Below are 72,089 nucleotides of genomic sequence, written 5' to 3'. Positions count from 1 at the left end.
CATCCAAAGCCAGTCGCCGACTGGGAATCCTCCATCGTGCAAAGTCCTTCCTCAGCCCACCTGAGCTCATGACCACATACAAACTTTTGTCCACAGCCTGATGGAGTACTACTCTCCCCTCTGGGCTGGTGCTCCTGCCTCCCACCTTTCTCGGCTTCACGCTGCAGAAACCAGGCATTTCGGATCATTGGCATCTCCCGCAATGAGGCTGAGTCTTTGGGCCTCTCACTCAATCACCGCAGGTTGGTCGGTGGTCTTTCTGTCTTCTACCGTCTCCTCTCCAGCCTCGCCCCCCCCCCGCCTGTTCTCTCTGCGATTTGTCCCCACCACATTTCCGCAGGGCGCTCAAGGTCCGCCAACAACCCCCTTCTGGTAAAACTACCAAAATCACGAATCAATGCTGACCTTCACTCTTTCATTCCTATTTTTTCCCCACCTTTGGAAGAAACTGCCTCACTCTATTCATTCACATTCTTCCCTCCAGGCCGTCAAAGCAGCTGTTCACTGCCACCTCTTGTCATCCCCCATTCAAATCCTCGATCTTTTCTACCCCCGTTAATCAACCCTAAACCCACCTTCTTCAAATTCCCTGCTTTCCTTACTGAAAGTCCCTGTAATGTCCATCTTCTATTCCCCATGTTCCCTGTCCCATCCCTCTCCCTTCCACAGATCTCCTAATGTCTCTGTTCCACACTGTTTTGTCCTTTCCACTCCCTCCTCTCTTGTCTAATGCCCCCTTGCTGTTCATTGTGTGTTCGCTCTCACACGAGCCTAGACAAGGTCTACAAAAAAAAAGGTTGACATTTAAAATAAGTATTCCCCATCACTATGAGATCATAATTGTGGAGTTTCATGTTGATTGATTAAGCAGTTCTCTTTGGTATTCTTAAGGTTTTGGCTCAATCCAATATGGCTGCCAGACAATGTCAGGTCAGGTCAGGTATGGGAGCATGCGCCAGAGCAGCGTGTGGCTACATCCACTTTCCGCCGGAACTCCAGGGGCCTCCGTCTGGCTATCCCCCAGGCAGATGCCTGGTCCATCCCCATCTCCTTGAGATGCCGATCAACCTGCTACAACCCCGAGGCAGATGGTCGGCCCAGTAACCTCCTCCACTCATGAGTGTCCCTCGCTGAGAGAATCTGGTGAGCAGGATCAACGTCAGGAAAACGAGCCACATGTCCATACAGCCGCAGATGACGCTCACGGACTATGCAGGTAACAAATCTCATTTGAGTCTCTCTCAGCAACCGCTCGTTGGACACAAAGTCCGACCAGCGACAGCCAAGGATTCTCCGAAGAAACCTGGTACCAAAGGAATTTAGTCTCCATCTCAGATCCACAGTCAGTGTCCAAGTCTCGCATCCATAAAGCAAGACAGGAAGCACCAAGGACCTGAAGACTCGGATTTTCGTCCTCCCGCACAGGTACCGGCAGCGCCACACGCCATTATCCAGTGAATCCATGACTCCCCAGGCCCGACCCAGATGTGAATTGACCTCTGACTCACAGCCAGCAGAGACATGAATATTACTGCCAAGGTAAGTGGATCTCTCCATGACCTCAACATCCTCACCACAAACAGGCAAAGACAGGATAGCAGCATACAAGATGTCATTGAAAGCCTGGCTCTTAGTTTTGACCCAGGAAACCCGTAATCCCAGCGGCTCCGGCTCCTCATTCAGCACCTCGAGGGACCCCAAAAGGATATCTAAAGTCTCCGCAAACATGACGACATCATCTACGAAATCAAGGTCAGAGATGTTGATATTCCCAAAAGATGTACTGCAGCTTCATCTCCCCGACATCCTCCTTAGAATCCAGTCCATGCAAGTGCTGAAACGTGTGGGGGCCAGTACATACCCCTGGCAAACTCCTGTAACAACTGGAAAAAAGTCAGAGATGGTACCACGACATCTCACAGCACTCTCAGTACCAGAGTAGAGTTCAAACAACAGATCGATCAGTTTTGGTGGCACCCCACGAAGACCAAGAATCCTCCAGAGGGCATCCCAATTCACTGAATCAAACACTTTACAGAGATCAACATAGGCTGCAAGCAGCCCCTGCCGAAACTCTCATCTGCATTTGGTGAAGACCCGAAGAGCAAGGATACGGTCAATCGTTGACCTCTTTGGTATAAAGCCAGACTGCTCTGGACGCTGGTACTCAAGCAGATGGTGGCGGACCCTATCAAGAATTATCCGAGCAAAGACCTTGCCCGGCACTGCGAGCAGCGTCACCCCTCAGTAGTTGTTGCAGTCTTGGCGATCACCCTTCTCTTTCCAGAGAGGGAAACAAGGCCCCTCTTCCAGTCAGTTTGGATGATGCCTGTGTTCCAGGCAGAGCACAGAACTGCATGCAACGACACGAGTGCAGCATTTCCACCAGCTTTAAGAAGTTCAGCATGGATGCCACAGATCCCTGGAGCTTTACCCTCATTTCAACCGGTTCACCTCAGCCTGTGTTTCCACAAGCGAAGGTGCACCACAGTTGGTTGGAGGGTCAGCAGCAGTTATTGTAACACCCCTGATATCCAGCTCGACAGCTGGTGGATCAGTCTGGTACAACCGCTCAAAGTAACCGGCCCAGCAGGCCTTCACTTCGGACTCCTCTGTCAAGAGCCGACCACCCTTGACTCTAACTGCAGTACACCGAGGGATGGGCTTGGATGAACGCAATGCGCGAATTCCCCTGTAAGAAGGACGAGAATCACTTGAAAACAGGTGATGCTCCACCCCCTCACAGATTCCTTGCACATCGGCCTCCTTGGCCACCCTTAGCGCACGTACAGTTTTATGCCTCAGCTCCCTGAACAGCTCAGCTCTGCCATTCAGCCTGGCCCTGCGACTCTGGTCAATGGTATCCAGTGTCCCTTGAGAGACAAAATTCTTCTTTGCCCTATGGTGAGTTCGAAGACATCCACCGGCAACATCAAGGACGGTGGACTTGAAGGCGCTCCACAACTCTTCACGATCTCCCAAAGCACCCAGACCCCCCAAATCTCCACTCAGCTTGTTTGCAAACTCCCCACCTCCCCTCTTATCCTTGAGCTTGCCAACATCCAGCCTGAATTAGGATGATACTATTCTCCTGGATTTAAGGTGCAACTTCAGAGTTGCTACAACAAGCTGGTTGTCAGTATTGAGGAACTGAGCACTCCGGTTGACCCCGCAGTTCTGGATCATCCTCCAGCGACCATCAACGAGGACATGGTCAATCTCCTTTGCCACACCACCAGCATTGGAATACCAAGTCCAGCGATGAGCTTGTGGGCGGTGAAACCATGAACTGGCCACCCTAAGTCAATGACTTCTTGCAAAATCAAGGAACTTAGTGCTATTCTGCTTCATAGTTCCTGACCCACGGGGACCAACACACATCTACTAAGCATTCCTATCAGTTCCAGTCGATGCATTGAAATCCCAACACCAGAAGTGTATCTCGTCTGGGGCACTGATCAACCACAGACTCGAGCGTGGCATAGAATGCATCCTTCATGGTGAGATCACTCGCCTCAGTCGGAGCATAAAAAGAGACCAGGGAAAGGACACCTAAGGAGTGACGAATCCTTAGTCTCATAATACGCTCATTGGCTGGTGTTACCTCAATTATCATTGGAATCAGCTTATTGGACACAGCTACAGCAACTCCTTGGGAATGGTAACCATCAGAGTGATCATACCAATAGTAGGTGTAATCACCCACCGTGATCTCGCCGCAATCCGGTCTCTGAACCTCAGAGAGTGCTGCAATACTGATGTCCAAACGCTTGAGCTCAGATGATGAGAGACAGGTGATTATCCTCTCTTAGGGATAGGTCATTCCAGGCACCCACCCGAAGGGACCGCCTCAGGTTAACCCAAGGAGTCTGCCATCTGGTGGACGACACCTCAGCACCACTCCGACACACTCTCCTGCAATCTGACCCGGGAATGTTACCCCGTGGTTTCCCTCCTATCATCAAAGATGTGGGGTCCTGCAGGCTTTGTCCCAATCCCATCATCCGGTGAGCTGCCCTGTGAAGGGAAGCTGCACATGAGGTACTCCCACGGAGTGGGTTTTCAGATTTCTTTGTGTTTTTGTGTTTTGCGGAATGAGGGTTTTACGGTGGCCAGAGTGCAAATCCTGCCACCAACCTCCGAATAAGAAGTAACCCAACTGCAGGAGGACGTCTGCAGACACAGTTGGGCACTAGATATGGATGGCCGTTGGCTCACAAGGAGCTCCTCCGCCCCTTGACATTTTTAATTCTGCTGGGTGTCCATATCCAAACACCTCCTCACCAAGAAACCTGATGGGGGAGATGCTTTAGTTGCCGACAACCCGACCATGGAACAGGTTATTACAGGTTTACATGATACCTGTAGCAAGTCACATGTAATCTTGCCTGACCTGACTTAAATGTGATTTATCATTTATTCGTGAATACCCTGGTATCCCCAAGGCTTGGGGAACATTTGTGTGAAGTTTCCCCTCGATATGTTCAACCGTTCTGGAGAAGAAATCTTTTCATGGGTTTTAGAGGTAAATCCAATATGACTGCCAAACCATGTGTCCAATGACATCATATCTGTGAAGCATTTCTTCCTCATGGACAGGTGGTTTCATGCATGTAAAGTTTCACCTCAATCTGTTCAGCCATTTCAGAGAAGAAAATTTTTGAAGGTTTGTTTTTAAAAACGATACGGCTGCTGAATCATCAAATCTTTTTTTTTCTGTGGACCATATTATCCCGAGCTGACCCTCAAAACTTTTCATTCTAATCAGTTGTAACGTTCTTCCTATGCAATGATGACATAACGAAGGCACTTATGATGTTCAAAAAAATCAAGCTCATTCCCCATGAGGAATACTTGCCTTGTGTCAAGTTTCAATTTTTTCCTTGACTGCGGTTTCAGAGATACAGAGGTCCAAAGTTTTTCTGTTTTTCCAACATGGTTGCCAAAAATACTAAAGTTCTGTGTGGACAAACAGACAGACAGATATAAACTAATGGACCCAAATGCAATTCCCTCTCCTCCGGCGAAGGTAATTACAAGATTTTGAGAATATCGATCTCACCGTTGAATTAATACTAGGTGGGGCTGACTCAGCCTGTTATCCTTCCAAGGTCGGCAAAATAAGTACCAGCTTGCTGGTATCCTGCGTCGAAGTGGTGACCCATCCAGGATTATGCACAATAGCCCAGGACACTGCTTCGGCAGCATCAATGCTTTGCACAGGGTATGGTCCCAGTGGATGGATGGATGGATGGATGGATCTTTTGGGATGAAATGCACTTCTCTTTCTTTCATTATTGGACATGTAGTCATTGTGAAGACGATGACGACGACTACTACGACGACTACTACTACTACTACTACTACTACTACTACTACTACTACTACTACTACTACTACTACTACTACTACTACTCCTACTACTACTACTACAACTATGGCGACGAGTTGCCACATATTTTTGCTGCTCCTCAAGTTCCTTCGATTATTCATCATTATTGTCATCCTACTCTGGTTCTATTCGTATTTTTGTTTTGTTTTGGCCATGTCGTGGGAAATAACTCAATTTTCCACTAGTTTGATCAGCATACCAAAGGAGAATCTATGATTTCGTATATACGGAGGAAGAACATTGAATGATTCACTGAAACATTCGAATGGACTTCACTGAAACATAAGCCCGAAGTAATTCTTCTTATACACAACTTGACATTCCAAAGAATGGGAGAGGAGAACTGCAGGGCTAGCTGATAAGCATAAGGCAAAAGACCTCCAACTGCAATACATGTCTACTGGGTGAAAGAGAATGACATAATCATGGCAAAAGTTGCAGTGATATCAACCAGGTCACCTTGTTTCATCGTAAGACATTCCTTTTATCAATATTTAGGTCAAAAGACTCTTGCGTAAAGGGAAACATAAATGACAGCCAATTCGACTATAGCATAAAAATTAGATGTATATCGCACCAGCATCAATTATAATTTCGAGTACATGAATATAATTATTTTTCTTCCACAGCCACCAGTCGACAATCTTGGATCTGATCTCGAAAAAAAAATGACGTGCATATGTCTATCATCATGCATTATCTGGTTGCCAAATTTGAACAACATTGGTAAACGCATGTCCGAGAAATGTTTGAGGATGTGTTCAGCGTCAGGTTTTTTACAACTAAAATGGCTGCCAGTCAGCCATCTTGGATCTGATCTCAAAAAAAATGATGCGCACATGTAAGCCATCATTTATTATCTGTGTGCCAAGTTTGAACAACATTGGTAAATGCATGCCTGGTGTTGGCTTTATGATTAGGGTGGTGGTCTTGCGATCCCAGGATCCTGACTTCAAATCCCACACTGCTGTTGAATTAACACCAGGTGGGGTTGACTCTGCCTGTCATCCTTCTGAGGTCAGCAAAATGAGTGCCAGCTTGCTGGTGTCCTGTTTCGGAGTGGCGACCTGTTCAGTATTGTACCCAATAGCCAAGGAGACTGGAAAGGCAGCACCAATGCTCTGCATAGAGTATGGTCCTAATGGATGGATGGATGGATGGATGGATGGATGAAACCGAGTTGGTTCATTTGTCTATTTTATTTTTGCGTTTTGGTTGTTTAATTCGACCTTTTGTGTTGAGGCCTAGTTTTTTGTGTTGAGGCCTTAATAGAAATAATACCATGTTTCCTGGTTAGCTCATGATAAGTGTGATGCTTTAAGTCATTTACCCCTACCTGACGGAAGGTTACCAGAAGCCCCAAAGGTACCAGAGTTTGAGTTTGTCAGGCAATTGATGGACAACCTTTCGGAACCCATCACATCATCACAAATATGTGTCTGGACGAGGAAGGACCCTTTGTTGTGTCAGGTGTATCGTTATGTACAGACGGGTTAGCTCGTAGTTATTTCTGGTGGCCGAATTTGTGTCAGGACATTGAGAGTGTTGTACATCGGTGTAATGCATGTCAAATGAATGCGAGGAATCCTCCAATTGCGAGTTTACATCCTTGGGAATTACCAGCCAGACCATGGCAGAGATTGCATGTGGATTACGCAGGACCATTTATGGGATGAATATTTTTGTTGCAGCGGATGCTTTCTCTAAATTTGTTGAGATTAGGATTGTGGCCTCAAATTCATCATCGATAAAGGCAACTATTAAGTGCCTCATGGATGTGTTCAAAACTCATGGGTTAGTTGAATATTTGGTATCAGACAATGGCACTTGTTTTACATCCGCAGAGTTCAGGACATTTTGCCATCGTAATGGAATCTATCACTCCACCTCGGCTCCTGTACATCCGGCCAGTAACGAATTAGCAGAACATTTGGTACAAACCTTTAAACAGTCCACGAAAAAGATGTCAGCAGACACGGATGAGTTGTCTAACAAAGTCACTTGGTTTCAGCTAAGGTACAATACACCTCATGCAGTCACCAGAGTTTCTCCAGCTCAGTTGTTATTTCAAAGAAATGTAACGTTGCGTCTTGATTTGATGAAACCCAGGTTGCGTGTACAGGTGGCGAAGTATCAGGACAAACAGAAGGAGTATCGTGGTGGAACCTCAAGAAAATTTGAGGAACAAGAAACTGTGTATGCCAAGAATATGGGGTTTAGGAGCACCATGGATGGCAGCAGTTGTTTCGGAGCAAACTGGGCCTGTATCATATCGTGTTGTAAATGAGTCAGGCCAAACATTGCGACGTCATCTTGATCAGATGCGTACTCGGAAATCTGATGGAGTAGACCCGGGTAAGGTAGAGCCTGTTGTTGATGTACAGCCAACAACGATGGCCACAACCCCAGCAAATGTAACACCTCCAGTGGAAATTGGATCTTCGGTGACACCAGTACGTTATTCGGAGCAAATATCCAAACCACCAGATTACTTGAAGGATTATGTTGTGTAACTTGAGGCAAAAGTATGTGATGTATTAGAGAGTCGATAGAGGGGGTGTGGTGGGAACCGGGGGGGAAACGTGCACACTGTTACGAGCCGATGGGTGCAATCAGTGCCGTATATAAAGAGAGTCTGGCCAACTGGCTAGGCAGGCGCCATATTGCATCCCAGCCAGCGTAATGCTGGCTATGCGGGAGCATACGTGCGGTGCGATATGAACGGGCATTTTCCTTCTTACACAAAAAGTAATGGGAGTTTCGACTTCAAATTTTGAGCTTTGCTCTAAAATAAGTCACTCTACAAGATGGTATATTCTGGATGCTGATAAACCCACCCAAAAATAACTGAGGTGGCATAATACCGCAAGTCGCATACTAAGGACGGACTAATCTATTTCTTGACTGTACAAGATTTCTTGCCTGAATCTATGGAAACCTGTGTATCGCACGAACCACAGAGGCTAGAAATCTAGCACAAAATTGACCAGTTCAGCAAAGCCAACCATGGTTCGGAGGGCTCCTCAGGATGAATTAAAAGAAACATGACCCAGAATTACAGAGTACAAGATTCATAAAACCCCAAAACGAAAAAGTATGGGAGACTGCTATAGATGGCCAGGACGGGAGATGGCTATTACCGTTATAGCAATAGCGGTTATAGCCGTCACCCGTCCAGAAGGGGTTAAAAGTCAAAACCATCTTCGGTTCTTCTCCATATGACTTAACCCCTTCAGGACGGGAGGCGGCTATAACTGCCAGGTGGTTATGGTCGCCTCCCGTCCTGAAGGGGTTAATACGAACAACTGACACCAAGCTCAGTTCTACTTAATTTTTTTCACACACGCTCTCATTTCCGCGCTCTTGCTGCCGAGTTGACTGGCAGTACCAACTTTTGCCTGGTTGACATGGATCGAATTTTGTGCTTTGGAATAGATGTACAGACGCACAGTGAAAAACTTCGTCAGTAGCTTCGATTTCAGATCGTGGCAGTCGGGAATATCAACTGAGAAAGCTGACAGACGACGGACAAGTTTTTCAACCAGGTTTTGCCCATTCAACTGGTCCTGCACCATCCTGAACTGCTTCTCTCCTCCTCTGAACAGCTTGAAAGCCTCGTCACTGCAATGAGTCAAAGCGCCTTCTTTGTACTCCTTCAGTCTTGTTATCGCCTCACGACTGCCCTGCGAAAGAGACTTTTGGCGGTCCTCCGTGGCTTCCAGGCAAGTGGTGCAATGTGTCCAGGATTTGGAGACGGAGGAGATACAGTAGCCAGCCAGGTAATACAAGCTGCTCTCTTGGGCTTTGCTGAGAGGATCAGGAGGCAGCTCCCCAATCAAATAGCTGAATGTGTCCTCGTCACATTCGTCTGGTGTCGCCGGTTTCTCTTTCGGAGTGTCGATGAAATCCGCTAAAAATGACTGGTCATCCTCGAGATAATTACCGGATGCGGGATGCTTCAGAAATTGCGCCACCGTTATTAGGTTCAGAGCCTGTCGGAATTCCAGCATGTTTGGGACAGGATTCTTGAATCGGACGCACCCAAACAGGTTCTCAAGGCAATCCTGCATGAGTCTGGATGTGAGCACAAAGTGGTGTCCCCTGGCCAGCAGTTCTCTCTGAATGTCGAGGACAGACGAGGTCGATATATAATATGATGCCGGATTGCCAACTGCTTCCACGATTTGCCATATTCTATCCCTCCGTATACCACCAGCGTCTCTTCAAGGTGCCGGATTGGCTTCTCGTAAGCACACGTATTCGCTTTAATGAGCGCGGTGGTGGGGTGACGGCTGGACATCAGGTCAAACCAGGTGTTCGTAAAGTCCAAAAACCAGGCAGTCGTTAGCAACGCGTCGTCAAAACCTTCGTTTTCCACCAGGTAGTGCAGCCCAGCACTGACCGACTTACTGAAAAAATTCAATGCCTTTCCCACTTTCATTTTGTCGAAATGGGCGGTGTTCCACACCATTTCCATGCCGAGATTGGGCGTCCTCTTAACTCCGGAAATGTCCCCATGGAGAAATGAGCAAAGGTCGCTTATCGACAAAACGTAAATACAAAATGAAACGTTAAATTATATATATATATATATATATATATATATATATATATATATATATATATATATATATATATATATATATATATACATATATACATATACATATATATATATATATATATATATATATATATATACATATATATATATATATATATACATACATATATATATATATATATATATATATACATACATACATATACATATTAATTAACCCACACACCCAATTTTCATTCATGCACTTCATTGGTGTTCTCTTAGCATGCATGCAAAGTTCAGGGGCCTTAGGTTTCATGGTTTTGGAGTTATGGAGGAAAACACTCTCTCACACACACACACACATACACTTATTAGAAGAGATGACTTGTGATAGCCACAACCACCAGGAACAGTGCTATGCAATACACCGACAATTCAGACTAATTATGTACAAAAACTTTCAATTGTACAAATTGCTTATCCCTTTATTCGGTGGGTTTATTAGCAGACAACTCCTAGACTTGCGTAAAAAAAATCCAGCTTGCGTACATGAAGCAAAAACATGCCTACTGTTTATGTGCATGCATAATTCATAGTGGTTATATAGCTCGAATAATTCAAAACCGATTATGAATCTTCCGAAGACATATTTGACTTACTAGAAAACAAACATGGTGGATGCAGGATTTTCTTCCTGACCATTGTGGGTGGTGTGAAGCCAACTTTCCAGCTAATGGGTTTGAAGGCTTCTAATGCATGCAGGTTCATTACGTTTTTAATATGCAAGATATTGTCGATCCTGATACCAGTTGCCAGCAGATTGGGATTCATACCCAGGTATACTATCCCACGACCTGACTACCAGTTAGCACTTATGGAGTGACCGTTTTAAATTCAAAGAAATTATATCCCAATCCTGAGAACCAGATGTCACGTCAGATGGTCCATTAACACTGTCCGACTGAGTTTGGGGTACAACCCCCACTCGTGGCTGAAACGATGTTAGGTTCACGAAACTGTGTTCCTAATTACCAAGTCGACAATCCCCCAATGATTTCCCAATATATAAACAAACCTGGCAATGTTTGCGTGGGAAAGCAGGAAAACAGGAAAACACTTCTTATGATTAAAAGGGGGTTTATTTACAAAGTAAATATGTGGAATAAGGAAGGACAGGACGATCAACACATAATGGTGCAGATCTGGCAGTCAAAAGACACAATAAAAGGAGAATAAGGAATGCGCAATATGATGTAAACTGTAAACTAAATATAGGCTAACCCCCGCTTTAGTAGGGAAAACTGCCTTAAAATGCTTGTTGTTGTGGTGGTGTGTAAACTAAAGATGACTGCTAATGGTGTCGACAATACCGTATTCACACGACGAAGGGTAACAGGCGAGGACTTTAGGCAGGCACAAGCTTGGCTTGGTGTTGGTGGTGTGGGTGTACAGGTTGTCATGGCAGAGGCAAAGTGCACCTTGGGGCGCAATGAAGACGAGAAGGAATGGCGACAAGTACGAATGGCGAGCTGTCCGATCTCTCTGGCACGTCCGTCCTCCTTACGAAGTTGGTGACGATGAACAGAACAGTGAAGGAGCTGAGAGGAAGCCAGTGAGACATCATCGTACAGTTTTATTCATGAAGTTGGAAGAAGATAAGATGTTAACAAGAGAAGAAGATTCTTGCAACTTCATTGTACAACCTTGACTGCAGTTTAAAGTACTCTAAACTACCCCTTCATATCTACATATAAATTGTCTTGTCTTAGAATCTATGGGAACATGCAGTATACTTTAGTCGGAAAAAGTGAAAGGCTTAAATAACTTCGAAAAATAAATTTTGAGAGGCCAATGACGGAAGTAAGAGGAGGGGAGGGCCACATTGCATTTCTTTGTGAATGTCTCCGATTCTGGTTCTTGTTTCATTCTCATGCACTGGCTTCAAAATGTCGGTTTAAAACGAGTAATTCACGTTGTATTTCAGAAGAAGAAATCTAACGACTCTGTTTTCGAAGCGCTGAAGGGGCAGATTAATTATAAACAGAACCTTGGCTTGCCATGAACACAAAGCAAGAAACACCCGTCATGATGACGATGAATGGCATCATGTGCCAAAGTACACTGGTTGATGTTATAATGCATGCAGCACAAGGACATATGAGGAGAGATAATCTGTATGTCAAAAAGAACATTTGGCTCATTGCTAACCCCTCCCACCCCACCCTCCTAGTGTAAGGCAACCATACTTGAGGACACAGGGAACTTGATTCAAGATCGAAAGCAATAAATAACTTTTGTGCAATTTCATTTTCCACGCAATAAGATAATTAAAGGTGTTGTTTTGTTTCTTTATAACACTTGTTATCTATCAACAATAATGCAGCAAGCATGTTGTGAAATATCAGAAAAGTTATTGAGGCCACATATTTATTATGTGTGTACACAAGCATGACAGGATCTTGAACCACCCCCCCCCCAACTCCCACCACCTTCATTCCATTCTACGCTCCACACATGCCCCTCAACTCTTACTCCGATCTCCTCCCAAACTTATTTCCCATCTCTCCACACTCCCTTTACCCCCATATTATTTCCTCTCATGATTTGCTTTCATCACCACCGACCAATATATATGAATATACAGCTCTGGAAAAAAATTAAGAGACCAATGCAAAATTATCAGTTTTTCTGGTTTTACTATTCATAGGTATGTGTTTGAGTAAAATGAACATTTTTGTTTTATTCTATAAACTACTGACAACATTTCTCCCAAATTCCGAATAAAAATATTGTCATTTAGAGCATTTATTTGCAGAAAATGACAACTGGTCAAAATAACAACAAAGATTCAGTGTTTTCAGACCTCAAATAGTACAAACAAAACAAGTTCATATTCATTTTTAAACAACACAATACTAATGTTTTAACTTAGGAAGAGTTTAGAAATGAATATTTTGTGGAATCACCCTGATTTTCAATCACAGCTTTCATGCGTCTTGGCATGCTCTCGACCAGTCTTTCACATTGCTGTTGGGTGACTTTATGCCACTCCTGGCGCAAAAATCCAAGCAGTTCGGCTTTGTTTGATGGCTTGTGACCATCCATCTTCCTCTTGATCACATTCCAGAGGTTTTCAATGGGGTTCAGGTCTGGAGATTGGGCTGGCCATGACAGGGTCTTGATCTGATGGTCCTCCATTCACACCTTGATTGACCTGGCTGTGTGGCATGGAGCATTGCCTTGCTGGAAAAACCAATCCTCAGAGTTGGGGAACATTGTCAGAGCAGAAGGAAGCAAGTGTTCTTCCAGGACAACCTTGTACGTGGCTTCATTCATGAGTGTTCTTCCAGGACAACCTTGTAAGTGGCTTGATTCATGAGTCCTTCACAAAAACAAATCTGAACGATTCCAGGCTTGCTGAAGCACCCCCAGATCATCACCGATGCTCCACCAAATTTCACAGTGGGTGCGAGAGACTGTGGCTTGTAGGCCTCTCCAGTTATCCGTCTAACCATTAGACGCCCAGGTGTTGGGCAAAGCTGAAAATTGGACTCATCAGAGAAGATGACCTCACTCCAGTCCTCTACGGTCCAATCCTTATGGTCTTTTGCAAACCTCAGCCTGGCTCTTCTTTGCTTCTCATTGATGAAGGGCTTTTTTCTAGCTTTGCACGACTTCAGCCCTGCCCCTAGGAGCCTGTTTCGAACCGTCCTCACCGTGCACTTCACCCCAGCTGCCGTTTGCCATTCTTTGGATTGGATGGTCGTTAGATATAATAACCTACCTAAAAGGACAAAGCACACATTTGATTCTCCCACTTGACAAAAGAAAGGGACCTGTCTCACATGTACTTAATGGAATAACTGACTCTTGGTACATCTGTATGTATGAATGCATATGGTTTCCAGATCCGTAGCAATATATATATATATATATATATATATATATATATATATATATATATATATATATATATATATATATATATATATATGTATGTATATATATATATATATATATATATATGTATATATATATATATATATATATATATATATATATATATGTATGTATTGTTGTGCGGCCGGGTATCGGTGGCAAGCAAGGCCCCGAGGGGGAGCAGGAGAGTTGGCTCCACCGAACACCTGGAATTTGGTCGTACCTTTCAGGTAAATCTGAAAGGTCACGGGTCCCTTATCGGACCAAAGATCGCCAATAGATCGAAAACGTGGAGTAGGGTCAATTGCCAATTTCAATATACCTAAATACCCACGCAGTCTAACTACCAGGGAACCACACCCTCGGCCGACTCTGTCCAATCTGAGTCGCAGGTAACGGCTCAGATCCGCCGTAACCGAGCGGAGTTACCAGAGCTGCGCCGGACCAAATGAACAACTTACCCTCTTTATCTCTCAATACACAGCGTGCCAAGCCAATGAAAGAAACACAGAAATGAGCTGGTACATTCAACAAAAGGGATATTTATTTATAACAATAATCAGGGAGGGGAACACAGAGAAGAGTTATCACGAATAAAGAATGTAATGTACAATGAACAAAAGAAAGCACTGATACGATTCTACTTGACAAGACAGGCCCGCACACAGACACGCACACCCAAAAAAGAAATGGACCCTACCGGGTCTTTATTCGGCTCTCCAGCCGAGGAGGATAGTTCGGCTGGGAGTCAGAACGGCTGGCTGCCTGGCCGCGAGCGCGCGGCTGGTCGATCGCACTTTCGGAGCTCGGGTCGTCGAAGGGCCTGTGAGCTCCTTTGCGAACCACATGGAGGGACCCGAACCCACATGGTCAGCCTCGCACCAAGCGCCGAGGAGAAGACCAGGGGTGAAGACCGGCGACCACCAAGGAGCACCCAGCAGGCCAGAACACCGTGGTGCGGGTGGTCGACCAACAACATGACCACCACCTCAGGAACCCGAACTCCGACACTTCGACCAAACACGAGCACCACCAACATGAGCCCCGACACCAGCTCCGACACTTTTTTTCTCTCGTCCGATCACGCTGACAATTATCCCCTCCTTCTCCAGAGGGGAGGAGCCACCTCCTCGCAACCCGCTCTCCCTCACTGGACTGTTTTGGCGCATAAATGCACTCGTCGCCTCTGTCACTGGCCAAAACGGGCGCCAAGTCCGTTGATTGGTCCCGGGAGGCGTGGTGACATCACGCGAACCGCCCCGCACACAGTGGAGGAGTCCCATTGGGCGAAGGATGGCAACCTCGGTCGCATCACCCGATTGGCTGGGGTGTCGTGGGAAAGTCACCCTCTGTGCGTGATTGGAAAAGGGGTGGAGTCGGAGCTGAGGCAATGAAAATCTCCGCCCACGTACATGATCGAATGCACGTGGGCAATGGCGTCAATGTTGTTATCGATCTTGTAGTAATCGTTGTGGATGTATAAAAAAACCTAACCAAAAAAATAACCCGTAGCACACACATGTAATTCCCATTAGACAGAAGGGGATGGATTCTAACTGTACACACACTTATCGACATAACTAACTTTGGGACCTGAATGTTGAGTGCTCATGGCTGCCAGATTCGTAAAAATATGTCTATATATGTGTATATATATATATATATATATATATATATATATATATATATATATATATATATATATATATATATATATATATATATATATATATATATATATATATATATATATATATATATATATATATATATATATATATATATATATACATATATATATATATATATATATATATATATATATATACATATATATATATACACATATATATATATATATATATATATATATATATATATATACATATATATATATATATATATATATATGTATATATATAAAATTATACATATGTGTATAGATATGTATATATAGAATTATATATGTATATATGAATGTATATATGTATATATAACGTTATATATGTATATGTAAATATGTATATTGTTGCGAATTCGCGTCCGCCGGCGTGCGGACGGCCACGTCACTCGAATCGCGACTGCGTCGCCCACCGGACGGACAATTCAGTCGTGACCCTCCGGGAACTATCGGCCGGAGCCAGTCACGGGTGGGCCTTTCGACCTCACCACAATCGTGCCAATCGGCCACCCGTGAAGGATAGGGTTGTTCACCAAACTCGACCTACCTAAGTACCCACACGGATGGTAAACCGGGCGATCGTACCTCGCCGCAGGTCGACTCCGGACACGAGCCGCTTGGGCGGCTCGTTCCGTACTATCGGGATAACCGAGCGGTGTTATCGTCGACCTCGACGGTTCAGATTATTTACCGGGCGTTTTGCACCCACTACGAACCCTTTACGTGAAGCAGGATGGAGGGTCAATAAAGAAAAGACGAAGCGAAACGGGAAAACAGTTCACACAATGCACATTTATTTCCCGGCACACGGAAAGCACATACATACAGCCAAACAGTCAAAATGCACATATAGCAACCAAAACAAAAGCAACAACAACGCAGAGTTACTACCGACTACGTGCACACACGGCAACACTTATACAGTTCTACTTTACAGACAGCGCCAACACACATTTACTCAAAAGCAAAGGAAAGAAGCCACCCTCATGGACAAGGGGGCAGACAGGCCTGTAGGCCAATTGTGCGCGTGACCTGGAGGAGCGGCCAGGTCCGCGAGACCGGGGGGGTCCTACCCGCATCCTCGTAACGCGTTGGCGGGCGAGCCGCAGATGTGGCTGCGTGGCTGTGCCCCGACTCCGCGCTCCTTGGCGGGTTTCGTTGGCACGACGTTTGGAGTGGGGTGGGAACGGGGCCCCTTTTTGCACTATCTCAGCGTGGGGGAAAGGGGGAATTGTTGATGCCCTGCGGGAGGAGAATGGCTGGCTGGCTTGGGTTCCGCGATGAGCGATCCCACACCGCGACCTCGTCGCCGACCGCCGTCCTTCTCGCCTCGGACCCGAGCTCCTTTGCCTCTTCCCACAACTCTTCTCAGCCGACTCCAGAACCCAACTCGATTACACACCGATGACTTCGCCACCCGACTCGACTGACTTCATTCGCCTTGCACTCGCCTTCTTATAGGCCGGCAAGAGCAGGTAATATGCAAATATCCGGATCAGGATGACCTCGGGGGTGGAGCCACGCTCCCCCATTGTTCGGAGGAAAGGGGGCGTGAATCTCCCCTGATCCTAGAATTTGCATTTATCGATTTCACACAGACGCGCCTGGAGGCGGGGCCAAGCAGCCCCGCGCTTGCTAATTGGACGGAGGAAAAGTGGGAGTGTAGCGTTCTTGAACCGAATTCTCCCTCGGAAAGGCCGCTATTTGCGCTCGCGGCTCGGTGCGTTCGGCACCAATCGCCGAATGGGCCTGAGACAGCCCGACGCTCAGTGTTCACAGGTGGTGCGGGAATGGCCGTAGAAGGAGAGAGGTGAAGGTGGTGGAGGGTTTTCGGTGGTGGTTTGATGGTTATGATACCGTTTGGGAATGGCGGTGATGCGATGTTTGGGAGCGAGTTGTGAAGGTAAAGGTCATGGCTGTTGGCGTTGTTGTTGTTGTCTGAGGGTTGGAGTGTGGTTGTAGTTGGTGACGATGGCTGGCGTGGTGGTTAAGGTGGTTGTTGTGTGATGGCGGTTGAGACGTGGTTGGTTCAAAATAAAGATAGAACAGAAAAATGCCTAACTCAAAGCGTCGCAGCCCGGATGAATCAGATAAATTCCCTCGAGACAACGGGTTTGGGCTAACGACACATGCACCAATCAAGATATCTCACCTACGGGTCCTGAATGGTGGTTTGAGAATTTCCACAGCCGTAACAATATATACATATATGTATGTGTATATTTGCATGTTTATGTATATATATGTATATATATATATATATATATATATATATATATATATATATATATATATATATATATATATATATATATATATATGTGTGTGTGTGTGTGTGTGTATGTGTATATATGTATAGATGCATGTTTACGTATATGTATATCTTCTTCTTTCGGCTGCTCCCGTTCGGGGTCGCCACAGCGGATCATCCATATGATCTGCATCGTGATTTGGCACATGTTTTACGCCGGATGCCTTTCCTGACGCAACCCTGGTCGCCTCTTACGACACAGGGATATGGTACACCTATTTTAACCGGGGTATACACCGGCCCAGTACACTGGTACTCATTTCGCCGACCTCGGAAGGATGACAGGCTGAGTCAACCCCCTGGTGTATTAATTCAGTGGCCAAACGGGGCTTGAACTCAGGACCTTTTGGATCCCAAGCCACTGCCCTTACCACTGCGCCAACACCAGGCTTGTTTATGTATATGTATACATATATGTATGTATGTATGTATGTATGTATGTATGTATGTATGTATGTATGTATGTATGTATGTATGTATGTATGTATGTATATATGTATGTATATATATATATATATATATATATATATATATATATATATATATATATATATATATATATGTATATCTTCTTCTTCTTTTGGCTGCTCCCGTTGGGGGTTGCCACAGCGGATCATTCGTATGATCCGCATCGTGATTTTGCACGTGTCTTACGCCGGATGCCCTTCCTGACACAACCCTGGTCGCCTCTTACGATACAGGGATACTATATATGTATGTATATATTATATATATATATATATATATATATATATATATATATATATATATATATAAGTATATATTTGTATATCTATATACATGCATAAATATGTGCATATATATATATATATATATATATATATATATATATATATATATATATATACATTATATGTATACATATACATATATATATATATATATATACATATACATATATATATATATATATACATACATATATATATATATATATATATGTGTGTATATATTGTTGCAGTTATCGGAACCGCAGGCATCCAACAGATAGTGGTCCCAAGACAGTTATTCCATTATTATATGTGTAGATAGTCACTTTCCTTTTGTTTAGCGGGACAACAAGGGAGTGCATTGCGATGATCTAATAGCTTGGTCTGCTTAAATCATTTCTCCTTCATTTCGCCCCCACTCTTCTTTTCGTCTGATTATTCCTGAGGTAAGTCAGCCATGTGCGGCGCCACGGTGAGGAAACTGCTGCACAGAAATCCTCGTTCCCGAGCGAGCCCTGGACCTGGTGTGTGTGGCTCGTCATGTGATGCACTTGGCGGCACGGGATTATCGACTTGAGCTTCCGAAGATCTGGGGAGGATTCCCTGTTGCATTAAAAAAAGCATGCGAATAAATACCTCTTGAAAGGCTGCACTAATGGTGTTTTATACAATACAGAAAACACAGCCAGCACAACGCCCACGCTGCACGAAATGCATACGGAGGCCAATAAAGACGACTCCACGCCATGTTGGATGTTTAGACATCCTCTTGGGGGCTCTCGAGGTGCTGAATGAGGAGTCGGAGCCGTTGGGATTACGGGTTTCTTGGGTCAAAACTAAGATCCAGGCTTTCGGTGACATCTTGGATGCTGCTGTCCTGTCTGTGTCTGTTTGTGGTGAGGATGTTGAGGTCGTGGAGAGATTCACTTACCTTGGCAGTGATATTCATGTCTCTGCTGGCTGCGAGTCAGAGGTCAATAGACATCTGGGTCGGGCCTGGGGAGTCATGGATTCACTGGATCATGGGGTGTGGCGCTGCCGGTACCTGTGCGGGAGGACGAAAGTCCGAGTCTTCAGGTCCTTGGTACTTCCAGTCTTGCTCTATGGGTGCGAGACTTGGACTCTGACCAAGGATCTGAGACGGAGACTTAATTCCTTTGGTACCAGGTCTCTTCGGAGAATCCTTGGCTATCGCTGGTCGGATTTTGTGTCCAACGAGCGGTTGCTGAGAGAGACTCGGATGAGATTTGTTACCTGCATAGTCTGTGAGCGTCAGTTGCGGCTGTATGGACATGTGGCTCGTTTTCCTGACTCTGATCCTGCTCACCAGATTCTCTCAGCGAGGGAGTCTCATGAGTGGAGGAGGCCAGTGGGTCGACCACGTGCCTCATGGTTGCAACAGGTTGACCATCATCTCAAGGAGATGGGGATGGGCCTGGCATCTGCCTGGGGGATGGCCAGACGGAGGCCCCTGGAGTACCAGCGGAAAGTGGACGCAGCGATGTGCTGTTCTGGCACATGCTCCCATACCTGACCTGATCTGACACGCCATGTTGGGCGGGATACGAGTGTGTGGAGTATAAGCGGCCTGTTCCTTTTCAACCTCAATATCCGATACATATTGGTGTTCGCCCCGCGCACACGCTAACAAAGTCGTGTGAACGCGAGTGTTGGCCACGTGCACAATGGCCGAACCGCGTGCACTGTATGGAATGTGCACCAAGACAGACATGTACGGCGCTTGCGAGACGTGCACGGATTTATCCATCATGGTGTACCTTCGCTCCTCGCTGGCAGCAGTGGGATCTCCGTGGATGGTGGGCGCCTTGTCGTCTCTACGGCCAGCAAAGCTGCGATAGAGCCAGGGAATGTACAGTGCAGGCCACGTTGGCGCATGAGGAGCGAGCGAGTTGATCGACGCTGGTCGAACGCCCGGGCAGGCATGCGGGATCCACAACCGTCTGCCTGGGCATGGCCCGGGGGGTTTTGCAGGACGATTCGCGTGCCAATTTCGGTGTGGGCGATTCGTATCGTGTCGTGGGGTCGGAGCGGAATACAGCCGCTGTCTGGAATGGCCTTGCCGAAAACGAAGTGAGGCGGTTTCCAGCCAAAGTTAGCAGGCCATGTGAGGGGTTGGGGCCAATCGGAGTGCCTGATTCAGGTGATGACGTTTTGATTTGGGGTGGCCCCTCCCCCTGAGCTGCGAGTCCTATAAAGGCCGGAGCAGTCTCTCTTTTTTTCTCTCTTTCTCCACCTCTCTCCCGCTCTCGCCTCGCCTCGTCGACACCGCCACAACCCGCCTCTTGCTATCTGGAATCTGCCTCCTCATCTCCGCCCACATGATGTCATCGACCCCACCCGCCTACCTGGTGCCGCCTACCAATCCACTCTCACACTCTGGACTCCGCCCCTTCTAGACTCAAGCTCCTCCTTTCACGAACACGGTCTCCACACGTGCGGCTGAAGCCACAGACAATGCGCCCACTGTCAGGTACCACACCATTCCCCCCACCCCCCCTGAAACGTATTGGTGGTCATGCTATCGGGCGCAAAGGTTCCGAGATCATAGCCTCAACTCCCCTCCCTTCGTGGTTGCAAAACTTTCTCTTCATAGGGTTGTGTGTGTGTGTGTGTGTGTGTGTGTGTGTGTGTGTGTGTGTGTGTGTGTGTGTGTGTGTGTGTGTGTGTGTGTGTGTGTGTGTGTGTGTGTGTGTGTGTGTGTGTGTGTGTGCTTGTCTGCTTAAGTAAGACTGCAGAAGATCGTTATTGTTATTAATTTCATGTTAAGTCTGCTTTGTGTCCCCTTTTGTAAGTTGATTGTTAATAAATCAGCACTAGGAATGTTCCCTGCTCGTTTTTGTCTTCTCTTTCATTGATCCAGCATGGACCGAATCCTCGTTTAGCCGGGACTTTATTCCCAATGATCCGTTCATTTTAGCCGGTACGTCCTTGGCAGTGTCGCTCGGCTGCATCCGATCCGGTAAAGCGATCCGATCCGGTGGAGTGATCCGGTTCGGACAAGACGTACCGAGGGCGTGTTTCCCGGCAATTAAACCACGTGATTAATTAGGTAACCCGATTAACCTATAGACGGGAGGACCCAAGGAAGGGCATGCAGTTGAGTTATTGGCGTCCACTGTCGGTTAAGTGACCCGCCGTGTCACAGAATTATCTGTGTGCGACGGCCTACAATTCCGGCGAGTTTTTGGGAGAAAAGAGATAGCTTCCCCCACCTCGTGGTCTTCTCACCCGACCCCGGCCCGCAACAATATATGTATGTATGTATGTTTGTATATATATATATATATATATATATATATATATATATATATATATATATATATATATATATATATATATATATATATATATATATATATATATATATATATATATATATATATATATATTCTTCTTCTTCTTCTTTCGGCTGCTCCTGTTAGGGGTCGCCACAGCGGATCATCAGTTATGATCCGCATAATGATTTGGCATAGGTTTTACGCCGGATGCCCTTCCTGACGCAACCCTGGTTTCCTCTTACGACACAGAGATATGGTACACCTATTCTAACCGGGGCATACACCAGACCCAGTACACTGGTACTCACTTCACCAACCTCGGAAGGATGACAGGCTGAGTCAACCTCCTGGTGTGTATTAATTCAAGCGGCCAACCGGGCTTGAACTCAGGACCTTTTGGATCCCAAGCCGCCACCCTAACTACTGCGCCAACACCAGGTGTATATATATATATATATATATATATATATATATATATATATATATATATATATATATATATATATATATATATATATATATATATATGTGGTTGTGGTGTGTGCATGACACATGACACCAAGTCTCACACGTCGCTCCTTTGAATTGCATGGAATGGACAGCATCGGGAGAGGGCTATCGATCTATGAGTGGACCATGCAAGTGTCGATGAAAGAATATCGAGTGAATTACAGGAAAACTGATTCCAAAATCGACAGGAAAATGCCATTTGGTACTCACACCTTTATTGTCAAATTTAACGTGGTTGAAATATTAACCCAGTTTGTGGACTTTGCAACTCACTCAGCCTTTCGTTTGGCCCAGCCCCTTCAGCGTACTCCTCCTCTCTGCGTCTCGGTGTCGTCGTACGTGCTGACGCAATAGACAAAGAGTTGCGTTGGGAAAGGGTGTTGGATGCGATGTTTTTAGTGGCGGGATGGGCGGGTTGATGGGGTTTATTCGTGATTGAGGAGAGTCTCGTCATCTTTGCGTCGCTGCCTATATCCAGGTAAGCCGAAGGATCGTGCAGGTACCTCTGAAATATTTAAAAACTGTATCACGATTCATTAAACGGCCATTATTTTTTCTGAAACGTGACACATGAGATGGCACTGCAGTATGTTGGGGATATCATGGTATTTGTTTGCAGGTGTGGCCCCCGCTCCCCCAGTCGATGCAGTGAAAGACGAGACTAGGAAAGGTCCCGCACCGCCTACGTGTTATTGGGGGGCGGGGGGGGGGGTCCGACCGCACGACACGAACAGCATGTTTTCTGTGAATCCTCGAACGCAGCGACATAGACAGTCTTTGCAATTGTCAAAGCTACAATCTTGGTAACCGTCCCGTTATGGTGGTACGTGCAGCCGAATTCTTGAAAATAACGAATGGTTCCCACCGGCCACCGACAGGTGTTGCTATTTTACGATAGCTGTTTATGTTTGGCGATCCGTGATGACGGTGAGATGATGGAACCCTCGATGGTGTTGTTTGCCGGAGGAGGGAGCGACTCACTGAAACGTCTTCGAAATTGATGAGTGTGAACAGGTGTGGGCAAAGCCGTTGGTCGTTGGCGCAGGTTGGTTGTCGTCGTGTCTTGCGTGGGTCGTCTCCCCTGAGCGCTGAAATACAATTTCGTTCCAAACTTGTATAGTTCACAAAGCACTGACAATCTCGTGTTGGTTGGACTGCGATTGGTTCAATTCGATTTGATTGAATGCTCAATAATTGCACTCTTCTCCCCAGGTTCTTCAAGCAAGTGATGCACTGTCGACCCTAATCCTTGCTGGGGTGATCCTTTCCTTCCCCATTAACCGACCCTTCTTACTTGCAGGCGACTGTCTTCTCCCCTCCTCTTTTCCTATTCGTTCATCGCTTTGCTCCTGCTTATCTGCTGCACCACTGTCAGTGTGTTGCCTTTATACCCTATATCTTCTCGTTCTTCCATGAGCCTCGATTTTTGCATGCATACACAAATGGAATCAAAGTTGAAACTGGCAGATTGTGCAACTCGGCATGTATTTGGTGGATTTCCGTGATGGTTTCTAATAAATTGTTGGTATCTATGTAAAATTGCTATGGTCTGATGCTGGCCATGATATTTCCACATGATCGGTACAATTCTGAAACTCAACTGTGTTCGATACTGTTTTGTTCTGCTTTTATTGCCATATTAAGCTTTCCGATGACATGATGGAAAGGGATCCAGATTGGATTTGTTGGATGTGATGGTGGTAAAGCTAATGTCATGATTTTGTTTCGGCGTCTCGCAGTCTGCTCGGATTTCAGCATTTACCAGAGAGTGGACATGCATTGCTTGCTAGTGGCTCCTCGCAACGGACCATGGCCACGCGTGGCAATAGCAAATCCTACAATCCCACCTCCAGCAGTTATCTTTCGATCCCTCCACACATGGGTTATAAATATCTGAGCTAATGTCAGTGTGGTTGATTTGTTGTGGTGCTGTAAATTTTATGTTGATATTGTGGTGCATCATTTTGATTTTTCTCTCTTTAACTAGTTGTATTATGAGCCCACGACACTAATTTTGTGATGATGGAATTTTTTTTCATCCACTTCTGCTTACTCCACCCGACCTTCTCTCTGTGCATTCACCATATCCTTTACATCCTGTTCCGTTTTCTCACCCAAAATACTCCCCCCACCCTCCCCCCAATCCCTATCCTCCACTTCCCAATTGGGTTTGTCTGTTTGGTGCTCCTATCTGAGCATGGCTCATTACATACTTATGGTGTGTGGATGTGTTTTCGTTTCCTTTCCTTTCTCAATTAAACCACCTGATCATGCTGATGGACTATCCGCGCAATTCCCCTTGGCTTTTCTTACTCACACTTCCAATGTCCTCTGATTTTTCTCCAACTCCATGATCGATCCCTTCTCATATTCTTTTCCTCCCCACCTGTTCTTTGCATGCATTTGTAGTACAGTACATCGTTGAGAAATCACCCCTTATGCTAATGAGGTTGTTAGACCATGAATATCCTTTGGATATGTAAGGCGTTGAAATAAGCTCTTAGCACTCTTCCTCAGCCCCAAGGCACTCAATGGAATTCTATCCACTTTGCATTCATCCTGTTCATCTTTCCATCTTGCGCGATCCCCAAACATATACCGATCATATCTTATCCACCCGAGTATGCTATCCCCCTGCGTTTGTTAAAATGACTCTGCTATCTTCCTCCCGACCCTTTCCCCAACAGTGACTATCCTAAGAGGCTTGACATTTTTCAACAGGCCTTCGTTTATCGGTGTGACTGTGCAAGGTGGATATTTCTGAGTAAGTAGATAAATTATAGCAAATGTACCTCGTATCAAAGAGTGCCTCTGTGTCTTCCTGTAGATGAATAATTCACAAAGCTGATATTGAAATCGTAAATCTTTGACTCTGCTGATTTAATGAGTGGGAGGCTGGCATGAAATTGTGCTCACACGAAGATGTCTAGTCTTAGGTTTGGTGGAATTTAACACTGCCATTATGAGGTGTTCTGCTGTGATAAGGAGATTCACAATCTGTGGTCTTGTCTGCTATCATCTGGACATTAAAATGTTGGCATATGTTTCACAAGAGTAGGCCTTTTTGTCATTACCCCTGGAGTCATGAGTATGTACAAAAATTAAATTCAGATTATGGGTGTGAAAAGTCCAAAGGTCTTCCCATATTTATTTGTGAATTAATAAATATATTCAAGAAAGAACTTTTATTGTGAGAGATTTGTGTAAAGAATGGGTAAGTAAAGATAAACATCAGACAAAGCTTAAAATGTTACCAGCAGGTGCCCGCAGAACATCTGAACAATGCTATTTCAAATCCTCAACTTCCCTCCATTCTCCTCTCCCCCCCCCCTCCACATGCCACAAGTCCTCAACGTCACCATCGCACCCCCTCACCAAGTCCTTGGCCTCACCTTCGCACACCCCAAGTCCTCAGCCTCACCCTCGCACGCCCCAAGTCCTCGGCCTCACCCTCGCACGCCCCAAGTCCTCGGCTTCACCCTCGCACGCCCCAAGTCCTCGGCCTCACCCTCGCACGCCCCAAGTCCTCGGCTTCACCCTCGCACGCCCCAAGTCCTCGGCCTCACCCTCGCACGCCCCAAGTCCTCGGCCTCACCCTCGCACGCCCCAAGTCCTCGGCCTCACCCTCGCACGCCCCAAGTCCTCGGCCTCACCCTCGCACGCCCCAAGTCCTCGGCCTCACCTTCACATGCCCCAAGTCCTCGACCTCACCACCCTCGCACGCCCCAAGTCCTCGACCTCACCACCCTCACACGCCCCGAGTCCTCGACCTCACCCTCGCATGCCCCGAGTCCTCGACCTCACCCTCGCACGGCCCGAGTCCTCGACCTCACCCTCGCACGCCCCGAGTCCTCGACCTCACCCTCGCACGCCCCGAGTCCTCGACCTCACACGGCCCGAGTCCTCGACCTCACACGGCCCGAGTCCTCGACCTCACCCTCGCACGGCCCAAGTCCTCGACCTCACCCTCGCACGCCCCAAGTCCTCGGCCTCACCCTCGCACGCCCCAAGTCCTCGGCTTCACCCTCGCACGCCCCAAGTCCTCGGCCTCACCCTCGCACGCCCCAAGTCCTCGGCTTCACCCTCGCACGCCCCAAGTCCTCGGCCTCACCCTCGCACGCCCCAAGTCCTCGGCCTCACCCTCGCACGCCCCAAGTCCTCGGCCTCACCCTCGCACGCCCCAAGTCCTCGGCCTCACCCTCGCACGCCCCAAGTCCTCGGCCTCACCCTCGCACGCCCCAAGTCCTCGACCTCACCACCCTCGCACGCCCCAAGTCCTCGACCTCACCACCCTCACACGCCCCGAGTCCTCGACCTCACCCTCGCACGCCCCGAGTCCTCGACCTCACCCTCGCACGGCCCGAGTCCTCGACCTCACCCTCGCACGCCCCGAGTCCTCGACCTCACCCTCGCACGCCCCGAGTCCTCGACCTCACACGGCCCGAGTCCTCGACCTCACACGGCCCGAGTCCTCGACCTCACCCTCGCACGGCCCAAGTCCTCGACCTCACCCTCGCACGCCCCAAGTCCTCGGCCTCACCCTCGCACGCCCCAAGTCCTCGGCTTCACCCTCGCATGCCCCAAGTCCTTGGCCTCACCCTCGCACGCCCCAAGTCCTTGACCTCACCACCAATGCACCGCCCAAGTTCTCGACCTCACCCTCGCACGGCCCAAGTTCTCGACCTCACCCTCGCACGGCCCAAGTCCTCGACCTCACCACCAACGCACCGCCCAAGTTCTCGACCTTACCCTCGCACGACCTCACCCTCGCACGGCCCAAGTCCTCAACCTCACCACCCTCGCACGGCCCAAGTCCTCGACCTCACCACCCTCGCACGGACCAAGTCCTCGACCTCACCACCCTCGCAAGGCCCAAGTCCTCGACCTCACCACCCTCGCACGTCCCAAGTCCTCGACCTCACAACCCTCACACGGCCCAAGTCCTCGACCTCACCCTCGCACGGCCCAAGTCCTCGACCTAACCACCCTCGCACGCCCTAGTCCTCGACCTCACTACCCTCGCATGCCCCAAGTCCGCGACCTCACCACACCTGGTGATCTTCTGCCGAGCAGAACAGATAGATGCAGCACCGGCTAACAGAGCAAATTATTGAGGTAAAACATTCCGTCTATCTATATTTGTGCAGTGTAAGACCAATGAAGGAAAGGACAACCAAGACAGTTTGGAAATCCCAACAAACAACCATTTATTACATACACCCAAGCAATAATTTAAAAGTGAGTATTTACAGGCAAGAAAGCAAAAAGCACATGAGAGCAGATTTACCTATCATCTATTCTTTCTTCTACAATCTTATTTACACAAGAGACATGGCCAACATTCAATCAGGGGAGAAGAATAAAATAAGACCTTCAGAAGAAAAGAAAAGTACAGAGAAAAGAAAAGTCGGGTTGATTCTTTTCTCCTTTACCTCACACAGCCCAACGGGGCTGTGCTAAAGTCTAAATATATCAGAGAATGGGGGGAAGGATGGAGAGAATGAGGAAAGAGGAGGGTGGGCAGTGGCGATGCGGTGTGATGGGACATGCAGCAGCATCCCTGAGGTGTCCTGACCCAGCAGGCAAGTTCTCTCCGGCGTGAAAGATATGCGACTCACCCTAATCTGCCTCAGCTTCTTCCTCCTCAGCATGTTGCTTTTCTCCTGTCTCCGAGCCTTCTGATCCTCACAGGATAAGCTGTTCGGACAAGGTCGAGCTTTGAGCTCCTTTCTGCTCCGAGGACATGGCTTTTTCCCACAAGGACGAGAACCAGCTGCGAGCCACTTTTTCCCTGCAGGACATCGCTTTCTCTTGTCTCGTCTCTTGCACTCCTATCTTCTTCCTTTTCAAATTTCTTTCTCCATCTCGGCTCGTGCGAGCCTCCTTCTCATTGGTGCGCCTCCGACGGGGGCGGGTTCATGATGCAACTTGTGGAAAATACCACTGATTCTGAGGTAGCTTTCAATGCAGCCTCTTCCACATCCTTGGCATAAGAAAGACACTGTCGGTGCCCTCCAGCCCCTCTCTCGCTCACAAACCTTCTCCTTACAGTCTCCACTGTAAACTGCCTGAGATATGCCACACTCCATGCATGGGAAAAGCACCGCACCTCATGCCACAAACATGCATGTGAGAATGGACACAGGCCCATGCGGTGAAGGGAATCTGATCTGCCCGAAGGATTAATGACCACAGACGGACCGAATGTGCCCAGATAAAAAAAATGCTCGAATGGAGAGGGATGCTGCCAGACCAAGGGATGAAGGGATATATACGAGGTCCGTCTAAAAAGTAACCAGACTGAGCTTGCGGTGTGCTCCACTTACACAACTTCAACGAAAGGGTTACGTCACAGTCTTTCGCCACATTCCAGCAATATATATGATTGGTGATGGTTGATTGCGCTCCTTGTGTGATTGTTTTATACAGGTCGTGTTTTACACGTTGTCTCGTCTGAGTCGTCGTGCTTTGAGTCATGAGCAGAGAGCCAATCTGAGGTTTCTTTCCAAGCTTAGAAAAACACCTTCCAAATCCTTCGCAATGCTGCAGCAAGTATACGGGGAAAAAACAATGTCACGTACATGTGCATTTGAATAGAATATGAGGTGCATTGAGGGAGGGGAGGAGGTTGAAGATGATCCACGGTCTGGAAGACCTTCAACGAGCAGAACGACGGACAACATCGAGCGTGTGAAGCAGATTGTGTGTGCGGATCGTCGACTCACAGTGCGGATGATTGCTGAGGACCTTTCCATCAACAAGGACACTGTCTGGAGCATCATCACTGAAAATCTCAAAATGCGCAAGGTGTGTGCAAAGATGGTCCCCAAGCTGTTGTCCGAGGACCAGAAACGGCAAAGAGTCGCTATCTGTCAAGACATTATCGAGCGCCTCGAGAACGATCCAGACCTGCTCGGGAGAGTCATCACTGGCGATGAATCATGGATATTCGAATACGATCCTGAGACCAAACGGCAGAGTCGTCAGTGGAAAAGTCCGGCATCATCAAGACCAAAGAAAGCAAGGATGTCGAAGTCAAAGGTCAAGGTGATGCTCTTCGCGTTTTTTTGACATCAAGGGCATCGTCCACTTCGAGTTTCTACCACAGGGTCAAACAGTGAATCGATACGTGTGCAAGGAGATCCTCCGGCGCCTCGTGAGATCAGTCCGGGACAAGAGGAGGGATCTGTGGGAGAACAACACTTGGGTGCTCCACCATGACAACACCCCTGCTCACAGTGCCCTGAGCATCCCACAGTTTTTGGCAGAGAGAAGCGTGCCAACTCTGGAGCAACCCCCATATTCACCAAACTTGGCCCCTTGTGAAATTTTCCAAAAGCTCAAGGGGGTGATCAAGGGGACCAGATTTCCTGATGTGGAGGCCATCAAAAGGGCCGTGACGACAGAGCTCCGGAGGATTCCAGAAGAAGCCTTCCGAGGGTGCATCGAGGCGTGGAAGAAGAGGATGGACAAGTGTGTGAGACTGGAGGGAAACTATTTTGAAGGGGACAAGCTGTGATTACCTTTGCATTCTGCGAAAGGTTACGTTTTGGTCGGCATGTATTTATTTATTTGTAATCTTGTGATTCGTATAACTCAAAAAGTATAAAACCGAATTGCATGAAATTTGGTGGGATGATTGCTTATGAGCCAGGAAGCATTCGCTTAGATTTTTGGATCGTTCGGGTCAAAGGTCAAGGTCAAGGTCACGAAAAGGTCAAAATCGTCTTTTTACGATAACACGGTCAATTTTTATTCAATTTGCATGCAACTAACGCCAAAATGTTCAGAATTCAACGCCTCATCTTGTGATATGCAATATGACACAATGACGCCCATACTCTTGTTACCGGTTAGGGGTCAAAGGTCAGGGGGGTCACGGCCTTGAAAAATATGCGGTTTTTGTCATAACGCGGTCAATTCTTGTCCGCTTTACATGAACCCAGCACCAAAATGTTCAGAATTTAATGCCCAATCTTGTGACACAATGACGTCATAACACGTCATCGGTTGGGGTAAAATGTCAGGGGGGGCGTCCGCCCTTGAAAAATATGCGGTTTTCGGAATAACTCAGTCAATTCTTATTCGATTTGCATGAAACCAGCATCAAACGAGATTACCTTCTCTTGTTGAAACGTTGTATTCACTGAGCTTGCGAGTGAAGACTCGACAAAACGACGTGAGTTGATTGTTGTTTAGTCCGTAGCCCCCGAAATTCGGGGGGGTCATGACATTATAGATATGTGGTTTGTATCATAAGACCATTCATATGAAACAAGTTCCCCACACTCATACCAAGAACAAAAAAAGTAGTGGCAGCGAAGGTATGCGCTCTATGAGTGCCCATTCTAGTTTCAATATATTTTTTGGAATAAAATTTCTGTGAAGTCAGTCCCGTTACATTTTTCGACGAACCTTTTAGATATAGATATGTAGATATTGTTGTGGTTCTGCAAAACCGCATGCTTCTAAGGCAATGACACCTAACATACAGTGATCCCCAGGCAGTTATTTCATATGTCTCCGTGCAGTTAGACCTTCCCCTCATGTCTGGTGGGTTAATTGGATGAAGTGCATTGTGTGGGTCTTATAGCTAGGTCTATTAATGATATCTCTGTCTCCCGTTCAGATTTCTAATCCAACCCTTTCCTTTCAGCAATGGTACAAGCAAGCAAGCATACCCCCCATGCAATATGCGATTGAATAGCAAACACACTACGATGCCTCCCGTGGCTTGGAACCACCACCAAATTCCCTCCAAATAAGCACACAACACACTATCCAGCACAAGCATGGTGCGCCATTATTTCATTAAAATCTGCATTCGCGTTCTGGGCCCTGTTCTTTTTCTGGTTTTCATCAATGATTTCTCCGACTCTCTGGAAAATCCTCTATTTCTCTTTGCCGACGACTCCACCCTCTGCCGTACCATCTGTCATCCCTCAGACCGGCAAGCAGCAGCTTCTTCGCTCACTGCAGATCTGGATAAAATCACAAACTGGTCCAACACGTGGAACATGTCTTTCAATCCAGACAAATCTCACACTCTCACTATGTCTCATCGAAAGAACCGTTTAGAAACCCCCCCCCCCCATCCACTTTCTCAACAATCCTCTGGAAGAAGTCTTTTCTTTCAAGCTTCTGGGTCTCACTATCTGCCATGACCTTTCCTGGGAAAGTCACATTTCCAACCTCGCCTCAAAAGCCAGTCGCCGACTGGGAATCCTCCGTCGTGCAAAGTCCTTCCTCGGCCCTCTTGAGCTCCTGACCACTTACAAAGCTTTTGTCCATAGCCTGATGGAGTACTGCTCTCCCCTCTGGGCTGGTGCTCCTGCATCCCACCTTTCTCGGCTTCACGCTGTCGAAACCAGGGCATTTAAGATCATAGTCATCTCCCGCAATGAAGCTGAGTCTTTGGGCCTCTCACTCAATCACCGCAGGTTGTTCGGTGGTCTTTCTGTCTTCTACCGACTCCTCTCCAGCCTTGCCCCCCTGCTCTCTCTGCGATTTGTCCCCACCACATTTCCACAGGGCGCTCAAGGTCCGCCAACAACCCCCTTCTGGTAAAACTACCAAAATGACGAATCATTGCTCATCTTCACTCTTTCATTCCTCTTTTTTCCCGCCTTTGGAATAAACTTCCTCACACTATTCTTTCCCATTCTTCCCTCCAGGCTTTCAAAACAGCTGTTCACCACCACCTCTTATCTTCCCCCATCCAAATCCTCGATCTTTTCTACCCCCGATAATCCACCCAAGCCCACTTCCTTCAATTCACCTGCTTTCCTTCCTGAAAGTCCCTGTAATTTCCATCTTCTCTTCGCCATGTTCCCAGTCCCATCCCCATCCCTCTCCCTTCCACAGTTCACCTAATATGTCTGTTCCCCACTGTTTTGTCCCTTCCACTCCCGCCCCTCTTGTCTCATGCCCCTTGCTGTGAGTTGTGTGTTAGCTCTCATACGAGCCTTGACAAGGTACACACAAAAAAAATAAAAATCCAGAACCGGAAGTGACAACTGGTTGGTATGCAACTGAGACGTGCTTATTCCAGAGGACCAGTGTGGAGCGAACGTTGCCACGAACCCCGGCAAAGTGTTTAAGCCGGAGATAATGCCCCAACTCTCGAGGTTGGAACGCTCAAGCGGAGCATCTCACGGAGGTGCACGACTAGGTTAGGGATCTTTCGCCTCACACATCTCCTCTCCTCCCTCTCTCTTTCCACCCCTCTATCTCATCCCCTTTGGATGCACAAAAGAGCATCACTACTGACTCGCAATCCCATTTTCCTCTGGCACGACACCGCACCCCCATATTGCACTTCACCACACCTCCCACACCCACAACTTCAAGACCAGTATTCCTCCCTAAGCGTACTTGGTTGCGTTTGTCGGCCGACCACGCCAGGTATTATGAGACTGTTTGTCCTCATCGGCTCTCTTTCTTTCTGGCTATCTAATCTTCCGTGTGTGTGTTTGTGTGTGTGTGTGTGTGTGTGTGTGTGTGTGTGTGTGTGTGTGTGTGTTTGTGTGTGTGTGTGTGTGTGTGTGTGTGAGATGGCACCTGTCGTAGCATAAGTTAAGATTGTAAAGTGATAACAGGATAAGTCTGCTTTGTGTCTACTTCTGTAAATTGCTTGCCTTTTGCCGCACCACACGAATCCCTTGCTATCCTGCTGTACAAACGAATAAACCCAATTTACTGTGCCACATACCTTTCCTCGGTTGATTGTAAATAAATGCTTTGTACAGAAATGTTCCCAGCTCGTTTTCATCTTTTCCTTCATTGGTCCAGCATCGTTCGTATTCTAGCTTAGCCGGGACCTTACCCCTCAACGATCTGTTTTTCGAGCCACTACGTCCTTGAGCATTTACGCTCAGCTGCATCTGATCCAGTAAGGTGATCCGGTTTGAACAAGGCATACCGAGTGCGTGTCCCTTAGTAATTAGATCACGTGACCATTAGGTAACTGGTATTCATTAGACGAAGGACTCTCAGTCACGTGGTTGAGTTATTGGCATTCACGGTGGATTAGCGACCCGCCGCGTCACAAAGTTATTTGTGTGCGATGGTCTGTAATTCCGGAGAGTCTGGTGGGAGCCCGAGATAGTTTGTCCCCTCGTGGTTTTCTCGTCCCCGATGCGAGGTCCGCAACAGTATATGGATAAATGTATAATAGATATGGTAGTTGTAATCAAATGCATTCTGTTGCTTGACCCATGCTGCTGGATTTATTTTGGAACAGGTATGCAAGGAACTTACAGAGCTTTGCAAAAAATTTTGTCAGCCAAATTATTCGGCCAACAGTCGGCTTTCACCGATTTTTAGATAAGGCCTTTTACTTATTTTTTTTAATTCTGTATACTTGGTTATACTGACAAAGGTGTAATTTGGCTGCACAACAATTAAAAACCAGCCCCATTCATTTGTACAATCTTGCTGTGTTTTGGAGCTTCCAAGAACTTTGAACATGATAAAATGAAGAGGTTTTTCTGCAAAAATTAGGAATTGATTCAAAAAATGTCTATTCTGGAGGAAGGTGATTGATAGGCATCTCCACAGGGCATTTCCATATTGGAGCCTTGTGCCAAAATTGTTGTCCAGACATAGATTCACTTTTTATATTGAACTCTATTATTATGGATTCTGCTCATATAAATAAGGCATACCTCAAAAGACATAATCAGGAAGTTTTAAGTGCTTTCTTTCAGTAGCCTTTTTTTGCTCTACAAGCACACTTTGCTTCCTGAGTTTCAATAAGGGCCATACAGGCCACTGGTTTTGTAGCAAAATGTGAATACAGTTTAGTGCAGGTAAGCCAGACTCTGGTCTGCTTAACTTGTGGGAATTTAAGTCAAAATTCTTGTCAATTTGAATTTATGATTTCAAATGATCTCTGGAATACATCAATTCAAATTGCTCAGTTGTAACTGAGTTCAGCTACGTAACTTTTGCTCAGTGACGTAACTATTGTTTTCTTAATTTTCGTTGGAATACTTTCTTCTGTGTTGTTTTTTTAACCTCTGCTAGCGAATGTGGACAGAGGTTAAGTTTTCACACTTGTTTGTCTGTCTGTCTGCAGGATATCTCAAAAACTTGGTGGACAGCCTTAGTGTGAAAAAGACAATTGATTTGATTTTGCTGAACAACCGAATACGAGAATCATTTTAAATTATTCTTCTTCACCATTGAAAAATAGGGCCAAAAACTATACATAGCATGGTATTTCAAAATGTTCTGGATGGATTGGGACAAAACTAGGTGGATGACTTTGGTAGGTGATGAGAACAAGCCAATTCGATGTTGGTTCAGGTACGGATGCAGATCCAGCCCATCAGAGGCATACAACACATAAACTGTTCAGTCTGGTGGAGGAATGCACTTCAGCGAGTGCAGTTCCAGTTTTTCTTGTTTTGATTGAGAAATTTTGTTCTTGATTACACTACAGTGTTTGGAGAACAATGCTAAATCTTGGCCTGGTTTTTCTGTTCCAATATGTGCAGCAGTTTTTGCAAATGACAAGACTGTCAAACAGATAACAGAGGAAAGAACATTAAGTAAAAGGGGTTAATAATCCTTGGCACATACATTCGGGAATGTTCACCTGCCTTTCTAAACATAATAGTGACGCACATCTTATATTACATTTGAGTACGTTATGCTAATCTGAAACACTTAATAAACAATTAGAGCTATACTAAGGAGATATTAAACCCCCAGGAGTCATTTCCACAATATCGACCAGTGATCATAGTTGTGTGCGGGATGCAATCAATCAGCAGCAGCCCTTTCAAATCCTAGAAGATGCTGACCATAATATTTATGACTGAGACTGGGTTTGGAATGTCTTTGGAGATTAAGAAACCCGTTGCTTCTACCGTATTGATTTGGTCTTCATCTCAGGATCCCAGTGGTGAGCATGTACATGTCATACATGTCTCATCACCAGTAACTTCATGTTATGAAAAACTCCGCTGGATCAGCGTTTAAGAGCCTAAGCAACTTTTACTGGACTGCCTGTATGTTTGTGACTTTTTAATTAATTAATTAACTTTTGATTTGCAAATCGATATCTAATAATATAAAACGTTGTGTATTTGTCTGTCCCTCTTCATAAGGAGGGTTTGAGTAGGGTTTAAAAGGCCAATCTTCCAACATGACTGTGTTCACTTCAGATTTTTTAAAAACTCGAAAAACATTTTCCATTAAAGAGTGATTATATCTCTTACATTGGAATTGTAGTTGGTGACTTCCCAACCGAGCCTCAGGGGCGGAGTACAGAAGTGTGTTTTTATTTTTATTTTTTAAAAATAACCATAAACAAGTCTGAAGACGACGATGGTTCACGAGCGGTATTTGACGATGTAGATTGTTTCAGAAGTCAAGGATGAAACAATGTGATAATGTTTGACCAAGTTATAAAAATGATCAACATGATGTGGTACGAGAGACAGGTTATTAGCTGCAAAATGTCGAAAACCCGTTTTCGTTCAACAACTTTCAAAATTTGACCTTTGCATAACCTTTAAAGGTCACAAAATAATGTTGTGGACATTAAAATAAGGAAACAGGATACGTGCTATAGCTTATTGGAGTTAGTTCGTCGAAGAAGGTCGAAAACCCGGTTTGATTCCCACAACTTTGAAAATTTGACCTTTGTGAACTTTAAAGGTCAAAGGTCAAGGATTATGACCTTTGGTGCAAAACTTCCTCTGGAACATTCCAGGAACAATATAACGTCACATAGGCTATATGGCATTTCACACTCCTCGGTTTATCCAGACTTTGATGAAATCAGCGTAAAAACAAACTTGAAGGGGGTGCCACGGGCAAGGTGTTCGAGATAGAGCAAAATGGTTTCAAGACTTTAGGTGGGGAATGACCTCAAGATTATGCATAAAAATATTGTCATCCTAGCTCTCAAAGTTTGGGCGGTCGTCTGATTTTTATGTCAAAATTCGATATTTTCTAAGTTCATGACCTTAGAACTTGACCTTGACCTTGGGACTAAAAAATAAAAAAATAAAAAATAAATAAAAAAATCGAGCTCCGTGGGGCTATGCAGGTGCCATTGGGCTAACCAAATACCGAAACCCCTGCCAGATTCGACAATCCCCTCGGAGAAGCTGGATTTTTACGTCAAAAAATCGCAATTTTCTATGTTCGTGACCTTGTGACCTTGACCTTGGGACTAAAATGAAAAATCGAGCTCCGTGGGGCTATGCAGGTGCCATTGGGCTAACCAAATACCGAAACCCCTGCCAAATTCGACAAACCCCCTCGGAGAAGATGCAAATTGAAATCGGCTACCCCCTAAAAACACGTTTTTTTGGTGTGGCTTCGCCCATAAATGGCGGACCACGCCCTTTTTCAGGAAAACACAACTAGATCATGATATAAACCTCCCACCAAAATTTCATCAGGATCGGATAAAAACCCACGGAGTTATGCTCGGGACAGACAGACAGACAGACAGACAGAGAGACAGACAGAGAGACAGACAGACAGACAACAATAACGAATATAGTGGTCACTTATATTTTTCGTGAAAATATTTTTTCGTGAACCAATACAAGGTGCAGATAGGTGAAACTCGCAGCACCTGAAGTGCAACACGCAATGAGTAAAATGAGTTAACTTACGTCCGCAAGATGTCAAATAAATAATATGTAAGCACACCTGACGCTTGGCCGAGGCTTCATATTTTGGCTGTCAAAATGAAACATCCCAGAAGACAGAGAATATCGGGTCAAATTTGTACATGTAGTGTTTTAAAATAATGTTTCTTGCTTCGAAACATCATATCTTCCAGTTTAATAAAATAACTCAAACCTATCGTTTTTGACGGACTTTTATGCTCGTCAATAATAAATTTCACATCAAATTGTTTGATAAATGAGATGCTTTTCCATTACACATTGTACGAATGCTATTAATAGACAGTAACATTACTAAAAAACAATAATAATAAAAATTTCTGTAATACAGTTGCATTCGGACCATCACCAAAATCTAATCAGCTTATTTGTCACCTACCCAACTCATCCACGAAGTTTTGTCATAATCCATCCACACAATGTTTCGAAATATTATGCTATGTATACTGTATATAGTTTTTGTCCCCATCTCTCAATGGTGAGGAATCGCTAAAAATATTTTTGAATTCTTGTATCTTGATCTGGATCTTCACCAAATAATAATCAATGCATCCTTGTCACACACCCAACCTGTCCACCAAATTACGTCTGAATCAATCCATAACTACATGAGATATCAGACTCGCAGATAAACAAACGGGGATGAAAACAACCTCCGTCCACCTTTGGTGGCGGAGGTGGTAATCAGAACTGAGCGCGACCACACATTGCACATAACTTATCAATAATTTAAAACACTTCTGGTAAAGTCATTAATAATAGGATTAATAGGATCATTAATCATTAATATCATTAACTCTCATCCTCTTTCGGGGTGCGTTCACACACCATGGATTTAAAGCAGTAATAAAATGCAATGCATGGATTATTTCAAAACATAATTGATATATTTCATATTTGTGATGCCTTTTTGAGTAAATCATAAAATTTATGTGATAGTTTACCATTTTTATTGATGCCATGGATACCAAATTCCCAAAAAAATATTGTGAAAAATGCCTTTTCTTCAAAATCGAGCTATTATTTTGATGCAACATTAACATTTTCTTCATTTATGTATCTCAATTCATGAAAACATGTTTAACTGACACAAATTCAGTTTGGCAACTCCCTCTGACAATGCGTAATAATGAAAACTAAACAGTTTTACTGGGGATGTACTTTCATCCCACTAATAAACATTCCACTAATAAAACATTGTCTATCTCTATCTGTCTTGAAGAAATGTGTACAAAATGAATAGGTAGTTATGAAAAGTCAGTCAATCTACTGATGGTCAGTGCTGCCTATGGCATCAGACACACTCCTTGCAGAGCAGGCAAGCAAATAATGTCATCAAAACACACAATGGAAAAGATGGTACTTTATGAAATATTCAACGATATATGTACTTGAGGTATAAAAATATTCCAAAGGACAGGATGAAGGTGAATGAAGCTTTCAAATAAATACAATTTAAAACATTCCCAGTGTTTGCTAAGTGGGAGTGGCAGGATGGCCTTGAGGTATGCACAATCGCCTCTAAGCTGTCTAGCCTGGGTTCACATCTTGACCCAGCGATTAAACTATCACCCTTATGTTTCACAAGCAGGGTGATTCATCAATGTGTGTCGTCCCTCAGATGGATGTTAAACTGGCATCCCATCTGCCGGCATTAGTTGGTGGACGTTAAAGATCCCATGGTGTCCTTCGTGAAGAGTAGACGTACTATCGCCGGCAGCATTGCCAAATTCCATATGCTTGAACTAACCTTAGTCGAACGTTAGCCTTGGCCAGCTGGTGTGTGAAAGATTTGGGCCAAACTTCTCCCAGCCAACCCCACAATAACTTGGGAATAATTATCGCTATTAAAGAAGAATAGAGGGTTGCTAACAGATGCAGTGGATCACGTGCAAAATCCTTCAAAATTATAGTTTCTGTATTTTAATAGCAGCTTGATTAAGTGGTAAGCAAAATGTACATGCTGGGTATTGTATGTGTGTTATGCAAGGTAAAGTGTACACCATTTAATGTATTGTTATATAATAGAATGTGAGATGAGCATTATGAAAGAATGATATATTGTTGCGGACTCGGGTTTCAAGGTTCATCACGAGAGGAAGCCCTCAGGTTCCTTCCAAATGCCCGGCCCTGTAGACCAATGTGCCATGGAAAACTGCCCGGTCCAGTAGGTTGCGAAGCAACCATGAACATCAATTAACTTAGTCAATTCTAAGGGTTATCCTTCAAACTCAATTTACCTAAGGAGCTGACTAAATTAACTATTTCCTGTTGGTGCAGTGTGTTCCCCTTGGTGCACACTTGGATTGTTGCTGAGCAATACTGATGGAACGCTGGCTAACATGAGAAAATCGTGTGTGGTACATCTTCCTGGCTAACAATACATGCGGATTATGCTGGACCAATGGTGGAAAGGCTTACCGAGACAGATTTGAAAGAACAACCAGCAATCTATGTATTTACACACACACAAGCAAGCAATCATTGAACATGCATTTACAGGCAAAAGGCGCAGAAGAGCAGACTTAACCCTAATATGTATTCCACTTAGACAGACTTTCTTAGACAAAACACACATTTTCCTCATTAAATCTGGGAAGAAGAGAAAAGATGAACTGAGGACAAAGAATAGATCGGAACATGAGGTCGACTTGTTCTCTCCCCCATGAGGTTGACAACCCAATGGGGCTGTGCCGGTCCAAAAAGGGGGGGAGTGATGGGAAAGATTAGTGGTTGAGTGGCGATGCGATGGGATGTGCAGATGCATTTCTGAAATGTCCAGCACAAGTAGGTAAATCCTTTCAGCGTCCCTGGTATGCCAACGGCAAGCAGCTCCTTTTCTGCTGTGCACACGGGACAAGCAGCTCCACCATGAACTGAGCTACATTCTGGGCTTTTTATATTGCTCTTCGAACAAACTTTAAGATGACTTCCATCTCATCCGCAACCTGGGCTCACAGAACAATTCGTTTAGGTGACTTCTGTCCCATCTGGACTCCGGGCTCTTTTCTTGCTCTCTGGGCTGACAGGACAAGCTTTTAGGCGACTCCCGTCTCATCTGCAATTGGGCTCACAGAGCAAGGCTTTTAGCTGATTCCAATCTCATCCACACTCTGGGCTCTTCCCTCCTCACCAGACATGGCTTTTTGAGTCCCATCTCTTGTGAGCCCCTCTCCCATTGGTACACATCCAATAGGAGTGAGTCCACGATGCAGCTTGTGAAAAATCCCACATCATTCTGTGGTGACGGCCACGAATGCCCCCACCCCTCCTTTCATGTGCCCAAGGCAGCGGTCATGCACCACCACTCCCTCCCTCACGTGCGAACATTCAGTCTACAGTGTGGACTGCATTATGCATGTCAAACATGCTGCATTCCACCACACATGGGAAAAGCGCCACACCCCACTTCACACTTGAGAAGCATTGTCCCGCACGACGAACGTGGAAGTACAGGGAAGGAAGAATGGAGGAAATGCAGGGAAGGAAAAATGTGGGAAAGTAATTTGGTGCCAGTCCAGAGGATTAATTGTTGGGATGCCCTGTGGAGGATTCTTTGTCTTCGTGGGGTGCCACCAAAACTGATCAATCTGATGTCTGAACTATACTCTCGTACCGAGAGTGCTGTGAGATGTGGCGATTCCATCTCTGACTTATTTCCAGTTGTTACTGGAGTTTTTCAGGGGTGTGTGCTGGCCCCCACACTTTTCAGCACTGGTTATGACTGGATTTTGGGGAGCATGTTTGAGAAATCAAGCTGCCTTGCATACTTTGGGAATGTCAAAATCTCTGACCTTGATTTCACAGATGATGCAGTCATCTTTGCAGAGACTCTACATATCCTTTTGGGGGCCATCGAGGTGCTGAATGAAGAGTCGGAGCCACCTGGATTACGGGTTTCCTGGTTCAAAACTAAGATCCAGGCTTTCAATGACGTATTGGATGCTGCTATCTTGTTTGTGCCTGTTTGTGGCAAGGATGTTCAGGTCAGAGAAAGATTCATTTACCTTGGCAGTGATATTCATGTCTCTGGTGGCTGTGAGTTAGAGGTCAACAGACACCTGAGGAGTCAAGGATTCAATGGATCATGGGGTGTGCTGCTGCCGGTACCTGTGCGGAAGGATGAAAGTCTGAGTATTCAGGTCCTTGATGCTTCCAGTCTTGCTCTGCGGATGTGAGACTTAGACTCTGATCAGGGATCTGAGATGGCAACTTGATCCTTTGGTACCAGATCTCTTTGGAGAATCCTTGGCTATCGCTGGTCAGACTTTGTGGGTCAAACGAGCTGTGACTGATAGGCTCAAGTGAGATTTGTTACTTGCATAGTCCGTTAGCGTCAGCTGCAGCTATATGGACATGTGCCCCGTTTTCCTGATGCTGATCCTGCTCACCAGATTCTCTCAGTGAGGGAGTCTGGTGAGTGGAGCAGGCCACTTGGCCAACCATGTGCCTCGTTTTTGCAGCAGGTTGATCAGCATCTCAGGGAGATGGGGATAGGCCAAGCATCTGCATGCGGGATGGTCAGACGGAGACCCCTGGAGTACTGGCAGAAAGTGGACACAGTGACGCGCTGCTCAGGCACACGCTCCCATGCCTAACCTGACCTGATGGGTGGTTGGTGGTAAAGAATAATTTTTTTTTAATGACAAGGGCACCCGGTGGAGCGCATATCTCCACCATGCAATGCCTGATCCACGAGAACATATCGAGCCCAATACATTTTTGAAATATCATTCTACGTATCGTTTTTGACCCCATCTCTCAATGGTGAAGAATCACTTAAATTCCAGTGGCCGGGTCCGGATCCGGATCTTCACCAAAATCGAATTAGTTCGCCCTTGTCATGCACCGAACCTATCCACACAATTTCATTCGAATCCATCCACAACTTTTTGAGATATCCTGCACTCAGTCAGACAAACCAATGAGAATATGTTGTATAGAGCATGACACTTGCAAAATCCAGAAAAAAATTTGACCTGAATAATAATTGATGGTTGAATTAAATGACCAAATATGCAACTCCTCTTCAAATTTCAAGTGAATCGGATGAAAAATGACAATTTTAGAAATTCGGCCTTTGTTGACCTTTTGGCCTATGTTGACTTCAAAAATAATTGGTGGTTGAATTCAGTGACCTGATGTGCAAATCCTCTTCAAATTTGAAGTCAATGAGATGAAAATTGAGGATTTTAGGAATACCACCTTAGTTGTTGACCTTGGGCCTTTTGAGTTCAAACAATAGGCTTCTTCCTTATGACAAACTCTACCATGTGGTAAAGTTTCATGAAGATCGGTTTAAAATTGTGACCTGTAGGTGATAGACAGACAGAAAGACAGACAGAATAACAAAATCGACTGACCAATACATTTGAAAAATCTTCGATTTTGCAAGTAACAAACAGACAGAAAGGTTGTGTTCTGAGGTTCGTAATGGAGATCGGGTTCAGTACAAGATGTTGTAGAATTAGGATCATTTACATTTTACACCTTCCTTTCAAATGGTAATATAATGCTTGAGGAATAGCCATTACTGGTGAATAAATTATTAGATTTCTGAGGAACAGGATTTTGGAAAAACGGTGTGAATGCTTGCTGAGGTTTTTGAGGCACCCATGTGGCAGAAACCTTTGACATGCCACGATGTTCATGGAGAATGGTTTCATTGCTTCCATCAGAAATGCCCAACTGTTTCGCAAGTTCTGACACCTTGATTTGGTGAATATACATTATCATGCTTTCCGCAGCAGAGATTGTTTCTGGATTGGTCACATCCGAAGCTCGTCCAGACCTGGGGGTCATCTTCGTTCAATTATTCACCACTCGTGAGGAACCCGTCCTTACAGACGACATTATTCCCCCAGAATTGTTGTATTTTAGTGCGATCTGTAATCCTCCCTCCCACCAGGAGCCGTACATATTTATGTGCCGTACATATTTTTACGGAGATAATTTGGGGGTTCCCTCTCCCCACCTCTCCTCTGAACCCTCAGCACTGAATTTTGTTTTTTTTTGATGCCGAAAACAATTCTGTGCACACCCTCAGTACAACCACCAGCATAGAACTCATTCCATCAGGCAGTTCAGGAATGCATAGAAGTCATACACACACTTCCCGAATAATTGTGTGATTTTAAAACTCCTTTGTCCATCGTGTCATTGGAATATAACGAGGGGCATCCTCCCCTAACACGGCAATCATGCGCCGATAGATTTCGTCTGCAGTGCATCCTTCCTTCTACCAAAACCAGAGTTGGTGTCAAAGCCACCCAATGCTCGCCTGTTTATACATTTATCGTTTTTAAAAGACTAGTCTAATAATATTTTTTTTATAAAGCATTGCAGTGAAGTCTGATCCAAATAATTTGAAAGCAATATATGTATTTGTATATTGTAATCAGTAAAAAAATAGTGTGGTAGATAAAAACATTAGAAAGGAAAAAAACTTTAATGTTGATGTGCTACAAAAAAGTTAAGTTCAAAAGAGGTCAAAAATTAAAAAAAATTTGAATTTTTTTTTTATTATTTATTTCAACTTCACGACATCAATAGTATACCCCAAAGGAACCTCCATGCCAAATATCAGCATCCTCGGACACATATTAAATGAATGGCAAGCTTTCAAATAACTAGCACCAAAAACTTTAACGTTGATGTGCTACAAAAAAGTTAAGTTCAAAAAACAGGTCAAAATTTTTTTTTAATTGAATTTTTTTTTCATTTCAACTTCACTACATCAATAATATACCCCAAAGGAATCTCCATACCAAATATCAGTATCCTAGTACACATTAAATGAATGGCAAGCTTCTAAATAACTAGCACCAAAAACTTTAACATTTTCACGCTCACGCCGACGCTGACGCTCATGCCGGGGGTATCGCTATAGCTCTCTGTTCTTCGAACAGGCGAGCTAAAATTGATGATCATGCATTGCTTAAGCTTTGGTCAGTCCATTCAATGAATGAAATGAAGAGAACATCATTGGTCATCTCAGATAATACGAACGTGAAATTAGGGCTGAATTACAGTTTTCAATAAAGTGTATAAACCGTACAATAGACATGCTCTGAGTACAGCATATGAATTGCAAGACCAAGGATATCCCCCCTTTGAAATTAGACAATTTTAAGCCTATGGGAGTTAATTGGCTTGCAGTGCAAGTTTGTGTAGCTGTAGCCTGAATTTTAATTGGTGCACGAGAAGCTCGACTGTCTGATGTGATCGAGTCGAGAACATGTGCTACTTGGCACGTGCATCGCTTGTCTGCTGGGAAATGCAAACGATATACTGGCTGCATGTTGGCTTTTTGCTCTCTGTAGGCTTGAGATATGAAGAGTTATTGGCAGACATGACTGATGTGGGGTCGGCCTACGCTGAATTTGTAGCAACGGGACGCAGTGGTCGACGGAATGCTGTGCCTGACATTCGAGATTCTCCGGCCGGCACGGACAGCCCCGAACTTCACCATAAGCTGTCAGACCTCTCTCTCACATCAGGTGAAGCCCCCCCCCCCAAAAAAAATTACTGATCTGATTTAAAGGAGTTTATGGATTAAGGTGTTTTGTGTTGTGATTGGCAAAATGATATGAATAAAAGTACGAAAATGTATTCAAAAAAATGAATGCACTGCCAAGTGGTACAGATGCTCAGCAGGTGAAGCTAAGGTTGGGAGCTGCAACCACCAAATGGTCTTCATATGGAACTCTGCAGTCGTTCTGTGCCAAGTGTAAAATACCCTTCCAAAGGGGGAGGGGTATCACATGACGGTAATCTCTGGAGGGTGAGACCTAACGTTAGTCAGAGTTTGACAAAGCGATTGGGAGACCCTTGTTTTACAGCCTTGAAATCACCTTGTGGCTCGAGGAAGTGATTGCGTCAATCTCTGAGAATAACGAGCATCTCCTGGCAAGAGACACAGGGCCTCGTGGTTTCCCTTTCTAAAAGGTTACTTCCGATGTGTGTTCTGCCATATTCAGTGTTGCCTTTTCTTCCATTTGTCTATCTCCAGCTTTATCTGTTGTGCGTTTATCGAAATAACCCGTTGCTTGTCTGCACAATTCTATGCTTTCCACTTTTTTTTTTCCCCACCTTTTCCCATCTCCAGAACCATCTGTGTCTGTTCAATCACACCTTTTCCTCCAATCATTAAAGCGAGCTGCTCGTCACCATCTCATCTCCAGTATTCCTGCTGACAGGCAGATATTGAAGGTGGCCATTGTTTTGACTAGCAGTTAAATGGCTGTGGCCAGTTAGAAATGCCATCATTAAGCAGAGCAAATGATTGAGACAATGGGCTCCCTTAAGGCACAGGAAATGGAGTGAATGATTTATTTGGCACCATCTTGGTCATTATCTCAGTGCATGCTTGTTAACAAAGCAAGTCACTGATAGGCTGATGCTGTCCACATCCCCTCCTTTCATATCCATGGCAACAGAAATTCTGATGGTGCGCACGTTCTGTTGCAAAGACGAGACTTATCACTCGCAAACTGTATGCATATCCAGCCACATATATTGTGATTCACCGTTTTGGAGAAAAAGGAAAGCAAACGGGTTACAGGAATGTCATCACATCTGTAACTGACACCCCAATAACAAGAGGAGATTGTCCCTTCAGGCATACCGATTCTGTGTAACTGTGGCCGGATAGCCTTTCAACCAGCGTGCATTGTTCTGGTGTGTGACTATGTCGATCTAATCTACCCCGGTTTATGGACAACTTGCTGCAATTATCCCAGTATAAATCATTCTGATTGGGGTCCTCCATGGAACAGAACAAAAACTGGAAGCAGTAGTCTGGGCAAGGTAAAAGTCTCACTCCATGAGGATCGTGAAGAAGAAAAAAAGGTCAACGTCTTTAACCTCAGAATGGTTAGCAGGCACTTTTGGAATGACAAGACCAAGCAAAAGTAAAGGACTGCCAAGATAGCCTCGAGGTATGCACACTGGCTTTCTGAGCTGTCCAGACAGGGTTTGAATCTTGGCCCAGGTATAAACTCATCTTGGTGTTTTGCAGTAAGGGTGATTCATCATTATGTGCTGTCCATCAGATGGGCGTTAAACTGGATGTCGCATCTGCTATCTATAGTTGCTGGATGTAAATGATCTCACGGAGTCCTTCAGGAAGAGTCGGTGAGCCCCTTTCCAAATGCCTGCTCCAAACATAAAGTGGGAACTGCATCAGCAGGACTCCCAGCAAATGATGCTACCTACAGTCATGTGCTGCATGTGAAAGAAGAACAAGTGAAAGTAACAAGTCTTGAAAAAAGAAAAGCCTTTGATTGTTTCTATTTATTGAGAAAGGAGAAACCCTTTCTCAGAGCATCTGATAACGGTCACTGCAGGAATATAGGAAACACCAGCCAAGTTGGATTGGAGTGGGGATTTATTTACTTCGTTTTCATCTATGATTGTGACTGTGACCTTTTTTGTTTCCTTATTATTATTATTATTATCCTTTTTAATGGCTCCTATTATTCCCACCTTCCCATTTGGGTTGTCCATAAGAATGGGGGTGGGGGGGGGAGGGGTGGGGTTGGTGAATGGGACATGGTGGAACACTTGTGGAACTGGCTGACCTGACCATGCCTGACATACAAATTAATGTGTTAGGAACTTGTACTTTGTTCACGGTGTCAATGATAACTCGCCCGCTCTTCATGAAAGAAACCATGGCATCTTTAACATCCATCAGCAACCAGTGCTGGAAGACAGGTTGTCTGGTTTTAACATCCTTCCGATGGATGCTACACACACTGAGGCATCGCCCTGCATGTGAAACACCAAGATGACTGTTTGTTTATATCTGGGTCAAATTTTGAAGATGAGTACGCAGAGCTCTAAACTCCCCGACCAGCATTGGATGGTTTATGTATTCTCTTTACTCCAGTCTAATACATCAGTCTTCATTTGATACAAGTTCACCGAGCACTCATGTGTCCTGTGAAGAGTCTGGGGCTAATTAAAAAAATTTACTTGCTGTCATTAGCATGAGCAGCAGTTTTCCTCCAAATGCTGATCTCATTCCTCTTGCCCATCTCTGATCTTTTACTACGTTCATTGATCTCTCCTCTCCCACGAGTTGTGTACAGTATTGTCATGTCCACATTCTCCCCACCTTGTCCCGTCTACCCTCACCCATACTGAATTTACTTTTTCTCTGTTGATTGATCTCATCTCCTTCGTAACATTACACCTTGTTGTTCATCTCTTCCATGGGCCTGGACATTGCAGAAACTCAACTTATTTTATCGTTAAAATGCAGCTTTAGGCATTTTCACTATTTATTTGAGCACTATACGGCAGTAAAAATGTTCTCTCAATTGTGCTTTTTCCTGGGTTTTGGCAATTTCATCAACCATGGCTAACATTTCACAGTATGTGGGCTAAACTCGCAGGCTGTGATCCCATTTCTTTCTCCATCTGCAAGCATGGTGTGATAGGTGGTTCACAAGATTGCTAAGCTTTCCATTTTGGTTATGACGATGCTGCCTTACGCCCCCACACTGACTCTGCCTCATCCATCACCGTACTCACGGTGGGAAGGCTTTCCAGATGTGTGAATGTGGATGAGAAAATTCGATTCAACTCGATGGTTCTTATTAATTAATTAACAAACAAAAAAAATGGTCCACAAAATTTCCCATTTTTCAATCGGAAATCGTTTATATTGCTCATCTTCAAACTAATATGTAATGTTTCAAAACTCATTGTGGAACCACAAATAAATGTACGACCATCCATCAGAATTGCTGGGAAATCCACTAAATTGCATTTGCTGCTTTTAATGGTAATCTTATTTTACATTTTGTTATAAAAGGACGTTGATTACCAGATCTAATAATTAGTCTTTAATTTTTACCCTCGCCAGAGGAGAAGGAATTGCATTTGGGTTTGTTTCTTGCAAAATTGAAGATTTTTCAAGTATATTGGTCAGTCGATTTTGTTATTCTATGCCTGTGTATCACCAACAGGTCACAATTTTAAACCGATCATCATGAAACTTTACCAAGTTGTCGAGGTAGTCTCAACTGAGAAACCTCTTCATTTTGAGGTCAAAGGTCATCCTGACGTCGAATTTCTAAAATCGGCATTTTTTTTCATCCAATTGACTTGAAAATCAAACAGCAATTTCATGTTGCGTCACTGAATTGGAAAACCAACTATTTTTGAGATCAAAAGGTCAAAGGTCAACTCATGATCAAATTCACTGTCCATCACTGAATTGGGAAAACAAATGCTTTTACGGTCAAAAGGTCAAAAGGTCAACTCAAAGTCAAACTTCGAAAATCATCAATTTCAATCTGAAAAATCAATTTTCATCCCATTGACCCGAGCTTTGATGAAGATTGTCAATTTTAATTTTAATGAAATGGACAATTTGATGTATCCATGGGAACTTTTGGAGAGGTAAGTGGATTATGCAAGTATCATGCTCTGCATGACATCTTTTTCTTGTTTGTTTGTTCGTTTGTCTGCACAGAATTTTACTGTTTTTCTCTGCAACTGCTTGTCAGATTGAGACGACATTTTCACCATTGAAGCAACTACTCATGTACAATGTTTTAAAGATAATTATGATGTCATAGGTCACATGGTGTGTCAGCCATGTTGCAGAAATGGAAACACTTTGGACCTCTGTATCTCTGAAACAGCATCAAGGAAAAAAATTGAAACTTTGCACAGAGCAAGTACTCCTCATGGAGAATGTGATTGTTGTTTTTTTATTACAACAAAGGTACCTTCATTATGATGTCATAATTGCATATGTAGAACTCCATCCAATCAGTATGAAAAGTTTTGAGGGTCATCTAGGGATAAATTGGTCCACAGAAAAAAATTTGATCAAGTCATTGGTCATGTGATTTGGCAGCCGTATTGTTTTTGTTTTTTTTAAACCTTCAAAAATATTCTCTGAAATAGCTGAACAGATGGAGGTGAAACTTCACACATATGACCACCTGTCCATGAGGAACAAAACATTCACACATATAACATCATACGTCACATGGTTTAGCAGCCATATTGGATTTACCATAAAACCTATTAAAAAATCTTCTCAAGAACGGTTTCACAGATCGAGAGGAACTTCACACAAATGGTCCCCAAGCCTTGGGGATACCAAGGTATTCATGAATAATTGATGTCACATGGTCTGGCAGCCATATTGGATTGAGCAAAAATCTTTTTAAAATTCTTTCTCTTGAACTCCTTCATCTATTGACCTGAAACTTTACAATCATGATCGAGTAGTGATGGGGGAATATATGTTTTAAATTTCAAACTGCTTGGTCTGGCAACCAGAAATTTTTTTTTTAATCTGGGTTCTTTTTTTTCTTTTATTAATAAGGCTCACTTGGCTGCACCTGGATGGGTTTGAGGGTAGAGGAGTAGCAGCTGAAATGTGAATCCTATCTAGGTTCCTCCTGATGACTCTATCTTTGCTCTTTACTTCTTCAGGTTCCTTTTAATTACTCTAATACAGGACTGTGTACCTATTTGTTCTACCATTTGATTTGAAATGAATTTGTTTTCATCCCATTCTGACTTCAGTTGAATAACTAGAATGGGCACTCATAGAGCGCATACCTTCGCCGCCGCTACTTTTTTTTGTTCTTGGTATGAGTGTGGGGAACTGGTTTCATATGAATGGTCTTATGACACAAACCACATATCTATAATGTCATGACCCCCCCCCCCCGCGACTTTTGGGGGCTTCAGACTAAACAACAATAAACTCACGTCGTTTTGGCGAGTCTACACTCACAAGCTCGGTGAATACAACGTTTCAACAAGAGAAGGTAATCTCGTTTGATGCTGGTTTCATGCAAATCGAATAAGAATTGACTGAGTTTTGCCGAAAACCGCATATTTTTCAAGAGCGTGACCCCCACCCCTGACATTTTACCCCAACCGGTGACGTGTTATTACGTCATTGTGTCACAAGTTTGGGCATTAAATTCTGAACATTTTGGTGCTGGGTTCATGTAAAGCGGACAAGAATTGACCGTGTTATGACAAAAACCGCATATTTTTCAAGGTCGTGACCCCCTGACCTTTGACCCCTCACCGGTAACAAGAGTATGGGCGTCATTGTGTCATATTGCATATCACAAGATGAGGCGTTGAATTCTGAACATTTTGGCGTTAGTTGCATGCAAATTGAATAAAAATTGACCGTGTTATCGTAAAAAGACGATTTTGACCTTTTCGTGACCTTGACCTTGACCTTTGACCCGAACGATCCCAAAATTTAATCGAATGCTTCCTGGCTAATAACCAATCATCCCACCAAATTTCATGCAATTCGGATTAATACTTTTTGAGTTATACGAATCACAAGATTACAAATAAATAAATAAATAAATAAATAAATAAATAAATAAATACACGCCGACCAAAACATAACCTTTCGCAGAATGCGAAGGTAATAACAGTTCTCATTGGTCAGCGTCAGGGTCAGGTGTCTGTTCAAATTGGGGTTGCATCAAAGTGGGACATCGTGGTACCCGGTCATCACTGCCAGCCGTTATAAAGTGGCAGTTCTAGTTATGTCTATTATTAATTACATAACAGACCAGCACACAAACGCAACATAAAACTACATAAACACCACACAAAACAACTCGTGGTGGGGGTCTGCAATCTCTGATTGCTCTTTTTCTTGTTTCATGGAGTTTCATTTTATAATGCAAGCTCATCTCATGTAAATGAATAACATACCAACTCATTTGAAGCAGTTTGACGTTAATGGAAGTGCAAGTGGACAGATTTGCGACCTCCCCTTTTAACATGCACTAGTTATTAACCCAACTTTGATTAAGGGTAAAAAGGAACCTTTTGTAATGAATATTACATCAAATGGGTTAACGGGGTTGACATTTTGAAATCTAAATTAATTGTACCCCTTTCTGCCATCAATAGCATCAATGTACTTGTCACTAGTGTGTGTCTCATTTGTGTTGCACAAATCTTAAATCAGCAAAACATGATTGATAAGGCAAATCGAAGCCCATTGAAAAGTATGAGGAAAAGTGCAACATACTGACTGATGTTGTGACAACAGGTGGGGAAAATAAGCAAAGTGAGGGAATGAATCTTCTTGTTCTTGCGTATGGCAGCTTAGCTGCCGGGGTATCTATCATTTCTTGGAAGTGCGATTGTGTCGCTGCTGCAGTGCCCCTCTACCAGTACACACTGGTACTCATTTCGCCGACCTCGGAAGGATGACAGGCTGAGTCAACCCCCTGGTGTATTAAATCAGTGGCCCAACGGGGCTTGAACTCAGGACCCTAGGATCCCAAGCCGCCACCCTAACCACTAAGCCAACACCAGAGGGAATAGAATGAATGAACATGAGGAAAAAGACCGGGGAAGGAAACACTAACCTGTAAGTGTGTTGAGTTGGGAGGGGAGGGGTGGAGGGAGGGGTGGAGGGAGGGGTGGAGGGAGGGGGAAGGGGAGTGCAGGGAGGGTAGGGGGATTACAATTTGCCTGTTTTGGCAATAACACCATCACCTCTTGAGAGAGGCATTTAGTATTAATCATACACCTGACTTGGTGAATTGATCAATTATTTTATCAACAAAGAAGTAAACAAAATGAGGTGGTATGTCCACAGTGGAGATGGAAAAGTTGTGTGCATATATATCAGCAGAAGCACCTCCTGACTGTTATGATGAGCATCACCAGGGATTATGTGTCACGTGGTGAAACTGCATAATCCGCACAGAACAACCATCCGTCTTCCATCCAGACGGTTGTTCATGCAAATGCAAACCTTTCAACCAGAGGGCAAACAAGCCCGAAATCCAGATAGGCAGTTCCGTTTGATGTTCAACTGATGTTGGCCATATAATATTTGTCTGTTTGACAGAGTCACTGGGCCGAGGCCTCCAGATTGGAGGTGACGCTTGCTTCCTCTTTTCCCACAGAACAGCCTCATCAAATCGGCGGGGAATGGACTCTACAAGGTATCGAAAGCGTTCCACAGGGATTTTGGCCCATGTTGACCCCAATACTTCCCACTGTTGTGTCAAGTTGGCTGGTCGTGGATCTCTACTCCGAATAGCTCATTCCATCTCATCCCACAGATGCTCAATTGTATTGAGATCTGATGACTGGGAAGACCATTGCAGGAAGCTGAATTCACTGTCATGTTCGTGGAACCATTCCTGGGCAATCCTAGCCTTGTGGCATGGGGCATTCATCTGCTGAAGAAATCCATTCTCAGATGGATACACTGCTACCATGAAAGAATGCACCTGATTGGCAATGATGTTCAGATATCCTCTGGCATCCAAACATTGCTCCATTTATATCAAGGGGCCCAATGTATGCCATGAAAACACACCCCACACCATCACACCACCACCACCACCACCACCAATCTGCAATGTTGACACATGGCATGATGGATGCATGAACTCATGTGATTTTCTCCATATCCTAGTCCTCCCATCAGCGTGAAACAGCAGGAACCGGGATTCATCAGACCAGGCAATATTTTTCCAATCTCCAGTGTCCAGTGTTTGTTAGCCCACTGAAACTGCAAGTTCTTGTTTTTTTTTGCAGAAAGAAGTGGAACTCTGAATGGTCGTCGGCTGCTATACCCAATTTCTGTCAAGGTACAATGAGTTGTGCATTCTTTTATGGGTATTTCGGCACCATTGCTGTACTGGACTGGCAGTTGACTAACTGTAGCCCGTCTATTGCTCTGCACAATCTATGTCAGCCTCCTTTGGCCTCTTTCATCAATGAGCCATTTTCGACCACTGGCCTGTCGTTGGCTGGATGTCCTTCGGGTAGTGGACCTTTCTTGGCACACAGGAAACTGTTGAGCGTGAAAAACCCAGTAGCGTTGCAGTTCTTGCCACACTCAAACCGGTGCGCCTGGCACCTACTACCATACCCCGTTCAAAGGCACTTAAATATTTTGTCCTGCCCATTCACCCTCTGAATGGCACAGATACACAATCCATATCTCAGTTGACTCAAGGCTTTAAAATAATTTTTACCTGTCTCCTCACCTTCATCGACACTGATTGAAGTGATTTAACAGGTGCAATCAAGAAGGGATCATAGCTTTCGTGTGTGTGTGTGTGTGTGTGTGTGTGTGTGTGTGTGTGTGTGTGTGTGTGTGTGTGTGTGTGTGTGTGTGTGTGTGTGTGTGTGTGTGTGTGTGTGTGTGTGTGTGTGTGTCGTTGATTGATATCTACATATGTAGGTTTCAGAATGTGGAATGGAGTCCTCCCAGGTCAGGCTCAATGCATCCACCTTCATTTCAATTAGGGGTCACGATTTATGGAGCAACCTGTGAAGTTTTCTGTTCTCAAAGTTTTGTGCCGAGGGCTCTCCTCAGGATCGTCGCTGAGCTCTGGACAGCTTCCAACTGCAGTTCGTTTGTAATAATATTCCCAGGGATGGTTTTTAGCTCACCTGTGAGGTAGTTCCAGGGAGCTGATGGGATGGTGCATCGTCCGTCTGTCTGGCCACAAATACTCGCAACTTCTTCCCAGAAACTACACATGTGACTTCAATGAAATTTGACCACAACCTTCATCAACCGTGATGGCATTAAAAAACGGGGTCTGAAGTGGTCAACAGAAGGTGTTTACAGGGGAGGGGGGGTTGCCCTCCCAAAGAGATACACTACCGGTCAGAAGTTTTTGAACACCCCCATTTTACAAGGTTTACTGAAATTTATGCAGTTTAATGTTTCAATGTTCTCTGAAATTTAAGCATAGAACAAATAAAAAAAGAAATCATGGAGTCATTTTGTTGAACAAAATTTAATCTAAATTTTTGACTCTTCAAAGGAGCCACCTTTTGCAGATATAATAGCCGAACATACTCGTGGCATTCTTTCTACAATGGAAATCAAATATTGTTCAGAAAGATCTTCCCAACACTGTTGCAGAAGTTCCCACAAATGTGTTGCACTTGTAGGTTGCTTTCCTTTCACCCTTCTGTCCAGTTCATCCCAAACCAGCTCGATTGGGTTTAAGTCTGGAGACTGTGCTGGCCATTCCATGATTTGAAGCCTACCGTCTTGTTCTTTTCTTCTGAGGTAGTTCTGACATAGCCTGGAGGTTTGTTTTGGGTCGTAATCTTGCTGTAGGATGAACCCCTGATCAATTAGGCGTAGACCAGAGGGTATTGCATGGTGCTGCAAAATGCTGTGGTAGCCATTTTGGTTCAGGGTGCCAGTCACTCTGTGCAAGTCGCCGACTCTGGATTCAGAAAAAGAGCCCCAGATCATCACGCTTCCTCCTCCATGTTTGGCAGTTGGTGTCACACACTGAGGAACCATGCTTTCGCCCACTCAATGGCGTACAAAAACCCTGCGTGATGAACCGAAGATTTCAAATTTTGATTCATCAGTCCATAAGACCTACTTCCAGTTTTCAGTAGTCCACTGGCGAAGCTTCATGGCCCAGGCAAGCCTCTTTTTCTTATTTTGCCATCTTAGCAATGGCTTTCTTACTGCCACCCGACCTGTCAAACCTGCAGCTCAAAGTCTTCTCTTCACAGTTGAAAGTGAGACTTCCTTACATCGACCAGTGTTAAGCTGTGCTTGAAGCTGCTGTCCTGGGAGCCACCTAACACTCAAGCTGTTGATTCTCAGAAACTTGTCTTCTGATTGTGTTGTGGCTTTGGGTCTGCCAGACCTCTTCTTGTCAGAGTTTCATCCAGTTTCCAAGTGCCTTTTGATGGTGTAGGAAACTGTACTCACTGACACCTTGGCTTCTTTGCAATCTCTCCAAAGGAAAGACCTCCACTTTTAAGGGTTATAATTATCTGTCTGTCTTCCTTTGTTAATTGTCTTTTTCTCGCCATTATGACAGCAATATACTACTTCATGCAGTGCAATATTGTCCAAATAATGCTTCAGAGGGTGTAGCAACACAGTCTGTTCCAACACTGCTTTTATACAGACAGAGGGTTGTTTTATACAGGGGGGTTGTAACTAATCAACAAAAGCTGGGACACCAGTAGGAATTGTTTGCATCAACTTTCAAGGCTTAATTTACTTCCATTGCTGAAGAACAGCTGCAGTTGCTAACCCATTACTTTTTCCCTGAAAAGGGCCTTCTTTTTTAACAACTCTGAAATTTACATTATTTTTCAGTTTTTGGTAACCTAAACTTGTTTTTTAAGCTCTGGCAGTTTACCGCTTAGCTTTGTACCATTTCAGGTTATTCCCTGGACTTGAACTGCTTAAATTTCAGTAAAAACTGAAAAATGGGGGTGTTCTAAAACTTTTGACCAGTAGTTTATTTGCTTTCTTCTCAGAAACGATACACACAATTCCGATGAAACTTCACTACAAACTTTATCACCCGTAATGTTCCAAGGTTTGTTCATGGCATTAAAAAAAAATCCATTGGTATTTACTTTCTTCTCCATTACATATTTTGTTGGTCACCCATGCCTACCAGTGATTGCCTGGTTATCTTATCCAGCTGCTACCGGGTGAGCGCCTAGGGGTACTGCCCCATGTTTAAAATTTCTGTGAGGTTCTTTGTCATCATTCCTGTAGCTCCAGCTATCACTGATACAACTTTGGCATTCTTCCGGTTCCAGGATCTTTTCACAATTCCTTCTTAACGTCTTGGTGTTTGATCATTTTCTTGTTTTCTGAATCGTTTAATCCAAAATCACTGGTATCAACACTTCAATCAGCAATGCCTTCTTCTCTTTTTTGTACATATTCTTCTCCAAGTATGATATCTGGTCGCAACACTTTGTTTTCGATGTTCAAGCTCGATGGGATCATTGGGTCGTACTTGAACGGTAGGTACTTCCATGTTTTCAGTGATTACTTTTGGTTCATGTTCCCGCAAATTTTCTGGAACTAGGACATCAAAGTTTTTGCAGATGTGCCAGTGGATTACTTTAAAAACTCTGTTGTCATTATGTGTACAGCTGTTCTGACGTGTGTGTGTGTGTGTGTGTGTGTGTGTGTGTGTGTGTGTGTGTGTGTGTGTGTGTGTGTGTGTGTGTGTGTGTGTGTGTGTGTGTGTGTGTGTGTGTGTGTCTTTTCAGTCATTATAGTGTAGTACTGTAGTAGATAGTAGAAATATCGTGCAAATTATGATACAAGAATCAAATTTGGCATTTCTGTTCTGCAGGGCTTTCTGATCAAATCTGCCCGATTGGCCATTTGAAAATCCAAATTTTGAAAAATTTGAAAAAAAAAATTCAAAAAATTCAAAAAATTTGAAGTCACAGCTGGCTGAAATTCTTGAAGCACAAGTGAACATCCCAGACAGAGAACCAAGGGGAGATGCAGTCATCATTGATGGCTCAGCATTTATCAATGCCCTACCTCCACGCACTTCAAAGATATTTGATGACTATGCTAAAGAAGACATAATCCCAACAGTGGAATCCTATGGTGCCAGGTACGAGAGGGTGGACGTAGTGTTTGATGTGTAAAAGAAGTCAAGTCTGAAGTCTGAGGCAAGGTCGAAAAGGGGGCAAGGAATCAGAAGAAGAGTGACAGGAACCATTAAGACCCCAAGTAACTGGAGAAGCTTTCTTCGAGATGACAGCAACAAGACTGAGCTGTTTCACTTCCTTGCGGAAAAGATGTGTGAAGCACAGACGACAAGCACAGTCATTGTCACAAAAGGAGAAGATGCCATTAGCAACACAAGGAAGTCACTGGATGCTGTGTCTCCGTGTTGTCATGAAGAAGCTGACACTCGAATATTTGTACACGCCAGGGATGCAACGACGGATGGTAGCAAGTCCATTATCATTAAGGCTAATGACACGGACGTACTAGTCATAGCAATATCTGTACTGCCATCTTTACAGGAACTAGGTCTTGAGAACATGTGGATTGCCTTTGGCCAAGGAGCCAAGGTGTGATGGATTCCAGTCCATGAGGTAGTTTCTGCAATAGGGCCTGAGAAAGCGAGAGGGATCCCATACTTCCATGCGTTCACTGGATGTGACGTCGTGTCTGCCTTCCGCGGTAAAGGGAAGAAAACTGCATGGCAGACTTGGAACATCTTTGATGATGTTTCTGAAACATTCACCAATCTCAGCCAGCATCCAACATTGATTCGTGATCTTGACTTTTTTGAAGTTTTTATTTTTTTTTAATTTTCAAAATTTGGATTTTCAAATGGCCAATCAGGCAGATTTGATTGGAATCCCCTGGAGAACAAATGTGCCAAATTTGATGCTTGTATCATCATTTGCACGATTCCTCTCAAAAATTGCTGTTATCTGCCCCACTATTAAGCATAACATATGTCACTCTCTTTATGAACCCCACCTCCACCCCTCACCTTTCTCTCTCTTTTTTACTTACGAAATCTAAAGATTTCCTAAGTATATTGATGACGTCCGTCGTCCGTTTGTGTGTTTGTGTGTGTTTGTTTGTAGGCATGATAACTCGAGAACGGAAGAAGCTACCAATGTCAAATTACACCACGTGATTCAGGAGGGTGATGGCTTGCGCTGCTTAGATTTTGGTCAAAATCGGTCAAAGATTAAGGTCACAGTGAGGTCAAACATCCAAAAAAAAGTTATAACTCGAGAAGGGAAGAAGCTACCAATGTCAAATTACACCATGTGATTTAGGAGGGTGATGGCTAGCGCTGATTAGATTTTGGTTAAAATCGGTCAAAGGTCAAGGTCACAGTAAGGTCAAACATTCGATTTTTGATGGTTTGGTACAGAATCATCATAGAAACTTCTGGTTTGAGTCGCTACCTTTTCTTGAGACAGCTTTTTTCGACAAGGTCAGAGGTCAAGTCGATGATTTCGTAAGTACCAGTCTATGACTGCTTGTTTTTTTTTCTGTCTCTGTCACACACGCACGCACACACACACACACACACACACACACACACACACACACACACACACACACACACACACACACACCCTCCTCACACCCTTCCCTCCCAGACTGTATTGAAACGTTTGGCAAGGAATAGCTTTACCCCCCTTCCCACCCTTCCTCGCTCTTTCCCCCTTCCTAGCTCCCCCTTCCTCTCTTCCTCTCTATCCCTCACCTCCCTCCCCCACCCCCAAACCCCTTCATAACCATGTTAGCGAAGCGCTGGGTTGTATTTTGCACGTATCTTATATATAAATCTCTTTCTCACCACTGACTCACTGATATTAATGATCGCTACCTTCGGGGTGATGTAGAAGGCTGAAATTTTGCATGCTGGTGGACATCGAAACCGGTACACCGGAAAAAAATTCACGGAATCATCAAACAACATCCAGAAATGAAAAATAAATAAATGAATAAAATGCAGGTGAGTGACCCGAGACAATGGGCAAGCACGATAACTTTGTGTGTCAACGGACATCGAAGCCCATACATCAGGAAAAAAATCGCAGACCCATCAGACAACATCCATAAATGAAAATATAAATAAATGAAAAATCAAATGCAGTTGAGCGACGCAAGACAATATGGAAGCACGGTCCGTATGCTTAGGCCGAAGTCCCATTTGCTCTACGGCGAGGATACGGCGGCCGTACGCCCTCTGAATTGACAGAAACGTGCGGCGGCCACAGAGTTTCTGCGGTGGCCTCAGGGTGGCCCTACGCCGTTTGGCTATATTTTACAGGCCGTAGGGGTCGCCGTGGAATTATAACGCGGAGTTATAACTTTTTTCATTTCTACGTTCGCCGTAGCAATTCGACATGCCATAGTTGTGTTGTAGCTGTGTTCCACATCGACCGTACGTAGGGCATACGGTGGACTTGAATTATTTGTGCGGCTGTCGTAGTCTCTTATCAATGAAAAATGAATTTTGCCCGAAAAACCTAATACATTTTAAAAAACCGAACACAACATGGCGTTCATGTTTGTTCACGCGTCTCCCCCACCTGTTCGAGCTGCATCTTCGAGCTTTGTTCATTCAGTTCGTCGGTGGAAGTCCTCGTGAAAGGAAGTCCTCGTGAAAGGAAGTCCTCGTGAAAGGAAGTCCTCGTGAAAGGAAGTCCTCGTGAAAGCATCTCTCATGTGTCGATCGCTACTTTAGCTCGTGTTTTCACCTTGATTTGTGCTGTTTTTTTTTTTTTTACTCATCTTGTGTTTTAATTAATAACAAAAAAGCAATCCGATCACGTGGTGTGAGGGACTGTCGGGCAAGGATTTAATTTCACAGAAAAACTGGTTGTAATTTAGAATATCCATAATTACCTCAGCCCAATGCGTTTGATGAAAGTGATTGTGGTTCTGGGGGCATCATGTTTGACGAGCTGCCCTGGGGGCAGCGCTCGCAGAGTGCGCGAGCGATCGGAACCCAGGACGGAGCTTGAGCCTGTGTGGACCTTTGCATTGGTGATTGTACCAGTTTACATACAATAGACCGCCACCGAAGGTCATTTACTCATCTTATTTTACCTTGAACATGGGGAATTTCAGTTGAAAGTGTCTTGAAAGTGGGTTTTCTTGGGGTCCAGGAACAGATTAATTCACTCCATTATTTCTTATTGGAAAATAGTTTGGGAATCGAACTTTTTGCAATCCGAACAGCCTCCTGGAACGAATTTAATTCGGATTTTGGGGGCACCACGTACTGGTATATTCCGAACTGGTATATTATTATTTCAGTAAAAAAAGAACTGGAATATATACCCACTCGTTACCGTCCGTCTTGCCGCACTTTCGCCTTAGGGCCCCCCTGCGGTCACCTTGCGGGCACCTTAAGGCTACCTTGCGTCTGCCTTGAAAAATTCTATGGCCGCCGCAGGGACTCCCTAAGGCCTAAGGTCACCGTGCGACATCAAATCAAAGACTGTACGGCACCCCCACGTTTTCGGTCTCCACAATTTCTAAATACTCCGTGCGGCTCCCCGAAAAATAAAAACATATGTAACTGCTACATTGTGTGACCGTGGAAATACTGCAGCCGCCGTATAATTGCTAGTGGACGTAGATTTTGGAGACCCCACGGCCGCCGTGGCAAATATGACTTAGGCCTTAAACAATGTGTAAGCACACCCCGCCAGTGTGTGTCTGTATGTATATATATATATATATATATATATATATATATATATATATATATATATATATATATATATATATATATATATATATATATATATATATATACATATGTTATGTATGTATGTATGTGTATATATGATGGCCTTTGCAAAATCAGATCTCTGCTATGAAGGGTGTTCAAAAAATTCTAGTCATTGGATACTTCTATGGTTTGAGATGCAATGACCTTTTATGCTTCTGCTTACGAAGTCACCGGAGGTGTTGTGTTTTTGGGTTGTCCATCCCCGTACGTCTATCTGTACTAATTACCGCCGCCACCGAAGGTGAAGGAGGTTATGTTTTCACCCCTTTCTGCCTGTCTGTTTGTGTGCAGGATATCTCAAAAAGTTGTGCACGGATCCGGATGAAATTTTGTGGGCAGGTTGCGGGTGTAATAAGGATGAATGTTTTCTTATTTTAGATTTTGCTGAAGATCTGGATCCAGATTCGGCTACTAGAATTTTTTAAGTGATTCCATCACCATTGAGAGATCAGGACAAAAATGATATATCGCATGATATCTCAAAAAGTTGTGGACTCATTCGAATGAAACTTGGTGGACATATTGGGTGTGTGACAAGAAATAATTTATTCCATTTTGGTGAGGATGCGAATCCAATAATTTTTTTCAGTGATTCTTCACTATTGAGAGATCGGGCTAAACTGATATATATAGCACGATATCTCAAAATGTTGTGGACGGATTCGGTCGAAACTTGGTGGTCAGGTTGTGTGTGTGACCACGACGAACTAATTCGATTTTGGTGAAGATGCGAAACTGGTTCTGGATACAAGAATTATTTAATTTTTAGAGTGATTCTTCACCATTTAGGCCAAATGTTCCCATGGAATGTCCAATATGTTCCCATGGATCAGGCATAACGTGGAGGAATTATGCGCTCCACCGAGTACCCTTCTTGTTTTCGTTGTTTTCTCTGCAACTGCTTATCCGATTGACACAGAATTTCAAAAAAACTACTGATGTAGAATGTTGTAATGATTTGTCGTCTTCTTGTATATGGCAGCTCGGCTGCCAGGTAGCTATCATTTTGGTGGTGTGCGACTATGCCGCTGATGCTGTGCCCCTATGCCAGTATGCTGGTACTCATTTCGCCGACCTCGGAAGGATGACAGGCTGAGTCAACCCCACCTGGTGTTAATTCAGTGGCAAACACGGCTCGAACTCAGGACCCTAACCACTAAGCCAACGCCAGAGTATGTTTTTATGATAATTATGATGTCATAGGTCACGTGGTGTGGCAGCAATGTTGGAAAAAAGGAAAAACTGGACCTCTGTATCTCTGAAACCACTCCACAGAAAAATAATTGAAACTTGGCACATGTGAACTCCTCCCCATGAGAAATGTGATTTTTTTTATGTCATGAGGTGGCTTTGTTTTGACATCATAATTGCATCTGTCGAACATTTTATCCGATCAGTGCAAAAAATTTTGAGGGTCATCTTTGGTGAAATTGTATGGAGGGGGGGGGGGGTGAGGAGGGAAAATGGATGACGTCATCGCTCACGTGGTTCGGCCACCATATTTCTTTACATAGAAACCTTCAAAAATCTTCTCAAATGCTGAACTGAACTGATTGAGACAAAACTTTGCAGGGATGATCACCTATCCATGATGAACAAAAAGTTCTCCACCTATGATGTTATAGTCACATGGTTTGACAGCAATTATTTTTTTTGATGAATAAACCTTTAAAAATCCTCTTCTCCAGAATTGCTTGACAAATCGAGGGGAAACTTAACCCACATGTTCCCCAAGCCTTGGAGATACCAGGGTGTTCACGAATCATTAATAGGTCACACACGGTCTGGCAGGCATATTGGATTGAACGAAAATCTTTTAAAATATATTTTTTGTCTTGAACTGCTTCAATCAATCGATGCGACATGTTACATTTATGATTTAGTCATCATGGGGAATATATATATATATATATATATATATATATATATATATATATATATATATATATATATATATATATATATATGTTTTAAATTTAAACCTGATCGGACGCATGGTCTGGCAGCCAGAATTATTTAATATTTTGAATCTGGGTTTAAGGATTTAAATCAAACTAGGTATAAGTATGTCCAATGATGTAATAATGTGGGCGGAGGCATATCTAGCGACGTCGAAGGAGTGCCCTTCTTGTATTTTCTGTAACAATGTCCTTTGACACACACTTGCTTGAGTTGTCCCTCAAACTGTCTATGCTACCAACACACGTTTTCAGATTTCTCATTCAGCTGCATCTCAGTTGTACAAATCGAGTCACTTGGATTACAAATTTAGGTGAGTTACTCATCAGCAAATTGGACTTCCAATGTCAAAATATAAAAAAAAGTCACCGTGGGCCAGGTCCAGGCTGGCTGGCAGATGATGCAGGTGTTCAATGCCAGCCATGAATGGTAGTCTGTGAAACATGGTCCTTATGGACAAGCATGATGCATGATGGAGCACCTCATTGGTCAACATCCCTCAGTGTTTGTTCTTGATGGCCTGCCACAAATTTTGCATGGAACTGGTGAAAGAGTCTCCTGCTTTTGCCTATGCCTCATTAAAGTACAATTACCCAGATTCTCTTTGACGTCACAGAAAATTGTGGCCATGATCTCTCTGGCTGAGCATTAAGGTGTGAAATTATTGGCTGATTGTGATTTGATCTACTTATACTCCTTGTATTGAATATCTTACACAATTAAAAAGTTGTCTCTTTTATTCATTCATCTATGCTTATAAAAAGTTAAGAATAGCCAGAAAAGGCAGGTTAAAACTAGCAGGTAGGTCTGTGTTCTCCTTTTACCACCTCTTCTCTAGTGCTCCATCTGCTCTGTTCTCCAACCCTCCCTGTCGACACCAGGTGCACTTGTTCCAGTAAGCCCCTCCTGGTTAAACTATTATTCCTTGCTTCTCCCATCTGTGGAACCACCTTTTAGAGGCTGTTCTGTCTCGCTTTTCCTTCTAGGATTTCAAGTAATTATGATTGCACTGCCATCTCTCGTCATCCCAAATTCTGACCCATGATCTTGATAACCCCCAATAACCTTTCCTAACACAATCATTTTACTTGCTAGTTTCGGTTTCCTCCCATCCTCCCTCCTCTTTGCTGTTCATTCATTCCCTTGACATTTGGTCAACTGTCAGTTATACCTTGCTCTTCCATGAGCTTTGCTCCTGTAAATATATATTTTTTAAATTAGTCAATAATATCTGCATCCTTGATTACACCTTTTGAGTGACAATGTGTTCTTCTTTATCCAATCTCTAATGTGAGCTGGAGTGACACTCATTGGAGTGACACATCACTTGATGTGAAACAACTACTGACAATTATGTTGCCTAAACTACCAATCCTGGTCAGAAATTGCAAATTGGACATGAGAATATTGCTCATTTTGTCTCCTTTTAATGTACAAAATGTTATTCTTTTGTTTCAGAAGGGGAAAATGAAGCACAGATTGCATCAAATTCCAAAGCAACGAAACAAGAGGAAAGTGGTCCTACTTAATGATGAGAGCAACGGCTTTGGTGGATAACCGAAAAGAGGCTTGTAAATGAATGGGACAAAAAGGAAAAACTTGCAAAGGACATTATATATGGAGTCCAAGGGTACTGATGCCCAGACGTTGTAGTGCAAGTACTTCCAGGAAAGGAGTTCCCCGAGTGGCTGTTACTGGTGGAACCATCTTTTTTCTTTCTTTTTTTTTTTCTTCATATATATCTCCCTCTCCCTCTCCCTCTCGCTTTCCCTCTCCATGTGGGATTTTTCCAACATTCTCCAAGATCTTTTTTGAGCAGAAGCTTGTCTGTGTTGCTTGCTGCAGTTGCAGCCTAAAAACTTTTCAATATCTGGCTGGAGTTATGAACAAGCCATAAGTTTTAAGTCCTACCTTTATTAGTTTGGTCAATCGTAAATGTTACGAGTTCAAATTTTTTTTTTCCACATGCTAGTTCGATATCATATCATCCATTTGATGGCGAGAGTGGGTGTTGACTGATAATATATTCTCAATAAGAGGTTGAGTGTATTTCTTTGCTGTTGTCCTGTACTACAAAACAAGGAGGTTTGAGGGTTTTTATTATTTTTTTTTTATTTTTCCTTAGGATATAGCATTATCCAAGTTTTTAAGGAACGTGGTGGTGGTAGTAGTGGTGGTGGTGACGGCGGCGGCTAAGATATGTTGGCTTAATTTGTTTATTAAATGTAATCTCTTCCTACTGATGTCCTCTAATGGTTAGAAGCTTCTAAGTTGAGCAAATTGTTCTTCTGTTCCAGCGTTTTTTGGTGAGTTGGATGTAATAAAATTTCCTATTTTGTTATGCTGTTTGTTTACATTAAAATTACATTTTAATGCATTCATCATTGTCTGTTTGACTTTTCAGGCTGAAGCCATCTATGAAGCATATAACAAATCTTCATGGAATAACTAAATTAGTATTTTGTATATACTTTCCTCAATATAAGGAAAGGAATTGAGTATGTCATCCCAGCTGAGGTTGATGAAGAAAAAATATATGTAAATATTGTTATGGAACCAGGGTTTGAGGCTCACAACAAAGGGAAGCACCCAGGTCCCTCCCAAATGCTCGTTCCTGAGGCCACCGGGCACAGATAACGCCATGCACAGGGGGGTTGCTAAACAACCATGAACATTGATTGCTACTGACAATCCTGGCAGGGTTACACTACTTCGTGTGATACCTTACCTATGGACGGCCAAACCAAAGGGGGGGGGGGTCTCATGCCCTTAGCGCACACCCGGATTGCTGCCAAGTGATACAGTGAGAGTGTGCGCTGGCTAACGAGAAAATTAGTGGGGCAGAACTTCCAGGCTAAACTCACCTGTGGACCATGCTTGTACATGGTCTCACCGGCCAATACAGTAGAGGAAAAGACAGAACAAGCCGGTAGGTGACATGGGTGGTCGCTACATGATTGCATACTAGTCATACCGTTTTTGACGGATCGGGCTGAAATTTTTTGACAAAGAGGTTGATTATAGTGCGCATAAAAGCCTGGAAGCCAATTTTTGATTTTCGAAAAAATTAATTTTGTAAGATTTTTCAAAAATTTCAAAGTCCCGTTGCTAGGCAACAGTGGTGTCCATATCAACGGTGCTCAAAAGCATAGAACTAGATACTGGTATGAACCTACCTGTCAAGTTTCATCAATCGGTTGACTCCTCTGGCCTCCAGAGCTGTCCATTACATACAAACAAACAAACAAACAAACATACAAACATACAGACAGACGGAAAAAGTGAAAAGAAGGGTACACTTGGGACCACCCAACAAGGGTACTCTAGCGACCACCCAATAAGTGTACTCTAGCGACCATCCAATAAGCTGTGTATATTTATAAAATAGCAATTCGTTACACAGTAACAAAAATAGGCTTTGTTCACAAGCAGGTAAATCAGAAAAAGGTATGCAAATATTTACAAAGAAGACAGGACACAGAGCACACCCTACAATCTTAACTTATACAAACATTATAAGACAGGTGCCATCAGACAAATACACAAGGAAATCAGAGAGCACAGAAAGATGAGAGAGAGTTTGAGGTGTTTGTGACCTCTTTCAAGACTGGCGTGGCTAACAAGCCCACGCTTCCCTGTCGCTGAGTAGGGGGAGGAGGGAAGAAAACTGGGGGGTGTCTATGGCGCATGAGTGGGAGGTGTAAATGAGATGCAAATGTAATGTCGAAGAGGAAGCATGAAGGAGTGTGTATCTGCAGTTGCTCTTTCAGTATTTATGAATCTACAGCAGACAAGGCAGAAAATGTTAGAGGAGATAGCTTAATGTGGTGTGTGAGAGAGTGCAAATGTAAATGCTAACGGAGACTGAGCAGAACGAAGACTGAGGCAAGCAAAGCAAAGATGGCTGAACGAAGCTGGTGGAATGAAGCTGGCGAAGAGAAACAAAGACGAAGGAGAGCGAAGATGACTTGGCGACGACTGCTTCGACTACTCAGCATCCTCGTCACAGTTTTTTTTATAAAGGCTGTATGAAGGAGGGACCAAAATATGGATTAAAATGCCCTGTAGCTATTCCCTGGTACTACCATTGGTGCACAAATGCCACCCTGAGAAGTAGCCCCACCCCGCAAGGTCCAGAAACTGAAAAAATGGCCTCAATTGCCCCCAAACTCGGCCACGAAAGGAGCTCTGAGATTAACATGTGGCACGAGTTGCTGGGAGCACTCTCTGGCCCTGAACTGAATGTGCGCTGGTCTCCAAACGAGGGTCACGACCGAACGGAGCACCAGCGCCATCTCGACGATGGGCAACTGATCCCAGCGCATTGTTGCACTCAGACCTACATGCCAACATGTTCCGACTCGTAAGTTCCGTAATGTCCTGTGTTCCCTGGCATCCTAAAAGACGGCAGTGAGCATCTGGGATGCCACCTGTGGTCAAGGTGCCTCGTCACAGTTGGGGTCAGGTGGGTGAAGCGCGATGGTGTTTGTGGTGATGACGTTAAAGTGTTGGGAGTGATTGAAGCAGTTGCGGTGAGGAGGAGGATGTGGTTGTAGCGGTTGTGGTGAGGAGGTCGAGCGTAGGTTAGTGTGGGGATTTTTAGGAGGTCGTTGTGATTTGGAGGAAGGTTATAGCTTCATGGTGAATACAGTGAGGGTCTGAGGCAAAACGTACACTGGTGAATGGCATGCAGTTTTTACAGGGCTGCTGCAGTATACGTTCATGAGGCCCTCGAGTAATGGCACAGTTCAGTATGTGGTGTGCATGTTTGCTTGAAGGAGAGGTCGTGTGTGCAAAGTAAATTAAAATAGATGAGTGGAAGTAAAGACTGAACTAAAAACCCTCACAACATATCTCGTTCCATCTACCCACTACACATAATGGAAGGGCGAACTGAATGAATACTAAAGAAATAACTGTCTTGAGACTGATATATTGGGTGCTATTGCCTTTGGAGAGTGCCTGCTTTGCAGAACCGCAACAATATATGTCCCATTTTTTTGTATTCACTGTCTTGGCTCGTATGAGAGCTAACACACAGAATGTACAATAAGGGGAGCAGGAGACAAGAGGGGTGAGAGAGGGAAGGAATAAAAGTGTGGAACAGAGACATGAGATCTGTGGAAGGGAGAGGGATGGAGTGGGGTACACAGGGTAAACAAGATGGACACCACAGGGACTTTCACGTCATTACACTACAGGGACTTTCAGGAAGGAAAGCAGGGAATTTGAAGGAGGTGATTTTGGGGTGGATTTGCGGGGGTAGAAAAGATCGTGGTTTTGGATGGGGGAAGATAAGAAATGGTGATGAACAGCTGTTTTGAAGACCTGGAGGGAATAGTGGGATTGAAGAGTGTGGGAGTTCGCTCCAAAGGCCTAAATTGAGGGATTTATCGAGGGAGATACTAATTTTCCTAAATGCCTTATTTTCCACAGCGTGATGCAGAGAAAGGTGAGAGGCAGGAGCAACAGCCCAGAGGGGAGAGCAGTACTCCATCAGGCTGTGGACGAAAGCTTTGTTCAGTCATGGGCAAAAATATTGGCACCCTTGCACTTTTGTCAAATAAAGCACTATTTTCTCTAAAAATAAGTTGAAATTGACAAAAGTGATTCGTCTCCACAATTCTTGATTTCACTGTGAATATTTCAGAACTTAATATATCCTTTCACATCAGAAAATAAAAAGAAATGGCAGTGACAAAATTATTGATACCCTAGATTTAATATTTGGTAGCACATCCGTTGGACAAAATAACTGCAGTCAAGCACTTCCTATGGCCGTGAATGAGCTTCCTACACCTCTCCACTGGCAGTTTGGCCCACTCTTCTTGTGCAAACTGCTCCAGTTCTCCCAGATTTGAAGGGTGCCTTCTCCTAACTGCTGTTTTCAGATTTCCCCACAAGTGTTCAATGGAATTTAGATCTGGACTCATTGCTGGTTACTTCATAACAGTCCAGCATTTTGTGTTGAACCATTCCTGGGAGCTTTTTGAAGTACGTTTGGTGTCACTGTCCTGCTGCAATACCCATGGCCTTTGACAGAGACCCAGCTTTCTGACACTGGGTTGAACATTGCGCTCCAAAATGCCTTGGTAATCTCCTGATTTCATGATGCCATGCAAACGTTCAAGGCACACACTGCCAGAGGCAGCACAGCAACCCCAAAACATCACTGAACTTCTTCCATGTTTGAGTGTAGGGAAGGTGTTCTCTACTTTGAAGGCTTCATTTTGTTTTCTGTAAACAGAGAAATGATGTGCTTTACCAAAAAGCTCTAATTTAGTCTCACCTGTTCACAGGACATTCTACCAGAAGGATTTTGGCTTGTTCTTGTACGTTTTGGCAAACTAGAGTTTGGCTTTCTTATCTCTCTATCTCTATCTCTCAGCAGTGGGGTCTTCCTGGATTTCCTACCCATAGAACCCCCTTTCATCGAGTTGGCGACAAACAGAGCGAGTTGAAACTCTCGTACCTTGTGTCTGAAGGTCAGCTTGAATCTGTTTGGCAGTTGATCGAGGTGCTTTCTCCACCATTCGAACAATCCTTTGCTACAATCTTCAATCAAGTTTTCTCTTGCAGCCACATCCAGGGAGGTTGGCTACAGTGCCATGGGCCTTAAACTTCCTGATAACATTGCGTACGGTAGACATGGGAACATCAAGGTCTCTGGAGATGGACTTATAACCTTGAGGTTGTCCATGCTTGGCTACAATCTTGTGTCTGTCCTCCTCAGACAATTCTCCAGTTTTCTTTTTTTTTCTCCATGCTCATTTTGGTACACACAATGACACAAAACAGCAGAATGACTCCTTTTCTCTATTCAAACTCGTTAAATGAGTGATTTTTATATTGCAGGCACCTGTAACTCATCACAGGTGAGTTCAATTCCAAAGTAAAGGATAATCACCTGCTTGAAATCTAATTATTTCTCACAACTTCTAAAAGGTGCCAATAATATTGTCTGGGCCATTTTAGGATTTCTGTATGGAATAAGCTAAGATTTAGTAATTTTTTTCAGCTTTTTTTGTTTTGTTTCACTGCAAACCAAATACATACATATGTGGATACCAGAAGATTTTATAATTTCAACAATTTTCTGGAAGAAATAGTGCATTATAATTGGAAAAAAAGTGCAAGGGTGCCAATATTTTAAACCCTGACAGCAAGTGATCAGGAGCTCAGGTGTGCCAAGAAAGGACATTGCATGATGGAGGATGCCCAGTCGGCGACTGGCTTTGGAGGCCAGCTTGGAGATGTGGCTTTCCCAGGAAAGATCATGGCAGATCATGAGACCCAGAAGCTTGAATGAAAGGACTTCAAGAGAATTGTTGAGAAAGTACATTGGGGAGGGGGGGTCCAGACGGTCCTTTTGGAGACACATAGTGAGAGTGTGAGAATTGTCAGGATTGAAAGACATGTTCCACATGTTGGACCAGCTTGTGATTTTATCCAGAGAGAGAATAGAACAGAGAGAGGGTGAACAAGGGCAGCAGAGCAGGTTTTTAGGATACATAGGCTGATCCCGTCTGGACAGGTTGCACAATCTGAGTCGAGGTTTGACAGCAAACTCTACACCTTGTCAGGAGAAAAGGACAGAGTCCAGGAACAGCTTGGTGCGACTGGGTAAGTTGGGTACAGAAAACGATGGGTTTGGGACACAAGATTTTAAAGCAAACACAGAGTTTAGGCATTCAGCCTTTTCGCGTGCAGTTTCAGCTGTGCAACCATTTGAGGTAAGGGAGGGCATGGAGGGGGAACATACGCGAGAAACAAACTTAACTAGATGCCACCAAGATTTGCAGGAGGGAGACTGGTTTGAGAGTTCAGACTTGAGATAAGAAAGATGTTTTCTGGCTCTCCTGAGGGTAGACACACTTGTTCTGAGCTTTGTGGAAAGAACTGAGATTGCCTTTAGTTGGATTTACTTTCCATGAGGCAAAAGCAAGTTCTTTCAGCACAACTGCCTCGCCACAAGCTTCAGTGTTCTGTGGGTGGGAGGAAGGGTAGGACAACTGAAGATAGGATGGGATAAATCTGTGCATGAGAGAGAGCAACTTTCTTTGAAAGAATTCCCAGGATGAGTTGATGTCAAAGGAGGTAGAGATTGGTGACCAGTCTAGATGTTTGATGGCTGCTTGAAGTCCCCACCAGTTGGCCTGAATGAAATTCCAGACTTGACAGCACTGAGGTGGTTCTCTCATAACAGCTAGAGAGATGTCTACTTTGACAAGCACGTAGTCAGATGAACCGATTGGAACAGAGGAAGAGCAGCAGATATTTTCTGGGAAATTGATAAAAATCAGATGCAGAAGAGATGGAGTACCATTGGTTGAGATCCATGTCAGGAAGTTGGCAGAGTGCGTCAGTCGCAATGAGTCACAGAAGTCTTTTGCTCAAGTGCCAAGACAGGTGAAAGAGGTCCCCACATCTAGCCAACTGGCATGATGACAATTTAAGTCACCATATATGAGGAAGAGAGAGAGAGAGTTGGGATGAGAGGATAGAAGTTGGACCATGTTTTTGAAGAGCGAGATGTAATTGGGGTCATCACCGTTTGGTGGACGGGACAAAACACATATAAACAAGCCATTGCCAGAGGTATTCGTCAGGGTGTGAATGAGAGAGGGCAGTGCATGGTGAGTGAGGAATGGAGTCTTTGATAAAGAGAGCAACTCTGCCACCAGGACGAGGCTCAGGTCTGTCATAGTAGAGGAGGGAGTAACCGGGGAGAGATACGAGGGAGTCAGATGTCTTGAAGGAGGAACGTTTGTTTAGCAGATTATGTCTGCCACTGACAAACCAATCTGTATGGAAAGATCTGTCAGGTTTGAGTGAAGCCCCCAGATGTTTTAGGTTCACTTTGTTAAGGAAGAGGGGGGGGAGGAGGTTTTTGGTGCAGGGGAGGGGAGGGGGAAGGTAGGATGAGGGAGGAGGGGGGTAGGAAAGGAGAGTTGTTGAAATGGAAAGAGTATGGGGTATTGCAGAAGAGTTGAGAGAGAGAGAGAGAGCCAGATAAGAAGGAGTGAAGGCTCGGTGGTGATGTGTTGAGGTGCAGTGGAGAGGAATAAGAAAGGGGCAGAGGGCAGTTGAAGATTGGAGGAGGTGGAGTGATGAGATGGAAGAGAGGGGATGGGGGAAGGAGGCAGTTTTGTGTATGTGAGAGGGGAGGCAACTTTGGGAAGGGTGATTGAGGAGGAAGATTGGAGGGGGAAGATTGGAGGGAGAAGGGTGAGAGGGAAGCTTGGAGGGGGCAGAGTGTGAAAGTTGCTTTGAGAGGGAGGTGAGACGATGAGAGCAGGCATGGCCAAGGAGCAGGAAGGCGATGGAAGAGGTGGGGAGAGGGGAAGGATGAGACTTGGTAGTGGTATGGCGAATAAGGGAGCAGGCAAGGGGCGGTACAACATTTGAGGGGTTGGGAAGAGGGTGAGGTGTGCTGAGAGGAAGGAAGGAGCATGTTTGTGGTAATGAGGAGTGTACTGATTGAGAGAGTGAGATATCTGTTAGGTTAGAATGGAGCGCACAGATGTTACAACACCACACGGTTTGGGACAACAGAGGAGGAGCTGATACTGAAGAGGTGCCAATAGTGGAGGGAGGATGAGGGGCAAGATGGGAGAGGTAAGGAAAGGGGGTAACAGGTGAGGAGTTAGGAGGAGGTAGATTTAAGTAGGTGGGGTGAATTGGCACTAAAGTTGGAAAAAAGGACGATTGATGGAACACGGACATGCATTGCAAACTGGGACATTAAAAAAAAATTTAAGTAAGAGATGCAATCAAAGACATTACGTGAGGGATGAATTAAGAGAATGGAGAAAAGAAATGTTGTAACAGTTGGAAAGAAGAAGAAGAAGAAGAAGACGAAGAAGATGGAGAAAAGAAACGTTGTAACAGTTGGGAAGAAGATGAAGAAGAAGAAGATGAAGATGAAGAAGAAGAAGAATATGAAGAAGAAAAGCAGAAATTGACACAATTGCCCTTATTAAGAT

At 44.3% G+C, this 72,089-nt stretch overlaps 1 protein-coding gene across 3 annotated transcripts; it reads left to right on the top strand.

Moving 5' to 3' along the window:
- Window positions 1–23,246: 23,246 nt before the first annotated feature.
- LOC147017195 (uncharacterized) lies at window positions 23,247–64,480 on the top strand. Of its 3 annotated transcripts, XR_015049396.1 has the most exons (6): window positions 23,247–23,423; window positions 25,097–25,173; window positions 44,386–44,562; window positions 48,655–48,756; window positions 49,787–49,866; window positions 63,562–64,480. XR_015049396.1 is itself a non-coding variant. In XM_085846646.1 (5 exons), exons 1-5 carry the CDS (start codon window positions 23,410–23,412, stop codon window positions 63,630–63,632), a joined length of 441 nt encoding a protein of 146 aa, XP_085702772.1. In that variant the 5' UTR covers window positions 23,248–23,409; the 3' UTR covers window positions 63,633–64,480. The 3 variants fall into 3 exon arrangements, 1 of the variants encoding a protein (XP_085702772.1); XM_085846646.1 differs by lacking the exon at window positions 49,787–49,866 and having other exon boundaries at window positions 23,248–23,423; XR_015049397.1 differs by lacking the exon at window positions 48,655–48,756 and having other exon boundaries at window positions 23,263–23,423.
- Window positions 64,481–72,089: the final 7,609 nt, after the last annotated feature.

This window comes from Eptatretus burgeri, chromosome 11 (assembly GCF_056783735.1).
Source record: "Eptatretus burgeri isolate ZD-2024b chromosome 11, Ebu_testis_v1, whole genome shotgun sequence".
NCBI classification, from domain to species: domain Eukaryota; kingdom Metazoa; phylum Chordata; class Myxini; order Myxiniformes; family Myxinidae; genus Eptatretus; species Eptatretus burgeri.
This window is presented reverse-complemented; position numbering and strand designations above follow the sequence as displayed.

What these genes read in the sequence shown, in the direction of transcription:
- LOC147017195 (XM_085846646.1), top strand. An exon ending in TGCAAGGTGGATATTTCTGA is followed by an intron (nt 25,174 to 44,385) that starts GTAAGTAGATAA and finishes TGCTCTCTGTAG; the next exon opens with GCTTGAGATATGAAGAGTTA. An exon ending in TGAAACTTTGCACAGAGCAA is followed by an intron (nt 48,757 to 63,561) that starts GTACTCCTCATG and finishes CTTTTGTTTCAG; the next exon opens with AAGGGGAAAATGAAGCACAG.